Raw genomic sequence first — 72,089 nt, 5'->3', positions numbered from 1 at the left:
AGATATATCATTTGGATTCTCAGGTGGTTCAGCAATAGGTTCACTAGAAGCATGCAAAGTCCTATCATTTTTCTTTTTCTCCTTTTTAGAAGGACTAGGTGCATCAATATTATTTCTCTGAGAATCTTGCTCAATTCTCTTAGGGTGTCCTTCAGGATACAAAGGTTCCTGAGTCATTTTACCAGTTCTAGTAGCCACTCTAACAGCATAATCATTTTTCTTACTATTCATTTCATTGAGCAAATCATTTTGAGCTTTAAGTACTTGTTCCACTTGAGTGGTAACCATAGAATCATGTTTAGTAATGAGTTTAAGTTCACCTTTAACTCTAGACATATAATCACCCAAGTGTTCAAGCGTATCGGAATTGTATTTCAATTGTCTACCAAAATAAGCATTGAAGTTTTCTTGTTTGACAATAAAATTATCAAACTCTTCTAAGCATTGTCTAGCAGACTTATAGTGAGGAATATCACCTTCATCAAATCTATAGAGAGAATTTACCTTTACTACCTGTGTCGGGTTATCAAGACCATGAGTTTCTTCAACAGGCGGTAGATTAAGACCATGTATTTCTTCAATAGGAGGTAAATTCTTAACGTCTTCGGCTTTAATACCTTTTTCTTTCATAGATTTCTTTGCCTCTTGCATATCTTCAGGACTGAGAAATAGAACACCTCTCTTCTTCGGAGTTGGTTTAGGAATAGGTTCAGGAATTGGCTCAGGAAGTGTCCAATTATTTTCATTTGTCAACATATTATTCAATAGAATTTCAGCTTCATCCGGTGTTCTTTCCCTGAAAACAGAACCAACACAACTATCCAGGTAATCTCTGGAAGCATCGGTTAGTCCATTATAAAAGATATCAAGTATTTCATTTTTCTTGAGAGGATGATCAGGCAAAGCATTAAGTAATTTGAGAAGCCTCCCCCAAGCTTGTGGGAGACTCTCTTCTTCAATTTGTACAAAATTGTATATTTCCCTCAAAGCAGCTTGTTTCTTATGAGCAGGGAAATATTTAGCAGAGAAGTAATAAATCATATCCTGGGGACTACGCACACAACCAGGATCAAGAGAATTAAACCATATCTTAGCATCACCCTTTAATGAGAACGGAAATATTTTAAGGATATAAAGGTAGCGTGTTCTCTCATCATTAGTGAACAGGGTGGCTATATCATTTAATTTAGTAAGATGTGCCACAACAGTTTCAGACTCATAGCCATGAAAAGGATTAGATTCAACCAAAGTAATTATATCAGGATCAACAGAGAATTCATAATCCTTATCAGTAACACAGATAGGTGAAGTAGCAAAAGCAGGGTCAGGTTTCATTCTAGCACTAAGAGATTGCTGCTTCCATTTAGCTAATAACCTCTTGAGTTCATATCTATCTCTGCAAGCTAAAATAGCTAAAGCAGCTTCTTTTTCAAAAACATAACCCTCGGGAATAACAGGCGAGTCTTCATCATCACTTTCATCTATATAACCAGTTTCAATAATTTCTTTCTCTCTAACCCTAGCAATTTGTTCATCAAGAAATTTACTAAGTGGCACAGTAGTATCAAGCGTGGAAGTAGTTTCATCATAAGTATCATGCATAGCATAAGTGGCATCACAATAACATGCGACATATTAGAACAAATAGCAGAAGCAGGTTTAGGTGTCGCAAGCTTACTCAAAACAGAAGGTGAATCAAGTGCAGAGCTAGATGGCAGTTCCTTACCCCCCTCGTAGTTGAGGGGTAAATTGTTGTCTTAGCGTCTTTCAAGTTCTTCATAGTGACCAGCAGATATAAATCCCAAGTGACTCAAAGAATAGAGCTATGTTCCCCGGCAACGGCGCCAGAAAATAGTCTTGATAACCCACAAGTATAGGGGATCGCAACAGTTTTCGAGGGTAGAGTATTCAACCCAAATTTATTGATTCGACACAAGGGGAGCCAAAGAATATTCTCAAGTATTAGCAGTTGAGTTGTCAATTCAACCACACCTGGATAACTTAGTATCTGTAGCAAAGTATTTAGTAGCAAAGTAATATGGAAGTAGTGGTAACGGTAGCAAAAGTAATATTTTTGGGTTTTGTAGTGATTGTAACAGTAGCAACGGAAAAGTAAATAAGCGAAGAACAATATGTGAAAAACTCATAGGCATTGGATCGGTGATGGAGAATTATGCCGGATGTGGTTCATCATGTAACAGTCATAACATAGGGTGACACAGAACTTAGCTCCAATTCATCAATGTAATGTAGGCATGTATTCCAAATATAGTCATACGTGCTTATGGAAAAGAACTTGCATGACATCTTTTGTCCTACCCTCCCGTGGCAGCGGGGTCCTAACGGAAACTAAGGGATATTAAGGCCTCCTTTTAATAGAGTACCAGACCAAAGCATTAACACATAGTGAATACATGAACTCCTCAAACTATGGTCATCACCGGGAGTGGTCCCGATTATTGTCACTTCGGGGTTGCCGGATCATAACACATAGTAGGTGACTATAGACTTGCAGGATAGGATCAAGAACTCACATATATTCATGAAAACATAATAGGTTCAGATCTGAAATCATGGCACTCGGACCCTAGTGACAAGCATTAAGCATAGCAAAGTCATAGCAACATCAATCTCAGAACATAGTGGATACTAGGGATCAAACCCTAACAAAACTAACTCGATTACATGATAGATGTCATCCAACCCATCACCGTCCAGCAAGCCTACGATGGAATTACTCACGCACGGTGGTGAGAATCATGAAATTGGTGATGGAGGATGGTTGATGATGACGATGGCGACGAATCCCCCTCTCCGGAGCCCCGAACGGACTCCAGATCAGCCCTCCTGAGAGGTTTTAGGGCTTGGCGGCGGCTCCGTATCGTAAAACGCGATGAATCCTTCTCTTTGTTTTTTTCTCCCCGAAAGTGAATATATGGAGTTGGAGTTGAGGTCGGTGGAGCGTCAGGGGGCCCACGAGGTAGGGGGCGCGCCCCCACCCTCGTGGACAGGGTGTGGGCCCCCTGACGTGGATTTTTCTTCTAGTATTTTTCTTATTTTCCAAATAGATGTTCCGCGGAGTTTAAGGTCATTCCGAGAACTTTTGTTTCTGCACATAAATAACACCATGGAAAGTCTGCTGAAAACAGCGTCAGTCCGGGTTAGTTCCATTCAAATCATGCAAGTTAGAGTCCAAAACAAGGGCAAAAGTGTTTGGAAAAGTAGATACGATGGAGACGTATCATTGTCCAACAGTGATACCGAGCATTTCAGCCTGCCTTCTATGCTCGTCGGTTATTACCAGCTGACCGGCGCCGGTACTCTCATGTGTTGATACAACAAGCGGGGGGGGGGGTCGATTACGCCGCCTGTTCTCCCAGCTGGGGAACAATTTTCCCGCATTTTTTGCCAGCTGCTTGGCTCGAGCTCGAGCTCGACTCCTTCTGTAGTTGTGCTCGATGTGCCTTCCTGATTTGGTGCTCATAGTCTGAGTCAACAGGCTTGGGAGCTGGTTTTTTAGCCATACGAATAAAGTGGTCAATCTTATCCTCAGGCACTTTCTCCTTTGGCGGCGGTGGCAGTTTCGGTCCAAAATGGGCGTCCACTTGGGCCTTCACTATGGCTGTGTTTTGCTCCTCGGTCATGTCGTAAGGCCTCTGAGGAAGAGGAGTGAGGCTTGGACCATATTGATATCGCTTGCCTCCGCCTGTACCTCCTGTACTACCTCGACTCGTACCGCTACGCACCATAGCTGCAGCGGCTCTCTTCCGTGATTGCTGAGGCGGCGAAGACGACTGACGTGGTTGAGTTGGAGCAGGAGGAGTGGCCTCACGCTGTGCCGGACTTGAAGCAGGAGGAGTGGCCTGTGATAACCCACAAGTATAGGGGATCAATTGTAGCCTCTTCCAATAAGTAAGAGTGTCGAACCCAACGAGGAGCTAAAGGTAGAACAAATATTCCCTCAAGTTCTATCGACCACCGATACAACTCTACGCACGCTTAACGTTCGCTTTACCTAGAACAAGTATAAAACTAGAAGTACTTTGTAGGTGTAACGGGATAGGTTTGCAAGAATATAAAAGAGCACATAAATAAAAACTAGGGGTTGTTTAGATAAAGAAGCAATAAAGTTAGTATAGCGAGTGTGGAAAATTGGTGGTAGGAGTTGCGAAATTGTCCCTAAGCAATTGACTACTTTACTAGACCGATAGCAAGTTTTATGTGGGAGAGGCCACTGCTAGCACGTCATCCCTGACTTGGAATTCTATGCACTTATGGTTGGAACTATTAGCAAGAATCCGCAACTACTAACGTTCATTAAGGTAAAACCCAACCATAGCATTAAGATATATTGGTCCCCCTTCAATCCCGTATGCATCAATTTCTATGCTAGGTTGAAGCTTCTGTCACTCTTGCCCTCCAATACATAGTCCTATCAACATACAATTAACCCTATGGTGTGATCCACACGCACGCTCATATGATGGGCACCAAAGGATAGCAACATAACCACAAGCAAATTAAACCAAGCATAGCAATTCACCAATTACCGATAGGACAACGAAAATCTACTCAGACATCATAGGATGGCAACACATCATTGGATAATAATATGAAGCATAAAGCACCATGTTCAAGTAGAGGGTACAGCGGGTTGTGAGAGAGTGGACTGCTGTAGATAGATGGGGGAAGGTGATGAAGATGTTGGTGAAGATGACCGAGGTGTTGGTGTAGATTGCGGTGACGATGATGGCCCCGGCGGCGTTCCGGCGCCACCGGAAGAGAAGGGGAGAGAGCCCCCATTCTTCTTCTTCTTCCTTGACCTTCTCCCTAGATGGGAGAAGGGTTTCCCCTCTGGTCCTTGGCTTCCATGGCATGGGAGGGGCGAGAGCCCCTCCGAGATTGGATTTGTCTCTCTGTCTCTCTCTGTTTCTGCGCTCCGTCATTCTGCCCTTTCACCGTTTCTTATATTCCCGGAGATCCGTAACTCCGATTGGGCTGAAATTTGGACACAATTTTTATCCGGATATTGGCTTTATTGCAGCGAAAGAAGGGCACCAACCGCATTACGGGGTGGCCACGAGGGTCAGGGGCGCGCCCCCTGCCTCGTGGCCCCCTCGGGCATAGTCTCGCGTTGATTCTTCATCCCAAAAATCACATATATTCCAAAAAAATCTCCGTCAGTTTTTACCCCGTTTGGACTCCGTTTGATATGGATTTTTTGTGAAACAAAAAACATGCAACAAACAGGAACTGGCACTGGGCACTGGATCAATATGTTCGTCCCAAAAATAGTATAAAAAGTTGCCAAAAGTATGTAAAAGTTGTAGAATATTGGCATGGAACAATAAAAAATTATAGATACGGTGAAGACGTATCAGCATCCCCAAGCTTAATTCCTGCTCGTCCTCGAGTAGGTAAATGATAAAAAAGATAATTTTTTATGTGGAATGCTACCTAGCATAATCTTGATCATGTAATCTAATCATGGCATGAATATTAAGACACGGGTGATTCAAAGCAATAGTCTATCATTTGACATTAAGACAATAATACTTCGAGCATACTAACAAAGTAATTATGTCTTCTCAAAATAACATAGCCAAAGAAAGCTCATCCATACAAAATCATATAGTTTGGCTATGCTTCATCTTCGTCACACAAAATGCTCCCATCATGCACAACCCCGATGACAAGCCAAACAATTGTTTCATACTTCGGTATTCTCAAACTTTTTCAACCTTCACGCAATACATGAGAGTGAGCCATGGACATAGCACTATAGGTGGAATAGAATATGATGATGGAGGTTGTGTGGAGAAGAAAAAAGGGATAAAGTCTCACATCGACGCGGCTAATCAACGGGCTATGGAGATGCCCATCAATTGATGTCAATGTGAGGAGTAGGGATTGCCATGCAACGGATGCACTAGAGCTATAAGTGTATGAAAGCTCAAACTGAAACTAAGTGGGTGTGCATCCAACTTGCTTGCTCATGAAGACCTAGGGCATTTGAGGAAGCCCATCGTTGGAATATACAAGCCAAGTTCTATAATGAAAATTCCCACTAGTATATGAAAGTGATAACTCAAGAGACTCACTATATGAAGAACATGGTGCTACTCTGAAGCACAAGTGTGGTAAAAGGATAGTAACATTGCCCCTTCTCTCTTTTCTCTCATTTTTTTAATTTTATTCTCTCTTTTTTTAGGCTTCTTCCTCTCTCTTTTTTTTGGGGGGGGGGGCTTGTTTGGCCACTTTCATTTTGATAACCTCACATGGGACAATGTTCTAATAATGATGATCATCACACTTTTATTTACTTACAACTCGATATTAGAACAAAGATATGACTCTATATGAATGCCTCCGGCGGTGTACCGGGATGTGCAATGATCTAGCGTAGCAATGACATCAAAAAACGGACAAGCCATGAAAACATCATGCTAGCTATCTTACGATCATGCAAAGCAATATGACAATAAATGCTCAAGTCATGTATATGATGATGACGGAAGTTGCATGGCAATATATCTCGGAATGGCTATGGAAATGCCATGATAGGTAGGTATGGTGGCTGTTTTGAGGAAGATATAAGGAGGCTTATGTGTGATAGAGCGTATCGTATCACGGGGTTTGGATGCACTGGGAAAGTTTGCACCAACTCTCGAGGTGAGAAAGGGCAATGCACGGTACCGAAGAGGTTAGCAATGATGGAAGGGTGAGAGTGCGTATAATCCATGGACTCAACATTAGTCATAAAGAACTCACATACTTACTGCAAAAATCTATTAGTCATTGAAACAAAGTACTATGCGCATGCTCCTAGGGGGATAGATTGGTAGGAAAAGACCATCGCTCGTCCCCGACCGCCACTCATAAGGAAGACAATCAAAGAAACACCTCATGCTTCAAATTTGTTACACAACGGTTACCATACGTGCATGCTACGGGACTTGCAAACCTCAACACAAGTATTTCTCAAGTTCTCAATTACCCACTAGCATGACTCTAATATCACCATATTTATATCACAAAACTATTGCAAGGAATCAAACATATCATATTCAGTGATCTACAAGTTTTATGTAAGATTTTATGACTAACCATGTGACTGACCAATTCCTGTCATCTCTATAAATAGATATAAGTGAAGCAAGAGAGTTTAATTCTTTCTACAATAGATATGCCCACGCTCTAACAAAGATAAGTGAAGCAAAAGAGCATTCTACAAATGGCGGTTTTCTATGTGAAGAGAAACAGGCAATCCAAACTTCAAATGATATATGTGACGCACATGAAGCATTCTATAAAGCCATACTCAAAAGATTTAAGTGAAGTGCAATGAGCATTCTATAAATCAACCATGGACTATCTCATACCAGCATGGTGCATAAAAGAAAAGTGAAAACTAAATGCAAAAGACGCTCCAAGATTTGCACATATCACATGAACGAAACGAAATCGAAAACATACCGATACTTGTTGAAGAAAGATGGGATGCCTTCCGGGGCATCCCCAAGCTTAGACGCTTGAGTCTCCTTGAATATTTACTTGGGGTGCCTTGGGCATCGCCAAGCTTGAGCTCTTGCCTCTCCTCCTTCTCCTCACATCGATACCTCCTCGATCTTCGAACACTTCATCCACACAAAACTCAACAGAAAGCTCAGTAAGATCCGTTAGTATAATAAAGCAAATCACTACTCTAAGTACTGTTGCAAACCAATTCATATTTTGTTTTTGCATTGTAGCTACTGTAATATAACTTTTCCATGGCTTAATCCACTAATAGAAATCGATAGTTTCATCAAAACAAGCAAACTATGCATCAAAAACAGAATCTGTCTTAAACAGGACAGTCTGTAGTAATCTGAACATTCACCATACTTCTGGTACTCCAAAAATTCTGAAAAAATTAGAAAAATTAACAATTTGTATAGAAAGACAGTGCAAAAAGTTTCAGAACCGTTTGATGTTCCAGTAAAAAATGTAAAATAGCGCACTACAGCCAAAGTTTCTGTTTTGCACCGCACAAACCAACAAGCAATGTAAACATCCTAAAGGCAAATCTTGGCACATTATTTTTGTTTTTAAACTTTATAAAAGCACACCACAGAAATAAATGACTCTCTAAAACTTCCGGGTTGTCTCCCTGACAACGCATTCTTTAAAGCCATTAAGCTAGGCATATAGTGCTCAAGTAATGGATCCACCCGGATCCCAAGGTCTATCAAAGCCAATTTTAATTAACAATGATTTGTGATTTAGTAGTGAGTGATACGTCTCCAATGTATCTATAATTTTTTATTGTTCCATGCTATTATATTATCTGTTTTGGATGTTTAATGGGCTTTATTATACACTTTTATATTATTTTTGGGACTAACCTACTAACCAAAGGCCCAGTGCAAATTGCTGTTTTTTTGCCTATTTTAGTGTTCCGCAGAAAAGGAATATCAAACGGAATCCAAACGGAATGAAACCTTCGGGAGAGTTATTTTTGGAACAAACGCAATCCAGGAGACTTGGAGTGGACGTCAAGAAAGAAACGAGGAGGCCACGAGGCAGGAGGGCGCGCCCCCACCCTCGTGGGCCCCTCGTGGCTCCCCTGATCGACTTCTTTCGCCTATATATACTCATATACCCCGAAAACATCCGAGAGCACCACGAAACCCTATTTCCACCACCGCAACCTTCTATACCCGTGAGATCCCATCTTGCGGCCTTTTCCGGCGCTCCGCCGAAGGGGGAATCGATCATGGAGGGCTTCTACATCAACACCATAGCCTCTCCGATGATGTGTGAGTAGTTTACCACAGACCTTCGGGTCCATAGTTATTAGCTAGATGGCTTCTTCTCTCTCTTTGGATCTCAATACAAAGTTCTCCTTGATTCTCTTGGAGATCTATTCGATGTAATTCTTTTTGTGGTGTGTTTGTCGAGATCCGATGAATTGTGGGTTTTTGATCAAGATTATCTATGAACAATATTTGAATCTCCTCTGAATTATTTTATGTATGATTTGTTATCTTTGCAAGTCTCTTCGAATTATCAGTTTGGTTTGGCCTACTAGATTGATCCGTCTTGAAATGGGAGAAGTGCTTAGCTTTGGGTTCAATCTTGCGGTGTCCTTTCCCAGTGACAGCAGGGGCAGCAAGGCACGCATTGTATTGTTGCCATCGAGGATAAAAAGATGGGGTTTATATCATGTTGCTTGAGTTTATCCCTCTACATCATGTCATCTTGCCTAATGCGTTACTCTGTTCTTATGAACTTAATACTCTAGATGCATGCTAGATAGCGGTCAATGTGTGGAGTAATAGTAGTAGATGCAGAATCGTTTCGATCTACTTTTCGCGGACGTGATGCCTATATACATGATCATGCCTAGATATTCTCATAACTATGCACTTTTCTATCAATTGCTCGACAGTAATTTGTTCACCCACCGTAATACTTATGCTATTTTGAGAGAAGCCACTAGTGAAATCTATGGCCCCCTGGTCTATTTTCCATCATATAAGTTTCCAATCTATTTTACTTTGCAATCTTTACTTTCAATCTATATCATAAAAAATACCTATCAGATCTCACTTTTGCAAGTGGCCGTGAAGGGATTGACAACCCCTTTATCGCGTTGGTTGCAAGGTTCTTATTTGTTTGTGTAGGTACGAGGCGACTTGCGTGTAGTCTATTACTGGATTGATACCTTGGTTCTCAAAAACTGAGGGAAATACTTACGCTACTTTGCTGCATCACCCTTTCCTCTTCAAGGGAAAACCAACGCAGTGCTCAAGAGGTAGCAGTGAGCACAAAGTAACATATATCATGCAACAACGAAGTCTAACTATCTTCCTATGCATCGGCATGTCATAAAAGAACAATTCATGCACACATAGTAAAGGCCAATGCATAGTATAAATAGTTTCTTGCAGTTTTATCATATTGGAAACATGGAGAGGCGGAGATGTAGTTCCTCTCTCATAATAATTGCAAGTCTGAGCAGCAAGCACATGCATATTATATCTATCAAAATCATCATGTGTAGTAGTGAAACGCAACCCATCAATATAATCCTTAATAAGGGCAAACTTCTCCGATATAGTGTAGTCGGGAGAATTCAAAAAGATAATAGGACTATCATGCGTGGGTGCAATAGCAACAATTTCATGTTTAGCATAAGGAACTATAGCAAGTTCATCTCCATAAGCATAATTCATATTAGCATCTTGGCCACAAGCATAGCAAGCATCATCAAAAAGGGATATTTCAAAAGAATCAACGGGATCATAACAATCATCATAGCAATCATCCTTCGGTAAGCACGGAGGGAAATTAAACAATGTATGAGTTGAAGAGTTACTCTCATTAGAAGGTGGGCACGTGTAGCTAATCCGCTCTTCCTCCTTTTGTTCTTCGCTTTCCTCATCATCTTTTTCATCCAATGAGCCCACAGTTTCATCAATTCCTTCTTCCATAGACTCCTGCAAAATATTAATCTCTTCTTGGACAGCGGAGACTCTCTCAATAAAATCATCAATATCAGAATTTAATCCATAATTGTCATAACAATATTTAAGTATAGCAAAAATTTCAGGTCTGTAAACAGCATCATCAAGATTTTCACACTCTTTAAACAAAGATTCAATTTCATAAGCACCCATAAAAGCAACGAATTCTTCTATTCATTCCACATCATAGTAATCATATATACCATTAGCATAAGAAGCCAAGGTTTCATCATCATTAAATTTGCATGAAAAGGGAAGGTGTGGAGCCTTCATCCTAGAGCAACAAGTATAATCATATCTCAAGCATAGTTCCCGAGCATACCACATCAATATATGAATTTGATCCCATAATAGTTTCCCTTTTTGAGTCAAGTGATAATCTCTAAAGTATTCACGTTGATCCAACGTTACTCCCATTATAAAGTTGAATGGGTTTTCTCAAGATTATCAAAGTAGTACATAATATCTTTCACATAATGAGCATCGAGGGTTTGAGGAGGTTCCCCATCTCCATGAGTAGTAAGTAAACCTAATTTTTTTGGTATTTCGTGTTCCATATCCATAACTAAAGATAGAGAACAACTTAGAACAACAAATAACAACTACTTAGTGATAAAGCAAACAAGCACACACGAGAATATTCACCCCACGCTATAACTCCCCGGCAACGGCGCTAGAAAAAGGTCTTGATAACCCACAAGTATAGGGGATCAATTGTAGCCTCTTTCGATAAGTAAGAGTGTCGAACCCAATGAGGAGCTAAAGGTAGAACAAATATTCCCTCAAGTTCTATCGACCACCGATACAACTCTACGCACGCTTAACGTTCGCTTTACCTAGAACAAGTATAAAACTAGAAGTACTTTGTAGGTGTAACGGGATAGGTTTGCAAGAATATAAATAGCACGTAAATAAAAACTAGGGGCTGTTTAGATAAAGAAGCAATAAAGTTAGTATAGCGAGTGTGGAAAAGTGGTGGTAGGAGTTGCGAAATTGTCCCTAAGCAATTGACTACTTTACTAGACCGATAGCAAGTTTTATGTGGGAGAGGCCACTGCTAGCACGTCATCCCTGACTTGGAATTCTATGCACTTATGGTTGGAACTATTAGCAAGAATCCGCAACTACTAACGTTTATTAAGGTAAAACCCAACCATAGCATTAAGATATATTGGTCCCCCTTCAATCCCGTATGCATCAATTTCTATGCTAGGTTGAAGCTTCTGTCACTCTTGCCCTCCAATACATAGTCCTATCAACATACAATTAACCCTATGGTGTGATCCACACGCGCGCTCATATGATGGGCACCAAAGGATAGCAACATAACCACAAGCAAATTAAACCAAGCATAGCAATTCACCAATTACCGATAGGACAACGAAAATCTACTCAGACATCATAGGATGGCAACACATCATTGGATAATAATATGAAGCATAAAGCACCATGTTCAAGTAGAGGGTACAGCGGGTTGTGAGAGAGTGGACTGCTGTAGATAGATGGGGGAAGGTGATGAAGATGTTGGTGAAGATGACCGAGGTGTTGGTGTAGATTGCGGTGACGATGATGGCCCCGGCGGCGTTCCGGCGCCACCGGAAGAGAAGGGGAGAGAGCCCCCATTCTTCTTCTTCTTCCTTGACCTTCTCCCTAGATGGGAGAAGGATTTCCCCTCTGGTCCTTGGCTTCCATGGCATGGGAGGGGCGAGAGCCCCTCCGAGATTGGATTTGTCTCTCTGTCTCTCTCTGTTTCTGCGCTCCGTCATTCTGCCCTTTCACCGTTTCTTATATTCCCGGAGATCCGTAACTCCGATTGGGCTGAAATTTGGACACGATTTTTATCCGGATATTGGCTTTCTTGCAGCAAAAGAAGGGAACCGACCGCCTTACGGGGTGGCCACGAGGGTCAGGGGCGCGCCGCCTGCCTCGTGGCCCCCTCGGGCATCATTTCGCGTTGATTCTTCTTCCCAAAAATCACATATATTCCAAAAAAATCTCCGTCAGTTTTTATCCCGTTTGGACTCCGTTTGATATGGATTTTCTGCGAAACAAAAAACATGCAACAAACAGGAACTGGCACTGGGCACTGGATCAATATGTTAGTCCCAAAAATAGTATAAAAAGTTGCCAAAAGTATTTAAAAGTTGTAGAATATTGGCATGGAACAGTAAAAAATTATAGATACGACGAAGACGTATCAGCCTGACGCGGTGTCGGACTTGAAGTAGGAGGAGTGGCCTGACGCTGTGCCGGACTTGAAGCAGGAGGAGTGTCCTGACGCTATGCCGGACTTGGAGGAGGAGGAGTGGCCTGACGCGTTGGTGGACTTGGAGGAGCGGGAGTCTGCTGACGCGGTGGTGGACTTCGAGGAGTAGTTGGCTGACGCGGTGTCGGTGGCCTTCGAAAGATGATGCAATCCTTTCACCATAGGATGATACGATGTTTGCTCTCTCCCAGTGTGTGCTCCTCGTCACCTCCAGGAATGTCAAGCTCTAGCCCCGAATATTGGTCCACCACCTCATCAACCACGACACGAGCATAGCCGGCTGGAATCGAGTTGCAATGGAAGGTTGATTCAGGGGGATTTGTATAAGCAATGGCAGACGTCACCTTCATGGATATGTTCTTCATTTTGAAGTTTAGCTCACAGTTAGTGTTCTCCATGATGTCATCCACAGGGTATCTATCCAGCAGTGCGTCGCCCGGGGCGGAACCCACGCTGCTTCTCGGCATGGATGGGACGGTGCTATCCAATGCTGGATCATTCGCTAGTTGCTGCCGGTGCTGAGACCCCCTTTCCTGGCTAAGTGAGTCGATCTGCTGCTGCTGCCGCTGGAATTTGAGTGCCAAGTTCGCGTGCGCTGATTCTAGGCCTTGAAGGCGTTCTGCTTCCTGCTTCCTCTGCTCCTCCTCCAGCTTCTTCCTTCTTGCACGGCTTCTGTAGTCGGCGTTCCAGTCTGAAAAGCCCTCATACCACGGAACAACGCCCTTGCCTCGTGTTCTTCCCGGGTGTTCAGGATTTCCCAGGGCGCGCGTAAGCTCGTTGTTCTCTCTGTTGGGCGTGAACACCCCCTTTCGGGCATCTTCTATTGCATCAATTAACTTATCTTCGGCTCCTTAAGACATGCCTTCTTCGAAACCTGGCCTGTCTTCGGGTCCAACGCCCCCCATGCGCATAGAACCAAGTTCTACACCTAGGGGGCCAGCTCAATGTAACTGGAGTGACCTGTGTAGCCTGCATCTCTTGCTCAGACTTATCCCACTTAGGCATTGCCACCGCGTAGCCACCTGGCCCCAGCCTATGGAACTGCTCCTTTTTTGCGGCATTGGCCTTGTTTTTTCTCGACCGTTCCTTAGATAATTCTGATTCCTTGAATTTCACGAAAGCGGGCCAGTGTTCCCTTGAATTCTGGAGTCTTCTTTCCTCCTTCGACGTACTTGGTCCATATAGTTTTCTTGTGGGTGTTGAATGCAATTGCCATCTTCCTAATAGCAGCGTCCTTGACTTTCTGCTCATCTGCATCAGTGAAATGATCTGGTAGGGTGAAATGTTCCATGAGAGATTCCCAAAGCGTTGATTTTGCTTTGTCGTCGACCCAAGTAAGATCTGGATGTTTCTTTGCTGGCTCTTTCCATTCTTGAATGGAGATCGGGAGTTGGTCCCTCACAAGAACTCCGCACAGACGAACGAACTTGTTTGCAATGTTCTTAGGCGCGCTAGGTTTGCCATTAGTTTTGATGGCATCGATGTTGTACTTTACGCCCTCCTTCAACTTTTTGCCCAGGCCTCGCACTGTCCTGCTGCCTATAGAAGATTTGCTGGATCCGGAGGGCTGAAACAAGAAAGATCGATTCGTTAATATATCTTCAAATCATTAAAAACATGTGATGATCACCAGATGCCTGCTTATATAAATATACCTCGCCGGTCTCTGTTATTTCAAGATCAACATTTTCGGCGTCATCATAATCATAGTTCATGACTTCATCAATTCGGTCATCGCGACCGAATATCATATCATCACCCTCCCCGGCATTGTTCAGATATTGGGAGCCGTCATCTTCTTCATTCTAATCATCTGGCCCGCGAGGGGAGCGTATGATCTCGAACAGGGCCTCTTCTCCCTCTCTGCCGGTATTGTCCGCCATAGCTTTTATTTAATTAATCCAGAAGAAATATAAAACAATTTAGATATTCAAATTACAATGCATGCATGCAATCAATAAGTAAAAACTGAATCATAGTACATAATCTCGAATACATCGTCTCTAATAATATATATAATCTCGAATACATCGTCTCGAATAATATATATCGAATACATCACTAGCTAGCTAGCTAATAAAGATCGAATACTACAGAAGAATCTAGGCCACTCACGGTTCCTGAGGCGCGGGCGGTGGACACCCAAAGAGAAGGAACCATCACAGGATCATAGCTCCGGTCATCTCCCCCAAGAACCTGCCAGGTATTGGAGAACCTGACATCCATAGCAGCCATGTAGAGGCGGACGTGCTCGTCCTCCTCCCTGTCACGGCGACGCACCACCTCCGGTGGGCCGGCTCCCTCTGCACCGAACGTGGCCCACACGAACGCCACCAGAGGAGCTCAGGGTCGACGACGGGACCTGGGGCCGGGTTCCTCACCAAGCGGCGAGCCCCTGAAGGTAGCACCTCCTGGTGCCAGCCTGGCGGAGCCCAGTCCCGGACATGGGTCCTCTGAAGCAGGACCTCGTCGCGAACGGGTCGACGGCGAGGATGTGGGCCGGGCATCGTTGACGTCGATAACAAATTCTTATGAAAAAAATTCCTATATATGCAATGACATTTTATTAGGAAATTTTGAGCAACTTTTTCCTATGCAACTTCTCCTAGTCCTTCGTCTAACAAATATATATATGGTCAACTTTTTCCTACTCAACTTTTTATATGCAATTTTTTTCTATACTAGGATATACAACATTGTATAAAATTAAAAACAGAAACAAAAACACTAATTAAGCATCTAACACTAAAAACAGAAAAAGCAACTTCTATACATTCATTAAAAAATAGAAAAACAACATTATATACAAAAATTCCATACTAATTAAACACTAATTATATCCATCTAACATGCATTCATACATATATACTAGTGAAAAAATAATAATCTAAAACATCTAAACTAATTAAACATACAAAAATACATATATACTAATTAACTTAAGAAAATGTGTGTGTGTGTGTGTTCATCATGCATGTGTGTGTGTGTGTGGGCTCGGGGAGGGGCGGCCATGGTGGCCGGGGGCGAGGGAGAGGGGGAGAGCTCACAGCGGGGCGACGGCGAGACGAGACGACGGGGGTGGAGACGGGGGGCGGCGATGTGCCGGGGCGCGACGGGGGCGGCGGCGCGGGGACGGCGCGATGGGGACGGGCCGGGGGCGGCAACAGGGATGGCGCGGGACGGGGGCGGCGACGGCGTCGATCGAGCGGGGCAGGCGGTGCGTCGTCGATGGAGAAACAGAGGGAGAATGAAATTTTTCCAAGTGTTGTTTATATAGGAGGGACCTTTAGTCCCGGTTGGAGCCACCAACCAGTACTAAAGGTCTATTTTGGCCAGGCGGAGCGGCAGGAAGGGCAGGCCTTTAGTACCGGGTCGTGGCTCCAACCGGTACTAAAGACCCTGAAGGAAATATGCCCTAGAGGCAATAATAAAGTTATTATTTATTTCCTTATATCATGATAAATGTTTATTATTCATGCTAGAATTGTATTAACCGGAAACATGATACATGTGTGAATACATAGACAAACAGAGTGTCACTAGTATGCCTCTACTTGACTAGCTCGTTGATCAAAGATGGTTATGTTTCCTAGCCATAGACATGAGTTGTCATTTGATTAACGGGATCACATCATTAGGAGAATGATGTGATTGACTTGACCCATTCCGTTAGCTTAGCACTCGATCGTTTAGTATGTTGCTATTGCTTTCTTCATGACTTATACATGTTCCTATGACTATGAGATTATGCAACTCCCGTTTACCGGAGGAACACTTTGTGTGCTACCAAAGGTCACAACGTAACTGGGTGATTATAAAGGTGCTCTACAGGTGTCTCCGAAGATACTTGTTGGGTTGGCGTATTTCGAGATTAGGATTTGTCACTCCGATTGTCGGAGAGGTATCTCTGGGCCCACTCGGTAATGCACATCACTATAAGCCTTGCAAGCATTGCAACTAATGAGCTAGTTGCGGGATGATGTATTACGGAACGAGTAAAGAGACTTGCCGGTAACGAGATTGAACTAGGTATTGAGATACCGACGATCGAATCTCGGACAAGTAACATACCGATGACAAAGGGAACAACGTATGTTGTTATGCGGTTTGACCGATAAAGATCTTCGTAGAATATGTGGGAGCCAATATGAGCATCCAGGTTCCGCTATTGGTTATTGACCGGAGACGTGTCTCGGTCATGTCTACATAGTTCTCGAACCCGTAGGGTCCGCACGCTTAAAGTTAGATGACGATTATATTATGAGTTTATGTGTTTTGATGTACCGAAGGAGTTCGGAGTCCCGGATGAGATCAGGGACATGACGAGGAGTCTCGAAATGGTCGAGACGTAAAGATCGATATATTGGACGACTATATTCGGACATCGAAAAGGTTCCGAGTGATTCGGGTATTTTTCGGAGTACCGGAGAGTTACGGGAATTCGTATTGGGCCTTAATGGGCCATACGGGAAAGGAGAGAAAGGCCCCAAAGGGTGGCCGCACCCCTCCCCATGGACTAGTCCGAATTGGACTAGGGAGGGGGGGCGCCCCCTTCCTTCCTTCTCCTTCTCCCTTCCCTTCTCCTACTCCAACAAGGAAAGGAGGAGTCCTACTCCCGGTGGGAGTAGGACTCCCCCCTTGGCGCGCCCTCCTCCTTGGCCGGCCGTCTTCCCCTTGCTCCTTTATATACGGGGGCAGGGGGCACCCCATAGACAACAATTGATCTCTTGATCTCTTAGCCGTGTGCGATGCCCCCCTCCACCATAATCCACCTCGATAATATCGTAGCGGTGCTTAGGCGAAGCCCTGCGTCGGTAGAACATCATCATCGTCACCACGCCGTCGTGCTGACGAAACTCTCCCTCAAAGCTCGGCTGGATCGGAGTTCGAGGGACGTCATCGAGTTGAACGTGTGCTGAACTCGGAGGTGCCGTGCGTTCGGTACTTGATCGGTCGGATCGTGAAGACGTACGACTACATCAACCGCGTTGTGCTAACGCTTCCGCTTTCAGTCTACAAGGGTACGTGGACACACTCTCCCCTCTCGTTGCTATGCATCACCATGATCTTGCGTGTGCGTAGAATTTTTTTGAAATTACTACGTTCCCCAACAGACCCCCCTTTAGTACCGGTTGGAGCCACGACCCGGTACTAAAGGGGTGCGCTGGCGCAGGTGCGGTGCGGCAAGTTTAGTCCCACCTCGCTAGTTGAGGAGCACCAAGACCTGTTTATAAGCCCCGACACGGGCACCGCATTGAGCTTCTCTCTAATGCAGGCCTTCTGGGCCTACCTCTCCTACTCTGCCCTGTGGGGCCTATTGGGCTTGCGGGCCTGCATCCTGGCCCAACTACAGGTTGGGTTTCTAGTCGTATGCAGGCCGTTGTGGCCAAGAGGTGGGATTTTTTTAATTTAGTTTTTTCTCTTTTCTACTTTATTTAATTTCTTTTATTTATTTCTGAGTTGATACCATGCCAAGTTTCAACATTTTCAGAGTTCATTTGTAGTGCTTTTCAATTTCACGGTAATTTAGCTCAAAAAATCAGTAATTGCATGAAAAGTAGCGAATGATGTCAGAAAGGGTTGAAAGTTGATGACGTGGCTTTGAATGGTGCATACTGAATGCATAAAAAGTACACGTTTCAAATGTCAAAACACATAAGTACCCTAACTATTACAAAGATTCCCTACGATTTGTCCAAAGTGGGACTTTCCAGATATATAAGTCTAGAAACTCACTAGAGAAGAAAGTGATGACAGTGAAGCCGATCACATCCCAGAGTGGGATCTTTGGGCCGTGTGAAACTTTTTCTTCGCGTGTGTCCCTTTGCGCCGTAACCATGGACAATCTTCATCATTTAACTGGATGCTCGGGTCAATATTCACTGTGAATGGAGCAATTTCATCAAACTTTTCATAATCTTCTGACATGTCTGTCTTGTCATCCACTCCCACGATGTTTCTTTTTCCAGAAAGAACTATGTGGCGCTTTGGCTCATCGTATGATGCATTCGCTACCTTATCTTTTCTTTTTCTCGGCTTGGTGGACATGTCCTTCACATAGAAAACCTGTGCCACATCATTGGCTAGGACGAATGGTTTGTCTGCATACGCAAGATTGTTGAGATCCACTGTTGTCATTCCATACTGCGGGTCTTCCGTTACCCCGCCTCGTGTCATATTGACCCATTTACACCGAAACAAAGGGACCTTCAAACCACATCCATAGTCAAGTTCCCATATGTCCTCTATGTAACCATAATATGTTTCCTTTCCCGTCTTGGTTGCTGCATCAAAGCGGACACCACTGTTTTGGTTGGTGCTTTTCTTATCTTGGGCGATCGTGTAAAATGTATTCCCATTTATCTCGTACCCTTTGAAAGTCATTATATTCGAAGATGGTAACTGGGATAACAAGTACATGTCATCTTCAATAGCGGCGTCATGCATGGCACGTGTCTGCAACCAGCCGGCGAAAGTCCCCGTTTGTTCACGTGTAATCCAGTCGTCAGACTGCTCTGGGTGTTTGGAGCGTAGAAAATTCTTGTGTTCGTCCATATACGGAGCCACCAAGGCGGAATTCTGTAGAACTGTGTAGTGTGCTTGAGTGAGAGAATGCCTGTCCATACATATTATTTGATCCCCTCCTAGCGTGCCTTTTCCATCCAGTCTGCCCTTATGCCGCGATTCAGGAACACCAATCGGCTTAAGGTCAGGAATAAAGTCAATACAAAACTCAATGACCTCCTCATTTTCATGGCCCTTGGAGATGCTTCCTTCTGGCCTAGCACGGTTATGAACATATTTCTTTAAGACTCCCATGAACCTCTCAAATGGGAACATATTGTGTAGAAATACAGGACCAAGAACGTTAATCTGTTTGCATAGGTGAACTAGGATGTGCGTCATGATGTTGAAGAAGGATGGTGGGAACACCAACTCGAAACTGACAAGACATTGCACCAAATCATTCTCTAACCTTGGTATGATTTCTGGATCGATTACCTTCTGAGAGATTGCATTGAGGAATGCACATAGCTTCACAATGGCTAATCGAACGTTTTTCGGTAGAAGCCCCCTCAATGCAACCGGAAGCAGTTGCGTCATAATCACGTGGCAGTCATGAGACTTTAGGTTCTGGAACTTTTTCTCTGCCATATTTATTATTCCCTTTATATTCGACGAGAAGCCAGATGGTACCTTAATACTGAGCAGGCATTCAAAGAAGATTTCCTTCTCTTCTTTGGTAAGAGCATAGCTGGCATGACCCTAATGTATGCCGTCTTTTCCGTGCATACGTTGCTGGTCCTCCCGTGCCTCCGGTGTATCTTTTGTCTTCCCATACACGCCCAAGAAGCCAAGTAGGGTCATGCAAAGATTCTTCGTCACGTGCATCACGTCGATTGCAGAGCGGACCTCTAGGCATTTCCAATAGGGCAGGTCCCAAAATATAGATTTCTTCTTCCACATGGGTGCGCGTCCGTCAGCGTCATTCGGAATAGGTTGTCCGCCAGGACCCTTTCCAAAGACTACCTTCAAATCCTTGACCATATCATGTACATCAGCACCAGTACGGTGGCGAGGCTTTGTCCGGTGATCCGCCTCACCTTTGAAATGCTTGCCTTTCTTTCTTACGGGATGCCTGCTCGGAAGAAATCGACGATGTCCCAGGTACACATTCTTCCTACAATTATCCAAATATATACTGTCGGTATCATCCAAACAGTGCATGCATGCGCAGTATCCCTTGTTTGTCTGTCCTGAAAGGTTACTAAGAGCAGGCCAATCATTGATGGTCATGAACAGCAACGCCTTTAGGTCAAATTCTTCCTGTCCGTGCTCATCCCATGCACGTACACCTATTCCATTCCACAGCTGTAAGATTTCTTCAACTAATGGCCTTAGGTACACATGAATGTCGTTGCCGGGTTGCTTAGGGCCTTGGATGAGCACTGGCATCATAATGAACTTCCGCTTCATGCACAACCAAGGAGGAAGGTTATACATACATAGAGTCACAGGCCATGTGCTATGGTTGCTGCTTTGCTCCCCAAAAGGATTAATGCCATCTGCGCTTAGACCAAACCATACGTCCCTTGCGTCACCTGCAAACTCCTCCTTGTACTTTCTCTTGATTTTTCTCCACTGCGACCAGTCAGCGGGTACTCTCAACTTTCCGTATTTCTTACGGTCTTCTCTATGCCATCGCATCGCCTTGGCATGCTCTTTGTTTTGGAAGAAACATTTCAACCGTGGTATTATAGGAGCATACCATCACCTTCGCAGGAATCTTTTTCCCGGGGAGCTCGCCCTCGACATCACCAGGGTCATCGCGGCTGATCTTATAGCGCAATGCACCGCATACCGGGCACGCGTTCAAATCCTCGTACTTACCGCGGTAAAGGATGCAGTCATTAGGGCATGCATGTATCTTCTGCACCTCTAACCCTAGAGGGCAGACAACCTTCTTTGCTTCGTACGTACTCTCGGGCAATTCCTTGTCCTTTGGAAGCATATTCTTTATCATTACCAGCAACTTTCCAAATCCCTTGTCAGATACACCATTCTCTGCCTTCCATTGCAGCAATTCCAGTGTGGTGCCCAACTTTTTCTTGTCAGCTTCGCAATTCGGGTACAACAATTTCCTGTGATCCTCTAACATGCGCTGCAACTTCTTCTTCTCCTTTTCACTTGCGCAGATTCTCTTTGCATCAGCAATGGCCCAACCTAGATCATCAGCGGGCTCATCTGATGCCTCTTCTTTAGCTTCTTCCCGCATTGCCGGCTCAGCTTCTTCCCCCATTGCCGGCTCAGCTTCTTCCCCCATTGTTGTATCATTGTATTCAGGGGACCCATGGCTAGGATAGCTGTCGTCGTCCTCTTCTTCTTCATTGTCTTCCATCATAACCCCTCTTTCTCCGTGCTTAGTCCAAACATTATAGCGGGGCATGAAACCGGACTCAAATAGGTGGATGTGAATGGTTCTTGAGTTAGAGTAATTGTGATCATTCTTAAAGCCAACACATGGACAAGGCATAAAACCATCCGCCCGCTTGTTTGCCTCAGCCGCAAGCAGAAAAGTATGCACGCCATTAATGAACTCGGGAGAGCATCGGTCATCGTACTTCCATTGTCGGCTCATCTTCATTACACAACACCGAAAAGACCAAATTAATACAAGTTCATACATAAAGTTCATACAACACTTAAATGCAACAAACAAATAACTCTCTAGCTAAAGCATTAAAATGCAACAACAAATGCGATCAAGATCGCAACTAAGGTAACAATTGATCCAACAACATAATGATACAAGCCTCACTACCAATGGCATATTTTCTAATCTTTCTAATCTTCAAGCGCATTTTCTCCATCTTGATCTTGTGATCATCAACGACATCGGCAACATGCAACTCCAATTCCATCTTCTCCCCCTTAATCCTTTTCAATTTTTCTTTCAAATACTCGTTTTCTCTTTCAACTAAATTTAACCTCTCGACAATAGGGTCGGTTGGAATTTCCGGTTCACATACCTCCTAGATAAAAATATCTATGTCAACTTGATGGGCATAATTTGTCATAAACACGAAATGCAACAAATAGTTTTAAAAGAGAATATACCACATCCGAATCATAACACGGACGAGGGCCGACGGGGACGGATATAAAAACCATGGCACTATATATAACAAACAACATACGGGTAAGATAATTATACGAGTAACTATATATCCAAATCACACAAACATGAATTTTTTATATAAAAAAGATAAGAACAAGAGGCTCACCAAAAGGTGGTGCCGGTGACGGGACAGTGCGGGCGATCGACGGTGGTTATGACGGAGATTTAGAAGGCACTAAGTAAACCACACCTACATATGCAAACTAAGTGTTATTTTGACCTCAAATTGCATATAAATCAAATACTACCACATATAATTCCTCCCAAATTACTAAAACCCCCAAATTAATCACTATATAAACCATTGCAAGAGCTAATCTAGCAATGAGAGATGAAAGGACAAAGTTGCTAACCTTTGTGATCATTTGAATGGATGGGGGCCTTCAAATCTTGACAAAATTTGGGCAAAATGTGTGATGAGCTCGAGGAAGAAGGGAATAACAGAGAGGAGAGGGGAAAGGGGGAAGAACAGAGCGCGAGTGGACGAGGGGTTTATATAGGATGACCTTTAGTACCGGTTCGAGGCACGAACCAGTACTAAAGGTGCTGGAGGGGCCCCAGACTGACAACATCCTGCCACCACTCTCTTTAGTACCGTCTCGTGGCACGAACCGGTGCTAAAAGTTTGGCACGAACCGGTACTAATGAGAGCGGCCCGCCTAGCCGTTGGAACCGGCACTAATGGTCACATTAGTGCCGGCTCAAATACAAACCGGGACTAATGAGCTGAACATTTGACCCTTTTTCTACTAGTGCCTGTGTCCCGCACCTCATCCACATCTGGGATTGGCCATTCCCGCACCATGGCCCTCCATAATTCCTTCGCGCGAGGACATCTGTGCATCGGGTGGAAACCGTCCTCGCATTCCATACTACAGAGCGGGCAAATATCATTAGTTTCTAAATTGCGAGAAAACTTATTTTGCCCAAGTTGCAAGCGAATTGGTCACTAGTCTCCATGCAAAATCTCATACCTTTGGGGGAGCAGGGCACCCCCATATGGTCTTCTAGATGGTGCGACGACCATCTAGTGCCCTGCTCGAAGCGCTTGTCGTAGGACGCTCGTGCTCGTCAATGGCAAAGCGGTATGCAGACCGTACAGAGAAGATGCCAGACTTCTCAAGTGCCCATGCGAGCACGTGGTCGGGTACACACGTGGTGACGTTTCAATGCGGACGATCGTGTTAATGTCGATTGGCAAGAAGTACCGTCGGAGGAGATCCAATTGCTAGGCTCTGTTGGCATCCCGGAGGTTGGCGACCCATCAAAGTCTACAAGTGCCTTGCGGCGAGAGTAGTGTGCCCGACGGCTCCAGTGGTAGCCACTAGTCCCGCCAAATGTGAATTTGTGTCTCGCTTCCCATTAGGAGTTGAGGCCTTTTTTTAAGAGCTCCAAGCCTTACTGAATGGATTGCCAAGTTACGGATGTGTTGCCTGAGAAGATCGTATCCTCAAGCCGCCCCTCTGGATAAACCTCCGCACAAGGACTATCAGGTTTATATTGGAAGTCCATGTCTGCCTCGCCAGTAGTGCTTGATTGAACACCATGAAGCCGCAGAAGCCTAATCCACTGCACAACTTGTCTTTCTGAATTTTTGGCCAAGCCACCCAATGAGTCTTTTCATTTCCCCTCCGAGGCTCCCCACAAAAAAACAAAAAATACAAGAATGCTCAAGCATGTGTCGGAGTCGTATTGTTTGGCATCTGGACAACTAGTTAGTGAGGTTAAATCCACTATAGTTTTTAGTCCTACACATTTTAAGCATGCTCGTAAGTTTAATATTTTTTGTGATGAATATCAAATAATTAATAATATTAGTAGATGTTATAAAATGCCTACGAACTATTCTCTTGTTATCGAACCTTTGATGTCTAGGGTTTTGATTATATGAGACCTTTCCCAACCTCACATGATTACAGTCATATTCTAGTTGTTGTTGATTATGTCACTAAGTGGGTAGAAGCCATTCCAACTAAAAGTGATGATCATAAGACTTCTATTAAAATGCTTAAAGAGGTTATCTTTCTGAGGTTTGGAGTTCCTATGTATCTTATGAGTGATGGAGGTTCACATTTTATTTATGGTGCTTTTAGAAAAATTCTTGCTAAGTATGATGTAAACCATATAGTAGAATCGCCTTATAATCATCAGTCTAGTGGACAAGTTGAATTATCTAATAGAGAGATCAAATTAATTTTGCAAAAGATAACCTCTTTAAGCAATTATGTGCGGGCATCGATGAATTACATGGTGTAGGTTTGAGGCCATAGAATGACCATCAATGAATAATGAAGCGGTGGGTTTTCTTTTTTTCAAGCAATTGTCTTCTTTGTTTATTATTGTAGCTGGATGATGGTTGCAGCTCGTTCACTCATAAGAAGTGATTTGCAAAACTACACTTGCTTGATGATGTAATACTATATGTCTTCTAAGACTAAGTTAATCGACCAAAAGGGATGAATGAGAGATTACACCAAATTCTTTGGAGAAACTAATTCTTTAAAGAAATACAGAGTTACCAGGAACAATACACAACGGTATGAAGAAATATTGAGCAAATGCTAAAGAATAACTTAATTTATGTGGCTAGAAACTTGAGTAAGCATGTAATCATAACCGAAAAAGCGACAACAGAACCAAAGATAACATGATAACTAAGTAACACTAGTAGAACGCCCGTGTGTTGCTATGGGCTATCCGTCATGCCATCTTCAACATGTGGACTCAACACAAAAACCGAACCCGCGACACACCCTTCTCTTTTCCTGTTGAACCCTTCCCTTCCCGCTATGTTTTTCATCGTAGCAAGACATTTCTAGCTGAAGCCTCCTCCTTTAAACCAGATGACGTCCACCTCATCTTCGTCATGCGTTTCAATAGTGATGAAATTTTTCATATTTACAATTTTAATAGAGTGGATTAAACTAACACATACTATTGACACAAAACAAAAAATAACTATAGAAATCATTCTCAAAGGTCCATTCAACTTCGCAAATGCACACTAACGTGGGAGGCGAGTGGCAACATGAACATAGTCACCAATAAGCTCCACCTCCGGCCCACATACCATTCATCGCTAGAAGGAATAATAGCCATTCTTCTCTTTCCCTGTCCAGCTGTCCTTCCCTACATCTTCTACTCCTAGCCCCTTTGTCAACCCGTTTCTTGGAGCCAACCAGCACCACGTCAACATCAGTGCGTCCATCAGTGACGCCTTATCTTCTTCTTCCTCCTAGCTCACCATCTTTAGTTCTCGTTCCTACTTATTTTCTACTCCCTCCTTCCGGGTTTATTAGGCCCCCTTTCATTTTGAGCCAAAGTTTGATCATTAATTTAACTAACAAAATATAAATTATATGTCACAAGAATTATATCATAGGAAACTTCTTTCAAATATAAATCTAACAATATACTTTGTGTAGCATATACTTTATATATTTTTAGTCAAATGCTTGGTCAAACTTAGACCCAAAATGCAAGGGGCCTAATCTTTATCTTTACCTAATAATAAAGAGAATTGGGTTTCTGGTCGTCCGTCATCGTGATCATTTTTTAAAAAAGCCCCTCAGTTTACATGAAATCAACCTGCAGTCCCTGTTTTAGTAATAAATAATAAAGCATCCCGGCGCCACACGACGACTGCGATCCCACGGCGCACCAGCAGCAGGCGCAGCGCATCCCGACGCCGCATGGCGATTGCGATCCTGCGGCGCACCTGTCGCTCACCAGTGCGGACCCTGAGGCCGTGCCGACGACGAACGAGGTGGCGGAGCAGGGGCCCCGGCGAGCGCGGAGCAGGAGGCGCAGCGCATCCGGGCGCCGCCCGGCGACTGCGAGCCCGCGGCGCACCTGTTGCCCACTAGCGCGGACTTCGAGGCCATCCCGGCAGAGAGAATCAGGATGAGGAGGATGCCGCTGCAGCTAGCTATCCCGACGGCGACGGCGGCCATTGTACGCTCGCTCGCTCGCAGTGTTAACGTACACTTTTGTACCGTTGTACTATTGAGCTGTTGTAACGTAGTCCTATTCTCTAGGATCTCACCCGCACTCCTCTGTGCATGGCCTGCGTGTCGCTTCTCTTGGGAGCTCTCTCCTATATCTAACCAGTGTAACACTTGTGACATGAATATAACAGTTTTACAGCGCCTCTCTTCTCTCTAACTTGGTATCAGCTAGCCATGGCCTTCAAGGACATCTTCCGCGATCTCCCTGCTCCAGCCGCGGCCGCCGCGGCCGCCGCCACTGGTCCTCAGCCCTCCGCTCCTGGTCCTTCTCCTTCCCTCACCACTGGCCTCCCTCCTGCATCCTCTGCCCTGTCCACCTTCGTCTCGCCACCTCTTTCCACTCCCACCGATCCATACCTCCTGAACTTTCATCAAGATCACATCTCCAACCACATAAAGTTCAAGCTCGATTCCGCTGAACACAACTACATCAAGTGGCGCACGTTTTTCACCTTCGTCCTCCAACAGCATCGCATCATCGATCACGTCCAGCGCTCACCCCGGGCCGCACCCGACGCCTCCTGGCTCGCCGTCGACCACCAGATCACCCTCTGGATCCTTTTCACTCTGGCCGATCCCCTCCTCGAGCTCATCATGGGCGGCGCCAATGATGCCTACACTGCCTGGTCGCGCATCCGCGCCTACTTCCAGGCCAACCAGGGCGCCCAATATCTACATCTGACCCGCCAATTCTGCCACCTGAAGCAAGGGGACCTCACGGTCTCCGAGTACGCCCGCAAGCTCAAGGCCCTCGCGGACAGCCTCGCTGACACGGGCAACTCCGCCTCCGACCATGATCTCACAATGCAACTCCTCCACGGGCTCGACGCCCGCCTCGACACCATCAGGAGCATCCTCAGGGACATGGTTCCGCTCCCGCCGTTCGACGTCGTGCGCTCCCGGCTGGATCTGGCGGAGTTCAACATCAACCTCCGTGCGGCGGAGGCGGGTTCCGCCGCCCTCACCATCTCGGGTGGCTCCTCCTCTCCACAAGACCACGGTGATCGCGGTGATCGCGGGGATCGCGGCGACCGCGGCGATCGCGCACCCTCCTCTGGCCGCGGCTCTGGAGGCAATCGCGGCAACGGTGCCGGCGACCGTGGCCGTGGTCGTGGCCGCAACGGTGGGCGCGGTCGAGGCCGCCAGGACTTCGGTGGCCGTGGGAGGGGGGGCGCCAACGCCGTGGACAGGCTACTTCGCCCCCTACGACATGGCTCTCCCCGCTCCTCGCCCTGGCTGGGTCCCGCCCAACGCCGCTGGGGTGCTCGGCCCTCGTCCAGGCGTCCACTCTCAGGCGTACCAACTGATGCTCTCGGGCCCGTCTGCATCACACCAGCCACCCACGTCGTACCCGTTCGGTGTGCCTTCCTGGGATCAGGCTGCCCTCTACCACCAGGCGTACAGCCATCAGGGTCTTCCCCAACATGGTGCTGACTGGATCCTCGACTCTGGTGCGGCCACTCACGTCACCGGCAACCCTGGTAATCTCTCTCAGTTTCGTTCTTTTCCAAAGAATTTTTCCTCAAGCATTATTGTTGGCAATGGTGATCGTCTTCCCATCATAGGCACTGGCTCCACCACCCTCCCTCCCACTAATCTTTCTCTTAATGACGTCGTAGTCTGCCCTAATATTGTCAAGGATCTTATTTCTGTTCGTAAGCTTTCCACTGATAATAACGCTGCCGTTGAATTTAACCCCCATGGTTTCTTTGTGAAGGATCTTCCCACCAGGACACTTCTAGCGACGTCCAGTAGCATCGGTTCACTGTATCCTTTCTACGGCAACACTTCGACCGGCGGCACAGCCTTGCTCACTACGCATGGAGACTTGTGGCATCAATGTCTTGGCCATCCGGGCAAGGCCTCCTACCTTCGCCTTCCAAAACCTTTCTTCCCGATTGTAATAAAGATAGTCACTCTCCTTGTACTGCATGCCAATTAGGGCGCCAACCCCGTTTATCATTTTCATCTTCCAATAATTGTACAAGTGCTCCTTTCCAACTAATACATTGTGATCTTTGGACCGCTCCTGTTGTGAGTTTCTCGGGCTACCAATACTACTTGATTGTGCTCGATGATTTTACCCATTATTCCTGGTCTTTTTCCATTACGCAACAAATCCGACACCTCTCCCACTCTTCAACGCTTCTTCACTTACATTTACACGCAATTTCACACTATTATTCAGTGCATGCAATGTGACAATGGTGGAGAATTCATCACCACCTCTCTCCATGCCTTCTTCTCTACCCATGGCATCGTTTATCGCTTCTCGTGCCCTCACACCTCTCCCCAAAATGGCAGGGCAGAACGCATGATCCGCACCACTAATGACGTCGTTCGCACCCTCCTCCTTCATGCGCATCTCCCCCACCCTTTTGGGTTGAGGCACTTCACACTGCCACGCACTTGCTCAATCGGCGTCCTTCCTCCACCATTGCCCCATACACACCCTATTTTCTCCTCACCGGCGCTCATCCCCGCTACGACCACCTTCGCGTGTTTGGTTGCCTCTGTTTACCTAACCTCTATGCCACTAGCCCCCACAAACTTGCACCACTCTCTACACGTTGTGTCTTCCTAGGTTACCCGCTAGAGCACAAAGGCTACCGGTGTTTTGATCTATCCACCCGCAAAGTGATCGTCTCTCGCCACGTAATCTTTGACGAAACCACTTTTCCATACAAACCTCCCACACCTACGGTCACACGCCCAACCTCCGCACCGGATCCCACTCCTACACGCCCGATCCACCCCGGGATCAGCGCCGCACCTGCCTCAGCTGGCAGCGGATCAGCTGGATCCGCCTCGCCCCCCGCACCCCCATCCACCGCTCGCCACGTTGAACCCCACACCCCCACCCAGCCGACCAGGTCCCCGCCCTCGTCTGTCGCGCACCACGCGCCCGCTTCCCACTCGCCTGCCCGCTCATGCACCACCCCCGCCTCCCCCACTAGCCTCGGATCGTCCCCGCCTGCTTCCCTCGGATCACGCGCGGATCCCGCTCCCCCCTCAACTTCCGACTCTGGCACAGGACCCACCACCGAATCCTCCTCGCACTCTGCGCCATCCACACCCTCTCTGCCATGTCGCCCAGTTATTCCCGTTCCCCCTCTGATCAATACACATGCAATGAAGACCCAGGCCAAACGTGGCTTTGCACAGCCCAAACGCCTCTTTTCCCTTAGTATTTCTTCCCCTATTTCCCCCTTCCCTCCTCTTATAAATCTGCACTTAAGGATCCCCATTGGTCTAATGCAATGCTTGATGAATTTAATGCTTTACTAAAGAACGATACTTGGAGTTTGGTTCCTCGGCCTGCAGGTGTCAACGTGGTCGCCAGGAAGTGGATCTTCCGGCACAAGCTCAACCCCGATGGCTCGCTTGCTCGGTACAAAGCTCGTTGGGTGCTCCGTGGCTTCACACAACAAGAGGGAGTTGATTACACAGAGACCTTCAGCCCGGTTGTCAAGCCGGCCACCGTGTACGTTGTCTTGAGCATTGCTACTGCCCACTCTTGGCCCATCCACCAGCTCGACGTCAAGAATGCATTCTTGCATGGTGATTTCGGTGAGACGGTTTATTGTCATCAACCAGTCGGCTTCATTGACCCCTCCCTACCCAACCATGTATGTCTCCTCAAGAAATCACTCTATGGATTGAAACAGGCTCCACGGACTTGGTTCTTGCGTTTCCAAGCATTCATTCTTTCCTTGGGCTTTGTTGCATCCAAGAGTGACACATCTCTCTCCATTCTTCACCGTGGCTCCTCTATAGCATACCTTCTTCTATATGTGGATGATATCATCCTCACTGCCAACACCACTTCCACCCTCTCTTCCATCATTACCTCCTTGCACACCGCATTTTCCATGACTGATCCTGGCGACATACATCATTTTCTTGGAGTCAATGTCACCCGCACACCATCTGGCCTCTTTCTCTCTCAACAACAATACGTTCTTGAGATTTTGGAGCGTGCCAACATGACCAACTGCAACCCTATCTCTACTCCTGTAGACACCAACGCCAAATTATATGCTCATGATGGTGCTCTTCTTCCTAACCCCACCCACTACCGGAGCCTCGCTGGTGCTCTCCAGTACCTCACCCTTACACGGCCTGACATTTCCTATGTCGTTCAGCAAGCTTGCCTCTTCATGCACGCTCCCCATACCTCTCACTACCAGTCCCTCAAACGCATTCTCCGGTATCTTAAGGGCACCTCTCACTTCGGGCTGCAGCTCTTCCGCTCCACCGCACATGACCTTATTGCTTACTCCGATGCTGATTGGGTTGGTTGCCCCGACACCAGGAAGTCCACTTCTGGGTTTTGTGTGTTTCTTGGCTCGAACTTGGTCTCCTGGTCATCTAAGCGCCAGAACACCGTATCTTGCTCAAGTGCAGAAGCAGAGTATCGTGCGGTGGCAAACTGTGTCGCCGAGACCACTTGGCTGCGCCAGCTGCTACAGGAACTCCGCCGCCCTCCCTCTCAAGCTACCCTTGTGTATCGCGACAACATCAGCGTGACTTACCTCTCCACCAACCCTGTTCAACATCAACACACGAAGCATGTCGAGATCGACCTCCACTTCGTGATCGCGTCGCCATGGGCGAAACTCGAGTCTTGCATGTTCCCTTTGGGTCCCAATATGCTGATCTTTTCACCAAGGGACAACCTACTGTTGTCTTCGACGATTTTCGATCCAGTTTAAACGTCCATTCAGGTGGCGTTCCAACTGCGGGGGGGGGGGGGGGGGGGGTGTGTGTTAACGTACACTTTTGTACCGTTGTACTGTTGTACTATGGAAAATGTTTCGAGTCGGCACACCGGCCGATATTGCGCCGGTTCGGTGCGAGCCGTCTAATCCCTTCAGATCGTGTGCCTCAGGCCCGCGCTGGAAGGGGCCCACGCACTGCAACTTTACCTTATCTATTCACGGACGCTCCCATCTGCTCGCTCTTCCTCGCGAAACGCAATTTTCTCCTATTCTTCTTCCCCATCGCACTCGCACCAGACACCATGGCTCTAGCCGTTCTAGTGCCGCTGCACTCCGAGGCTATGGCTGCTGCCACCGGCGATCGTACCACAGATCGAGCACATGGTTTCTCTATACGACGGCGACATACTCAGGCACATCTTTTTCCGTTTTTGCTGCAACCGGCACCGCTGGAAGCTCCAAGCAGCGCCAGAGAAGCTGGAACCGTCCTGGAATTTTGCTACAACCAGGCAGCAGCGAGCGTGGCCGGCGATGACAACGCCATGATTTTTTCTGCAATGGGCAACGGGGGAAGCTACCATCGACTCCCGGATTTGCTACAACTAGGAAGATGATGAAGTGTGGCCGGCGACGACGGGCTGCAAAGTTGTTGCAACCGGCAGCGAAAAAGCTACCACCGGTGACCGAATTTGCTGCAACCGGCGAGCGGCGGTGCGACGAGTGGCGACATGGGGTGACCACGGTGACCAGAATTTTTTGCTACAACGGGTGCTGTTTTTGCTGCCACCGCGGTGACCACGTACTGCAAGCGGTGCGGCGACAGGGAGCTGCGACCTCGATGACGGATACTGGAACCGGCATGATCCATCGCATGGATGCTGCAACCGTTCGGGGAAAAGCTCCATCCTCGATGGACAAAGCTTCATCCGTCGGGGAAAAAGCTTCAACCTTCAGGATAGAAGTTGCTTTCCAACGGGAGATGAACGGGAGTTGCGAATGGAGGCGATGGGGCGTGCGCATGGCAGAGGATGCCGCGATCGTGGCTGGAGACCTGCGTGCTGGTGGTGCGGGCGCGCAACGCATAGGAGAACGAGATCTACAGGGGGAACATGTTTTAATCTGACGGTTGCGAGTTCTCCAATCAAACGATACCCATGCGACCGACGGAAGCCTGGGCCGGTCGACCGGCGTATATAACTGCCCTTGTACTATTGAGCTGTTGTAACGTAGTCCTATTCTCTAGGATCTCACCCGCACTCCTCTGTGCATGGCCTGCGTGCCGCTTCTCTTGGGAGCTCTCTCCTATATGTAACCAGTGTAACACTTGTGAGATGAATACAACAGTTTTACAGCGCCTCTCTTCTCTCTAACTTGCAGTCCACCACTGGCAGTCCCCTCCGGCCTTGATGCGGACGGGAGGGAGAGACCCCTGATGTCGACGTCTCCATCGCGCCGCGAGTGCACACGCGGATCTCGTCGGAGAACCTGAGGGGTCGCCGTCGAAGGGGAAGGAGTGGAAGAGGACGCTGGCATGCAAGCTGTACGAGGTGCAGATCCAGCTAAAGGTCTGCCACGACCCCGCCGCCTGGAGGAGCGGCGCCCGACCCCGCCCGACGCTCGATCTGGTGTTGTGTCGGCTGCCGACCGACCCCGGGGATTGCAGACCCCCATGCCACCGTTCTGCCTCAGCTCGTCCTCTCGCGATGAGAAAACTGGGGGCTCACAGGACAGATGCACTGCAGAGGCCACGATCCAAGCCGCCCCTCAAGCCGGGCGCACGCACATCCAAGATCTGGCCCGAAACGCCGCAGCAAGGCACCGTCGGAGGAGGGTGAGCTGGACACGACCACACCGATCCAGAGCCCGAAGCCCCGACGCAGATCCACGCAGCCCCGTCAAGCTGCCGCCGAGCTCGACCCTGTAGCAGGCCACCGCTTCCGCGGCTCCACCATAGGCTCAGCCAACCCCCCTCCCCCGCGCGCAAGCACGGCCACCAGGAGCCCATGTGCAGCCGTGCCGCAACCGGCCGACGAACGCGAAGCAGCTCACGGGCGAGACGGCCTGGGAAATCGAATCGTCCAGCTGCTGCAGATTGGGGGCGGTCACATCGATGAAGGAGAAGAGAGAGATGGGGTGAACGGAACGAACGCCATGGGCTGGGAGGGAGGGGGTGGATCAGAAGGGCTCGTGGTGTGTGCTGGAGCCACGGATAGAAAGAAGAGCAGGAAGAAGAGGGAACCGGATCCTCTGACATCCTCAAGGATGTCACGTAAGCTACAATAACCGTGACATCCCTCCTTCACATTCATATGGTTAAGCCTAAAATGATTATAATTAATTTGCAAATTGCAAATTTACTGTATACATTTACAAAAATTACATACAAACAAAAGTATGGTGCAATAAAAAAATTTGATTTATTTTTGTACATGCTACAGTAAATCCGCACAGTGGTTGCTACAATAACCCTGACATCCGTTCTTTATTTTGCAGACGCATTTCACTGCAGCTTCGTGACATCCTTTGAGGATGTTAGAGGATCCACTTTTGAAAAAGAGCAGCGCTGATAGGTGGGAGGGCGCTGGATGGATGGATAAAGAAAGGAAGGAGAGGAGCAGATGTTCACGGCTCCATGCAGTAGTAGTGGTCTCGGTGGGGATTATTGCTCCACGGCTCCACGCAGTAGTAGTGGTCTCGGTGGGGATTATTGCTATAGATTTTGCTTTTTTTTAATGGCTGCACCTGCCAGACGCTGCTGGAAGTTGCCATGCTAGCACCGATTGCGATTTTTTTTAATGAGCACCGATATAATTACCTGATGTTGTTTTATTGTTACTATATAGTTCTACATCGTCAATACAATGAGTAAAAGTGAGTGAAATATTGAAAAAAAAATTCTACTAAAGAGTAGAGAGAATGTGACAACTGACAACGCTGCATCTTGAAATTTACCTCTCTTTTTTTACAATCCACCAGAAATTTACCTGTGATGGGGAACATAAAAACTTTTGGATTAGTTATTAAACTCTCGAATAGTATACGACAATTTCACCGTCGGTATATCCTACTAAAAACGGTTACACCATTTCTCTTCCACCCGATGATAGTATTAAGCTGAAGGAGGCGCCATCAAAGGACATCCTATGACTTTCTCAACTTTATATTACACGGTATGTACACCAATAATCCTATTTTTAATTGCAAACACCGAGTATGTCTGATTTGTTTTAAGACAAAGAGTGCTTCAAATTGTTCTTGCTCAAAAAAACATTCTTTTGAATATGTTCACACTTTTAAAAAATACTCAAAATTACCAAAAAAATCAAACTCTTTTTAGAAAAATCGTTTAAAATTGATCACAAAATTTTAAAAATTCTCTTTCAAGAAAAAAAACATGTGTGAAAAAATGTTCATTTTCAAAACATGTTTCAATTCGAATAATTCAAAATTGTTTAATTATTTTAAAAGGAAGAAATATTTGTGTTTTTCTGAAATATAAAATACAAAACCTATTACAAGACTATTCTATGCACCACTACTCTTCCATCAGATGAAGGATGTCAGGGTGGCTTATTTACGTCCACACTTCATATTTCAAAAAGCGACAGCAGTATAAGCTTATTACGTCCACCATGAGTAAGTTTTACGATATTTTTCGCCCGTTGCAACGCACGGGCATTTGTGCTAGTAAACCCAAACGGAGGTAGTAGAATACTCTTTCTTTAATTTTTCTCTTTATTTTTTGGAACACTCATTTCTTCTCCAACATCATGGATCACTTGGTTGCTTTAGTTTTTTTCCTTCTTATTCTTGGAACACACTTTCTTTCTACTATCTGAACACTCATTTCTTCTCCAACATCATGCATATATAATTAACAGGGTAAACACGCATTTGACTCATCAACCCCTACAAAATGTTGGCTTGAGCTTTCCTAATTGTTCCCTACTATCTCAGCTTTATATTACTAGCAAAAAGGCCCGTGCGTTGCGACGGGAGAAATAAAAATCCTCTCATATCTCTAGCTGGGTTAGTTGGACATTTTTGCCAGCTCTCCGGACCTGGGCTATAGTGTGCCGCCAGATGGGCTTCCTCCGTTGGACGAAAACAAGTGGCAAGTAATGAAACCAAATAGCATATGTGAAACTAATTGAAACGAGACCAAACGAAGTGGGACGAAACCAAAAATATTACCTCCCTTTAATAGTAGGTATAGAAATTCACCGGAGGTTTGTGGTTCACTTAACAAAGAGATCTGCCTAGGGATAGTTTATTCGATTTAACAACTAGAAAACGACCACCCCGAAGACAAATCCTGTGACAGCCAAATTTCTGATTTCATTGGCTGACATCTAACATGTAATCACATAACTGAACTCTCCAGAGAAGTTCAGCTGCCAGATATACTCTCTCTTTTTTCAAGAAATTCCAAATATACTCTTTCTTTGGAAAGCAAATCTTGCTTGCCACTATGAAACAATTACCAGCCCACTATGAACATTAAGAATGGAGCCATCTCTACCTGTATACATATATTCTGCACACTAAAACAAAGCAAAGCCAATCTTTCACCTCGGACATATTTCAGATATTCTCAGCAGAGATCCATCTGAATGTTACACAGTTCTTCTCCCACGCCGTCAATCACCGATTACACATATACTCTTTGGAAAGCAAATCTTGCTTGCCACTAATCAATTACACAACTTCCCTCTTCACTTTCTGAAACAATTACCAACCCACTATGAACAGAAAAGAATGGAGCCATCTCTACCTGTATACATATATTCTGCACACTAAAATAAAGCAAAACCGAACTTTCACCTCGGACATATTTCACATCTTCTCAGCAGAGATCCATCTGAATGTTACATGGTTCTTCTCCCACGCACAACTTCCCTCTTCACTTTCTGAAACAATTACCAACCCACTATGAACAGAAAAGAATGGAGCCATCTCTACCTGTATACATATATTCTGCACACTAAAATAAAGCAAAACCGAACTTTCACCTCGGACATATTTCACATCTTCTCAGCAGAGATCCATCTGAATGTTACATGGTTCTTCTCCCACGCCGCCCTCAACAGAGGATAGAGCGAGCGTCAATCACCGATTGCGGTGGATCCAGGTCCTTATCCTGGAGAGCGTTGCCCAGCAGCTTTTGCATCTCTGATGCGAAGACGTCATCCAGGATCTGCACAGGGTATCTCGTCAGGATTAATAGATTTATAAACTACACCATATTACTAGCTCCGTCATCCTAAGGATCTACTTGCTTATTGTTGTCGAGATGTTGCACTGTGATCTGTAGTTTCATATGGAACTTGGTCGTTCCTTGATAATGCATGGAACCACCCACTGGAAATGTAGTCCAGGGTTCTCTATGAAGTGACACGAACTTTATAAGCACAATAATACTCCCTCCGTCTAGGTGTGTAAGTCATCTTACGAAAATCAAATAATCCCAAAGCATTTAGGCACGGTGCATTAACTTTTACCTCGTTTCTTGTTTCTTGACATATCAACCAATAAGAGAGGTGGGTGTGCATGCTTTTAATGACTCGAGACTACCAAACACGACATGCAGTGGTTAGTTCATTGCATGCAATGCTATTAATTAGCAAATAAACATTAAGTTCTCTCGTTTTCCCCTCCTCCTTGGTCACGGTGCACAACCTAAGATGACTTATTCACCTAGACGGAGGGAGTAGTAACTTCTTTTTTTGTGAGGAGCACCATAATTATACCCAACATATTATCTTATATCTCGATGCGTGCTACTGTGTTGTCATCCATTATTATTTTCCAATATCAGTTTTCATTACATAGAGCTGCTTCCCTAATACTCCCTCCGTCCCATAATTATGTGAGTATATTGGATGTATAACGTCTTATATTTATGGGACGGAGGGAATATAAGATAAACACTGCAGGTAGACCAAGTTTATCTCGGTGTACTATTGCCCGTGCTATTATTCCATATTACTATTTTCTAGTAACAGTTTTAATTTCTTAGAGCTGCTTCCCTAATAATATAACATAAATGTTGATGAGTGTGAGCTTACATAAATATAAGAGCTGCGTCCTAATAACAGTTTACTTAGAGCTGCTTCCCTAACATAAGATAAAACACTGTAGGACATCTAACTTACTATTTCCAATAACAGCTTTCATTTCTTAGAGCTGATTTCCAGATGAATATTGATGATGAGTGTGGGCTTACCCCTAATGCGTAATCGGATCCACGGTACCAAATCCTGTTCTCCTTTCTGCTCTCGAGAAACCTCAACACAATCTGCCAAAATGAAGTTAATAAAGTAAGCATAAATTGTCATGGCAGCATTTGGACAAGTTTTTTCTCCTTGTATTTACCTGGCCCAACCTATCCCAGAAACCTCGGCAAATAGCGACAAATATTCTGCAGGAAAAGACCCCGTGGAGGTTGTGTATGGAATCAGAGAGTTGCGCACGGAGAGCCTGCATCCTTTCACGCATTTCACTTTCACCTTCAGTCTCTTTTGTTTCTTCAAGAATTCGTTTTAGCCTTGTAGTCCGATTAGCTTGTGTCTGAAATCAACAATCAAAATTATGACCTCTATATATGTAATATGTCTTATCTAAATCTGATGAAGAACTGTATTATCATTAAGAATGTGTCAGAATAATCCTTACTTCACTAACAATCTTCTCCACTATTGCCTGCAGGTATTTCTTGTACTTCTTTCTCAACATGACTGTGATGGAGTTCATTTGCTCTCCAAAAAGTGTGGTCCCGTTTGCTATGGTTAGATATGATGCCCATGATTTGAGAATATCCTCAACCCGGCAGTGTAACACATCTAGCATTCTTTTAACTGTATTCATGAATGTTCCTAACTGTGATGAAGAACAATCAGCTGGTCATTAGTGAACGACCCACTGAACAAACCACATGGTATGATGCAAGCTTATATACCTGATTTGGCACAACATATGGAGCTACCGATTGTCTTCTTGTCAGTCTTTGAACATGCTTCTCAAGAATTTTTGGTATGCCGTCTCTCAGAGGCATTAGAGTCTCCATGTATTGCTTCTCCAGTGCCTTCATAACTTCTCTTTCGACATCAGCAATAGCCTAAATAAGAGAAAAGGAATATCAGTCGAGTGCATTACATGAAAAATGTGGGAAACTGATTCAAGGTGGTGGCACATACACTCTCCAAACTCATTAGATATTGAGGCCATCTGTTGATAACTACTCCATACTCATTTATGCTTTCTCTTATTTGCTCATATATTTGCTCGACAAATGGTGAAGTTGTAGATGCTGCAGGATAGGATAACTGCAAAAGGGCAAGGTGGTTTATGCAAGGAAGTCCAACTGCCAAGGTCAGACAAGCAACCTGTTTTTATCTACGATATGTGTTTATGGTTACCTTCTCAGCTTTGCAATAATCAAGCAAGTGCAACCGGGTATCTTCAATCCACACCATAATGTAATCATGAAACAACTCCCTTGAAAGTACACCCCCATGAACAGGTCTACAATTGTATAAATGAAACAAAACGAATCAGCTGAAAAGAATCTGCGGTTTGGGCATTTGGAGACACACATATCAATTGGAGAATACAGTAAAAGTATATCAACTGTATGATCTATTAGTTGTTTGTATCTTACCTGACTTGCCAGGAGTCAAGATCCCTCTCAAAATTAGCAGTCGCGATGAGCAGTTCAGCAACATGTTGTAAGGGTCTTGATGGGGGACTTGCAGAGAGAAAACCCTTCAACCGTTTGCATAGTTCCGTACTATAGAGAGATGCTGCTATGTTTGGAAGATCTATCGAACTAAAGGGGAAAAATGTGAGGGGAGTTCTGAGTAGTATCTAAGCAAACAAAAATACTTTTACTAGAGCAAGCATATATTTGCAACCTTGGGAGTATATTCTGATCGTGAATCTTGATGTCTGCTTGAATCTCAAGACTTATGTTAATGCATAATGTCTTCATTTTGAGATAGGCAGCAGAAATAGTCATGTCGTCTGTAAGAAGATTGTCATTATTGCTTGACATGAACTCGTCTGTCTCAATCATATGCCTCCTGCACCTCTTTGCTGCAGCAGCCTGCAAAAAGGGAGATTTATTTGTTCACCTATGGTTATATAAATAATCAACAAAAGGCGTATACTATCATACGTATAGACCCTTTATTTATGCTAGTTTAAGTGCAAGTTGCATCATAGGTGAAACTTTAATCCATCTATGGTACTCCCCCTGTCCACAAATGTAAGATGTTTTGGCAGTTTAATTTAAACTGCCAAAAACGTCTTACATTTGTGGACAGCGGGAGTAAGCTGCACCATATGCGAATCAATGAAGCATGTTTTCCAATTCATTCCTAATCCACTTGTCTCCAAACTTGGACATTCCTAATTCACTTGTCTCCAAACTTGGACTATTAAATATGCAAGTCTCCAAACTGGACTATTAAATATTATGAAATCTTTAGCTAATGTTGGAAATAATCATAATGATAAACTGGACTATTAAATATTATGAGAATCAATGAAGCATGTTTTCCAATTCATTCCTAATCCACTTGTCTCCAAACTTGGACATTCCTAATTCACTTGTCCCCAAACTTGGACTATTAAATATGCAAGTCTCCAAACTGGACTATTAAATATTATGAAATCTTTAGCTAATGTTGGAAATAATCATAATGATAAACTGGACTATTAAATATTATGCGAATCAATGAAGCATGTTTTCCAATTCATTCCTAATCCACTTGTCTCAAACTTGGACATTCCTAATTCACTTGTCTCCAAACTTGGACTATTAAATATGCAAGTCTCCAAACTGGACTATTAAATGTTATGAAATCTTTAGCTAATGTTGGAAATAATCATAATGATAAACTCATTAGCCTGTACTGTGTTTGAACAATCAAGCATAGAATAAGTACTAACTATCACATATATTTGAGCTATAAAATTGGAAATATAAATGCCTTGATCATCCCTTATATAAGTTAGACATGTGCGACTCGTCGCTCTGAGAAAAAAATGGCATCTGAATGAAAAATACTTCGTCAGAGTATGCATTCCGGATGTCTGACCTGCAGATAGCTCCTGAGTATGCTCTGTGCTTCATTAGAGAGTATATCATGCAGTACACTGAATATCTGAACTGCAGGTGCCAAAGCTGGTGCAGCACAATCTGATATCGGGCCAAATAGCTCCGATAAGCCCGTAATAGAATGCTCATCCAGTGATTTATAATTTTCGAACACAATCGCAAGAAGAACATTGATCCTATCTTCACAGTCAAGCAGTATACTTCTCTGCACACACATACAAAATAATCATGGCTCCGTAAAATGTTATCCAATTTCTGCCATAATTCTGTTTTTTTTAGAGAGTTTTTTAGAGAGGAGGTGCTTGCCCAGCCTTAAGAATTGAGTCCCTTAATAATTCTGTTTATACTTGGCATAAGTGATGAAAAGAGAGGATCACTGGGTGGCTGTACCTTTGGCACACATGCCTATTTTAGTACATGCTGTGTTCACTTGGACATTTTGGACTTCTTACATCTATGTGAATTATTGGCCTATGTATTCATGTCATCTGGCAGTATTTGCATGGAACCTTTTTAATGTAAAGACCTCTTGTCTCGTGAAAGCTAACGACCACCTTCCTCTTAAGAAAAAACTGGGGGTGCTAGTAGTCTAGAATTTAGTACACATTGTGTTCGCTAGGACATCTTAAAAGTATTGGCCTATGTATTCTTGTCGTCTGGCAGTATTTGCATGGAGCCTTTTTCATGTACAAAACCAGGGTATGTCTAGTGGAAGCTAATGACCACCTTTCCACTTAAAGAAAAACCAGGGGTGTTAGTACACAAATTAGTACACATTGTGTTCCCTAGGGACATGTTAAACTTCTATGAATTATTGGCCATGTGTTCATGTTGTAACATGACCTTTTTAGGGCCTCTCCCAGTGCTCCAAGGTGCAAATAGGCCAAAATGCATGGTGACATCCTAGTTAATGACGAGAGAGATTGCTGGAAACAATCTGTGGTGGAGTCATACAAATGCTCGAATGGTCCACGAAAGAGCTTAAGATACAACACTTTAAGATACTACGCAATGTGGAAATTGTATGTAAACACCCATGATGCAACAAGAGACAACCCACTGGAAGTAGCCTAATGTAAAGATTACCTCTTGTCTTGTTAAAGTTCTGTCGTCCCGTGCTTTTATGACAGGGAGAAGCAGCTCATATGTAAGTTCCAAGCAATCCTTTGTTGGCGTTGCCACATTCATAATGTAACAAAGGTACCTGTAAAATGTCATAGATACCAATATCACGTTTTGCTATATTTACTAGCCATCATTGAACGTACACAACCAAATAATATATCACCTCAATTTTCTATATGCGTCTGATAACCCATAGTAATCAGAAAATTCATCCAACAGCCATTTCCACGAACCACTGATGTGCAACATTTTGCTGTTGAAATTTTGAGCTCTCATTGCTGCTTCCAGAACCATGTCATATATAATTGTATCGACAGCCAGACCACCTTGCAGCATCTATTTTTACAATGCCATCTAAGATTAAGATAGATATTTAATGTTTGCACACTTATAATAAGTAGGAGAATAAAAGAGCAGACCTTTGCAGATCCATAATTGTCCGCAGGCATGGACAAGTTCAGACAAAGTTGAATTTTGCCCACACATTCTTGATCCTCAAGGTATAGAGGCCACCATCTGGTGAATTCCTCCTGCTGTTTCCAAATTTGTACAATTGAGAAATGGATTTTAGTACAGTCATGAATCAACTGAACAATGAAGGTGTGAGCACTGAGAATACATACGTGGGCATCACTGAATGATGAAACTTGAATTTCTGCACGGCCTATGACAACTCTATTGTTATCTTGTACTTCAACAAGAATAACGTCTCCCTGGCCCTCTAGATAACTGAAGCATAAGTATTAACTGTTAGTAGATGGTTCAAGAACATTGTCTGAGCAAATATTCCATTGGTAGAACGAATATGAAGTGTATAACACAATCATAGCTATTTTCTCCGTTCCCAATTATTTGAAGTTTTAGTTTTGTTCTAAGTCAAACTTCTTTATGTTTGACAACTCTATAGAAAAATATGCTAATATTTACAACATCAAATATGCTAAGTATATCTGTTATTTACAACATCAATCATAGCTAAGTCAAACCTCTAGATAATTAACTGAAGCATAAGTATTAACTGTTAGTAGATGGTTCAAGAACATTATCTGAGCAAATATTTTAATTCCATTGGTAGAATGAATATGTAAGTGTATAACACAATCATAGCTATTTTCTCTGTTCCCAATTATTTGAAGTTCTAGTTTTGTTCCCAAGTCAAACTTCTTTATGTTTAACAACTCTATAGAAAAATATGCTAATATTGACAACATCAAATATGCTAAGTATATCTGTTATTATATGGTTCAAGAACATTATCTGAGCAAATCTTTTGATTGCATTGATAGAACGAATATGCAAGTGTATAACATAATCATAGCTATTTTTCCCAATTATTTGTAGTTCTAGTATTGTTCTAAGTTAAACTTCTCTATGTTTGACCAACTCTATAGAAAAATATGTCAATATCTACAACATCAAATATATATATAGAACATCAAATATATATAGTATGGAAATATATGTTATGATGAATCCAATGAAACTAATTTGGTGTTGTAGATGTTAATATATTTTCCTATAGACGTGATCAAACTTAAAGAAGTTTGACTTAGGACAAAGCTAGAAGTTCAGATAATTTGGAATAGAGGGAGAGTAGGATAGAACTTACAAGAGTTGAGATTCACCAGTCCCCGGCTTCAAATATTGCAGAGAAATGGAATCTCTTTGTTGACCTTTGAGGGAGCTTTTTAATTCTAGTGTGCATGTAAACATTTCTGCAGGTATGATATTGTGTTACTAAATACAGAAATGAACTCTGTCAGGTATAAGCCATAAAAACATTTGCACCCTCTTAACCTTCTGGCAAAGATGTAGATGATGTGGATGTCAGCATAGTGACCTGGCTCTTCAGAATTTTAGAAATCTGTCTGACATACTCGCTACCAGCTTGCATGTAGAGATTTCTAAAGGATGATGTCACGCGAAGCTTTGGTCTTTGCGGTACAACACGTATCTTTCTTACTGTTAGCAAACAATAAGAATATGAGAACAAACCATTATTTTTTCTGAAAGCACACGCAAAGTAACCTGTACACTTGCATTCTGCAATGCGTTGATTGTTAACTTCTCATTCCAAAAAGAGTTTGCTCAATGATATTATTTCCAGTTTAAGAAAAACTGAAGTTGAAATCTATATAGATGATGTTCTGTGGTTCTGAGTCATACCTTCGATCTCAATCCGTTTAACAAGTTTCCTTGTCTTCATGCTACAACTTTCATCCTTATCATAGGTATGTTTTCCATCATCTTGATTCTTATGCTTTGGATGAAGCAAAAATTTCTGTATTCTATTCATCATAAAGAGTTCATAAGCTGTGAGCCCAAAGGCAAATTAAGGTCAAATGACATAAAGCTAGATTACCCATAACATTAATTCGTGCATGAGTTGTTGCATACCCAAAGGCGCTTCTAAGTACCATGCACTCATCGCGGAGGAATTCTGGAGCCTCCATGCAATTTTTTGCCCATGCATTCAGACAAAGCCGAAAGCATGCATCATATGCAACAAATGATTGCCATGCATTTTGGACACTGTCAAGTAAAAAAGTGGTCAATAAGAACAAAAAACAGATGAAACGTCTACAAATGGGTACCAAGTAAATAAATAATAACGCACTTGGTTGTGAAGCTGGGTATCTGAGCTAATAAATTGTTCTCGATGTACGGCATCTGAACACCATCAGCCTGAGCAGTTGATCTGAATTGCATTTTTTTGGTTAGGCGGGAAAAAAAGCAATCATGTGCCTGAACTACTCCAAAATGTAAATTATGATCTACTGTACCTCGTAGGAAGCTCATGAACATCTTGAGCCAGTATATCCGCCACTGAGGAGATCTCAGTCTTCTCAAAGCCTCCGCTCTCGTCAGCTATTTGCACATCAAGTAATGGTCTAATTATCTTTTCCAGGCAAACGGAAATACAAACAAACTATGTTTGCAAATTGCAATAAGTAGTGATCGTTGCTCTCACCAATTGCATCGAGAATGCCATCCACCTCCCCAACTCGTGCAGCAATTGGGGGAGCACTCGGTGGCCCGAAATCCTGGAATTTCTGCACATCAGCGTAGCGCTCCTGGATAAAAATAATAATTAGAGTTGCTTCCTACTTTTGCCAGCACAATTGTGCACCCATGCAAACTCTAATTAGGAAGCATAAACAAGCATGGACGGAACTGTTAACCAACAGGATTCAGTAATCGCTAATTGTACAGTGGAAAATATCAAGCAAGCTGGAGCAGCATCCTTACATGCGAGGTGCGGTCCACCTGATCCTGACCACGGGAGCTTTTCCCGGCAAACGCGGCCGCGGCCGCGGCTCGCACCTCGACCCGAAGGTTCTCCTTGGACTGGCCCCGGGCAAGCCCGCCGCCCCTCCGGCTGAACTGCGACGTGACCTCGTCCTCGACGCCATTACCGTACAGGTCCCTCGCCCTCCGGAACAGGCTGGAGTCGCTGGAGCACACCCCGTCCTCCTCGGCCGTGTGGTCAGAGAAGTAGCCGTAGCCGCAGTCCTCGGTCAGCCCCCAGGACGCGACGCTCTCCTCCCCCTCCTCCTCCTCCTCGGAGTCCGCGGCGAGGAGCACGGAGTGGCGGCCGAGGAGCCCCGAGTGGCGCGTGGCGGTTCGCACCGGCGGCGGCAGGCTCTTGGGGGAGAAGAGGCCGACGCACGCCCTGTTGTACAGCGCGGGGCTCCTCGGCGCCGCCGCGTCCGCCGAGATCTGGCCCAGAGGCAGCCGCTCCGCCAGCGGGGACCTCGCCGCGGCCGGGGGAGTGTCCGTGCCCTGCTTGATCCAGCTGATGGCCGACTCATCGAGGCCCTCCGTGAACATCATCGCGGCCAAGGAGCGAGGATTTGGGGATCGATGTCGCCGCGGATTGGGGAATTTGCCGACTGGAAAAATTGGCTTGGGTTTGGGGATTTGGGAGGATTGCAGGGAGGGGAGGAGGGGCGTGTGATATGGTAGTAGTAGAGGAAGAATCCTAGGTGGGGACGATGATGGGCGAGATAGTGGGGAAAGTGGGGTGTTGTAACGGCTAGTTCCTCGGGCGCGGCCTTGAATGGATCCGCGATGAGCTGGCACACGGCCTTCCGGGCTACGATCTGAAGAGGGCCCATGCGTCTGTTCAGGTTGGACTTTGGGTGAGCCCTGGCCCGCCTGCCAGCAAGATAATAATAGGATATTCTTTTCTTTTGGGCCTAGAGGGCTTATCTTTTTTTTTTGTTTCTTGATTTAAAAGCCTCATCTCCATCTCATTTTGAGATTTCAGAGACGCATTAAATCTTTGCACGCAAGAATTAAAAACGAACCCACGAGTGCATGTAATATTCCTACTCATCTAGTGGCCAAGCATGCATGCACTATAATTAATCCAAATTAATGCATCAGTTTAATTTGGGTAGATTTGTAAAGTACATGATACATTCCTCCACTCACCACCTGCGTTAGTTGATGAGATTTCAGATTTCAGCCCTGTAAACCGAAAAGGAGGAAGTAGAGTAACTCATTTTGTGGATGGTCTATTGCCTAAAATTGTGATTTGCTGCATTTAATTGCAAAGCTCCTTAGTAATATAGTTGTAAAAAATAGAAAGTCAATGACTAGCCCACTTTAACCAAACAAAACCTAATTAGCATGTCACCTTCATTCCTGCTCTATTGACCTAAGTGGGAACACCATCTTCTACCCTCACAAGACCGAGTAGTATATATTTTAGAGATACTATTTTTCATGTAACATAAGATCATCCAAAAGCGGTTTGCGAAAAAGTTTGTTTCCTACGTTCTTTCTTTTCGCCTACTCCAAGGCTACGACCAAAACACTAGCCGTCTTCCCTTCTCGTCGCTGCCTGTGCGTGCCGCGTGGGCAAAGTCCGTGCGACGCTAACGGTAGCGGGGAGGTCCTGATCGTGGCTGGCCTGCTTGTGGAGGAGTTGGAGGGCTGTCGCGGGATGGCGAAGGAGATGTATGCTCGAGTATTAGTTTTTTGTTAGGCGGTGAACGACGGCGACGTTGATGATCCAGAGCAGCAATATTTAAGGTGGCCCCCTTGGCTAGAGAAGGAGTTGGTGCATCGTCCTGACCGCGGCGAGCTCGGCATCAGACCCGTGCTTGTCAACAACGACATGGGTGTCGTGGAATTGTCACGACAGATGTCCTAGCGAAAGGACTTAGTCGTGGAGCCATCGCACTAGGTTAGCTTAAAGGGGTTAAACGGGACAAAGGACACAGGAGTTTATACTAGTTCGGCCCCTTGCAGTGAAGGTAAAGGCCTAATCCAGTTTGAGGTGGTATTGCTTATGCCTCGATTACCAGCTGGGAGCGTATACGCTTGACCTAGCTTTCGATCTGTTATTTTTTCTCTCCCTAAACCGCCGCCGGGTCGTCCCTTTATATACACAGGTTGACGCCCTGTGGCTTACAGAGTCCCGGCCGGCTCATAAATGTGTCCGGCCTGGTGACTAATTACACTTGCCTTATGATACAAGTCATGCACATATGGCAGTTTACACCTGCGGGCCTTAAGCCGCCTTTGGGCCTTGGGCTCTTCATAAGTCATCCTCATAAACCGCCATCTTCAATTCCTTCATGGGCTTCGTGACAATGAACCGCCATTGGTATAACTCGGCCCCTCCTGGGCGGGTCATACCTAATAGTTATATCCCCAACATTAGGCCCCAGGTTGATTTGAACTTGTTCATGTCAATCTTGAACACTTAAGAGAAATCCTTCTTCACCTGTTTTCACAAGATATTGTAACCCTCCATGACGTCATCTCCTGGGACTACGGAAAACCGCCATGACGTCATCTGTCATTAATTTCGCACAATACCCAACATATCTTTAAAAGATCCTTATCTTTTAATAACCTCCCGAAAATTGAGGCGTCCGATTAGTTGGATAATCATTCTTTGGCCTCCTCATTTTTCGCGCCCACCTGTTACTCTTCTCCTTATAAATAGGGTCAGGCAGCCCTCTTTCCATTTCCCCCTCTTTCCTTCTCGTCTTCCACCTTTCTCCGCGACGCATCTGCATGTCTGAGCACTGCCGGCGCCGCAAAGCTCATCGTCGTCCTCGACCTCGGCCGCTGCATCGACCTGAACGGGACCAGAGAAAACTGTGGCGCCTCTCCATTGCTCAGCGGTTCCAGTAAGTACCTTATCTTCTCCACCATAGATCTTCATTAGGGTTTCTTCAGTTCTTATGAGTTCATCGTCGTTCTTCGTCATGCTTCTGTTTAATCCTTACTTCGATCCAAAACTGGCCTTTAGAATATGTAGATCCTGTTTCTATCCTTTGCCTTAATCACTGAACATACGCCTTAGATGCAGAAATCTTGCCAATGCGCTAGTTCTTCCACTGCCGCACTATTTTAGGCTTTAATTTATTTTCTTTTTTCACACGGCGCTAGATCAAAATCACCTGCTCCAGTCTGTAAAACCTGTTTATTCAACACTTAGCAGATTTCACTCTTGATAGATACCAATCTGGTCATGGCAGCTTATATCACTGGTTATTACTGGCCATATGTCATTAGGCCCCATTTAAGCCGCCACTCTGAATATATACTGTTGCATTTTGCTTCCGGCTTACTGAATCGACTTAAACCGGCAGAATTTTTCTTTCCTTTAGGCTTCTTTCTTCCCAATGCCGCCGAAGACAACCACCTCATGTAATTGGGTTCCCTCCATTGTCACTGAGAACACACTCAAAGACTTTGTCAAAATCGGCTTTTTACCAGCAAAAGATATCATGCATTGGCGCGCCCCCAAACCAAGTGAAGAAAGACCTCACCCAAAGGATGGTGAAGTCATCGTTTTTACTGATCACATGAACCGGGGCTTCTCACCGCCCGGATCAAAAAATTCCGAGACGTTCTGCACTTCTTTCAACTCCATCCTCAAGACATCGGACCCAATTCCATGTCAAACATTTGCAATTTCCAAGTTTTCTGCGAAGTATACCTTCAAGAGGAACCCAGTGTTGAACTCTTTAGGGAATATTTTTATTTGAACCGGCAAAACGAGTTCACGAACGGACCCATCTTGGAACTTGGTGGAATCTCAATTCAACGAAGAAGAGATGCCATCTTCCCCTATGCCTGCCTGCCAAGTCACCCAAAAGATTGGAACCAGACATGGTTTTACTGCAAAGACACCTCTCCGGCTGATGAAAATCCATTGCCGGGTTATCGTGTCCAGCGTCTTGACCCAAAGCATCGTCTTCCCGAAAAGCTTACCACTGCTGAGCGTGCAAAGCTTGCCCCCACCATTGCAAAGGTCAAGGCTCTGCTGGGAAATGGGTTAACGGGCATTGACTTGGTTCGGTGCTGGGTTTCTTGGAGAATCATACCCTTGAGCCACCGGCCCAGCTTAATGTGTACTTACACGGGTGGTATAAAGGATCCACTGCGCCAAAGTTCTATGCGTTTAACTGATGAGGCCATCAATGAAATGACAAAGACTCTTCTGAATGAATATCCGGAAGACTGCAGCAAAGTGGGTCTGAACCCTTTCTGCAAGCTTAACCCGCCACCGGATGTGAGTCTCTAAATCCCTTACTTTTACCTCATCATTTAAATGTTCTATTAACTCAACTTTGATGACTTTCACAGGCTGAATCAGATTTTTGGAAAAAGACATATGACCATGAAGCTGCCAAAAAGGCCAGGGCTGCCAAGAAAGCCGCCAAGAAAACTAAGAAGAAATCAAGTGCTTCTGAGTTGTTTGAACTAAATGACAGCTCTGAGTCGGAGGTAGCCCTTGACTCCCTTGGCTCCTTTTTCAATTACCTTATTGACACTGATTATTATCAGGATGACACGGGGGCCAGCCAAGCAGTTGAAGAAGAGGTAACTATTATTTCCTCTGGCTCAGCACCTTTGTCAAGACAGAAAATTCGACAAGTAACCCGGAAAGTAAGGTTTTCACACCCCCTCATTTGGATCCTCACTTTCTTTTGAAGCAACAGCAGCACGAGAACCGGCGACAGACTCAGACCAGCGGAGGTGAAGAATTATCCTCCGGCTTACCGAACACTCCAGTTTCGCGGAAACGCGGAAAAGAGGTCCTTCCGAACTTAAACTCTTTTTACCCACTGGCGGGTCTCATTCGCCAGCCACTTAATTCTTCCGATTCAAACTACTAGGAGGCTTCTCGCTCTTCCTCCGGCGACTCATCGCAAACCCAGTTGTCGGCTTTCAAGACTGCTCCTAGGTAATAACAAGTTCTTTTATTCTCTACCTCCTTATGTTCTTATACTTGTACTAACTTGTCATAACCCGTGCAGTGGACAAGCAAAACCTAGTAAGAAGGGGAAGGTGACCAAGCCGGCTGAAGATCCTAAAGTCCATGAACCGGAGCAACAAGTCCCAGCATCAGGCGCTTCTGAAAAACAACCAGAAGAACATGTCCTTGATGTCCCACCAGAGATTCCTGACCTCTCCGGCGACCAGACAAAACTCAATCCTTTGACTACTGAATCATCAAGCCCACTTAAACCGTCTGGGACACATGCCGACGATGTTATGATCACTGGCACCGGCTCTACAGAACCGGGAAATCCAACTGTCTTGGCCAAACACTCCGCTAAACAGGAGTTCACTGAAAAGCGGAAAGTGAGATTTGATGTCACCTACTATTCTCAATTGAGCAGTAGTGAAGTACTCTCTGGCTACCTCAACCAAGTACACACCAGCCGCGATCTTGAAATCGATATGGTGAAGCAGATGCATCAAAAATATGAGGTATGAATTCCTGCTTAAATAAGTTATGTATATCCTACCAGCCCCCAAGTCTACTGGGTATGATAAGATTGAATATGTTGTAGACTTTAGAATAACCATGAACATCTTTTGTAGAATCCTTCCAAGGCCGGCTTTCACATTTATAGTTGAACCGGATTTTAAACAATTAACCTTGCATCCGTAGTCCCCAAGGGCCGGTTTAATCAACATGAATGAGCCGGTCCTGTTCACCATTGTTCATAAAAGAGAGCTTACCTGTATAGCCCCCATGAACCGGCTGTGATAGTTTACGGCACAACCGGGCCATCATAAAGCAGTAAAGAGACGCCAGCGATATGCATTAGCCCCCAAGTGCCAAGTACTCTTGCTTGCAAAGTGCTTGGGGCTTATTCACATGAGCCGTTGTATGAAAAAAAATTCGGCAGGCATTAGCCCCAAAGTGCCAAGTGTTGTTGCTTGCAAAATGCTTGGGACTTATATTCCTTTAACCCGGATATGAATGTGTTTGCAACTCTGTGCTTGTACAGGACGCCACTGCTGAACTTCAATCACAATTAGGTGATGCCAAGACCCGGCTGGAGAATCAAGAGTCTGAGACCCGGAAAGTTGATTCAAAAGTCCAATTTAGCGTGGGTGAAACAAAAAAACTGAAGACCAGCTTTGAGGCTGAAAAAACACCTGGGCTGAAGAGAAAACTTCTTTGACACAACGAGCTGAAAAAGCGGAGGCGGCTCTTCAAGAGGTGACCACTGAGCTCACCGGTTTAAACACCGTGTATCCCAGATGGTTTCTGCTATCTTTGGTAGGTCGCCTTGCTAACATCAAAATTGAATCTCTTCCTTGATGGTATAAACCGCCTCTAACCAATCTATGACTATTACTCAGGTCCCAGGAGCAGCAATCTTAACCAAGATATGCTTGTGAAGCTCAAGGCTGTTTACACACTGGTTGAACAACTATATACTGGAGCTCAGCGTGCACTGGCCACAATTTCTCCGACTAATCAAGCACCTACTCTCTTGATTGACGTCTTGAAAAAACTTTATGTGTTGCCTGCTAGGATGGACGAGATGAAGTGGTCATCTGCAAGAGCCGGTGTTGTGACAGCTTTAAGCCAGGCCAAGGCATGGTTACCAGAGCTAGACTCGGCTGAGGTAGCTACTGTATATCCAAGCTTGAAAGAGGATGGCACTTCATTTGACCAAAAGGACTTCGCTGCCTGTGTGAAAGAAATACGTCCTCTGGCCAGTCTGGTTGCCAATGAAACGGATCTGTCAAAATACCACCCGGCCTACAACATGGAGAATCAGAAGATGCCCACGCCGGCTTATAAAGTGGCTCTAATCCCCCCAACCCGTAAGCATACTTTTGCCCCTGAAGTTGAACCGTCCGAGCTTATAGATGATGAAGCTGAGTTTCAAGCCTTATGTGGCATCGATTGGTCATCACCAAATTTCCAAACGGCGGAGGAGGACGAAGAACTGGAGAAGGATGATCCAGAAGCCTCAAGTCATCAAGGCCAAGAAGAGTGATCCGCCGGGCGGTTTACATATTTGATCCTTTGAAAACACTTGATCTTTATTGGCTCACCGAGTCATGTAATAGGCTAGTGAGACTTTGATCTGTCATGCCATCGTGCACGTTTTTGGTTTGCACAACACTGTTTGACCCGCCTTTTGAAGAGCTATCATTTTATGCTTACGATGACGGCGACTTATGCAGATGAGTTAGGCATTACCCTGCACACAAGTAAATCACAAATGCCCTGGCGGTTTGTCGCATGACAGGTCATAATACCCCATATAAAAGCACTGGTGACTAAAACAATGCATAACCAGAGTTGGTTCAGATATAATCAAAAATATCATACCTGTGGTATATGATTAAACTGCCGGCTTACCATACCAAAGCAGTTAGGGTGATAACCCAAAACTTAGAAGACAATACTTCCAAGTGAAGGAAATATGCCCTAGAGGCAATAATAAAGTTATTATTTATTTCCTTATATCATGATAAATGTTTATTATTCATGCTAGAATTGTATTAACCGGAAACATAATACATGTGTGAATACATAGACAAACAGTGTCACTAGTATGCCTCTACTTGACTAGCTCGTTGATCAAAGATGGTTATGTTTCCTAGCCATAGACATGAGTTGTCATTTGATTAACGGGATCACATCATTAGGAGAATGATGTGATTGACTTGTCCCATTCCGTTAGCTTAGCACTCGATCGTTTAGTATGTTGCTATTGCGTTCTTCATGACTTATACATGTTCCTATGACTATGAGATTATGCAACTCCCGTTTACCGGAGGAACACTTTGTGTGCTACCAAACGTCACAACGTAACTGGGTGATTATAAAGGTGCTCTACAGGTGTCTCCAAAGGTACTTGTTGGGTTGGCGTATTTCGAGATTAGGATTTGTCACTCCGATTGTCGGAGAGGTATCTCTGGGCCCACTCAGTAATACACATCACTATAAGCCTTGCAAGCATTGTGACTAATGAGTTAGTTGCGGGATGATGTATTACGGAACGAGTAAAGAGACTTGCCGGTAACGAGATTGAACTAGGTATCGAGATACCGACGATCGAATCTCGGGCAAGTAACATACCGATGACAAAGGGAACAACGTATGTTGTTATGCGGTCTGACCGATAAAGATCTTCCTAGAATATGTGGGAACCAATATGAGCATCCAGGTTCCGCTATTGGTTATTGACCGGAGAGGTGTCTCGGTCATGTCTACATAGTTCTCGAACCCGTAGGGTCCGCACGCTTAACGTTACGATGACAGTTATATTATGAGTTTATATGTTTTGATGTACCGAAGGTTGTTCGGAGTCCCGGATGTGATCACGGACATGACGAGGAGTCTCGAAATGGTCGAGACATAAAGATTGATATATTGGAAGCCTATGTTTGGACATCGGAAGTGTGCCGGCTAAAATCGGGATTTTTCCGGAGTACCGGGAGGTTACCGGATCCCCCCGGTAACTTAATGGGCCTTATTGGGCCTAGGTGGAAGAGAGGAGAGGAGGCCAGGGCAGGGCCGCGCGCCCCTCCCCCCCAGTCCGAATAGGACAAGGAGAGGGGGGCGGCGCCCCCCTTCCTTCCTCCCCTCCACCTTTTCCCCTTCCTCTCCTAGTCCAACATGGAAAGGGGGGGAGTCCTACTCCCGGTAGGAGTAGGACTCCTCCTGGCGCGCCTCTCCTCCCTTAGCCGGCGGCCTCCCCCTTGCTCCTTTATATACGGGGGCAGGGGGGCACCTCTCGACACACAATTGATCAACGATCTTTTAGCCGTGTGCGGTGCCCCCCTCCACCATATTACACCTCGATAATATCGTAGCGATGCTTAGGCGAAGCCCAGCGTCGGTAGAACATCATCATCATCACCACGCCATCGTGCTGACGAAACTCTCCCTCAACACTCGGCTGGATCGGAGTTCGAGGGACGTTATCGAGCTGAACGTGTGCTGAACTCGGAGGTGCCGTGCGTTTGGTACTTGATCGGTCGGATCGTGAAGGCGTACGACTACATCAACCGCGTTGTGTTAAACGCATCCGCTATCGGTCTACGAGGGTACGTGGACAACACTCTCCCCTCTCGTTGCTATGCATCACCATGATCTTGCGTGTGCGTAGAATTTTTTTTGAAATTACTACGTTCCCCAACAGTGGCATCCGAGCCTGGTTTTATGCGTTGATGTTATATGCACGAGTAGAACACAAGTGAGTTGTGGGCGATATAAGTCATACTGCTTACCAGCATGTCATACTTTGGTTCGGCGGTGTTGTGAGATGAAGCGGCCCGGACCGACATTACGCGTACGCTTACGCGAGACTGGTTTCACCGTTGCGAGCACTCGTTGCTTAAAGGTGACTGGCGGGTGTCTGTCTCTCTCACTTTAGTTGAACCGAGTGTGGCTACGGCCGGTCCTTGCGAAGGTTAAAACAGCACCAACTTGACAAACTATCGTTGTGGTTTTGATACGTATGTAAGAACGGTTCTTGATAAGCCCGTAGCAGCCACGTAAAACTTGCAACAACAAAGTAGAGGACGTCTAACTTGTTTTTGCAGGGCATGTTGTGATGTGATATGGTCAAGACATGATGCTATATTTTATTGTATGAGACGATCATGTTTTGTAACCGAGTAATCGGCAACTGGCAGGAGCCATATGGTTGTCGCTTTATTGTATGAAATGCAATCGCCATGTAACTGTTTTACTTTATCACTAAGCGGTAGCGATAGTCGTAAAAGCAATAGTTGGCGAGACGACAACGATGCTACGATGGAGATCAAGGTGTCGCGCCGGTGACGATGGTGATCATGACGGTGCTTCGGAGATGGAGATCACAAGCACAAGATGATGATGGCCATATCATATCACTTATATTGATTGCATGTGATGTTTATCTTTTATGCATCTTATCTTGCTTTGATTGACGGTAGCATTATAAGATGATCTCTCACTAAAATTTCAAGATAAAAGTGTTCTCCCTGAGTATGCACCGTTGCGAAAGTTCTTTGTGCTGAGACACCACGTGATGATCGGGTGTGATAGGCTCTACGTTCAAATACAACGGGTGCAAAACAGTTGCACACGCGGAATACTCAGGTTAAACTTGACGAGCCTAGCATATGCAGATATGGCCTCGGAACACGGAGACCGAAAGGTCGAGCGTGAATCATATAGTAGATATGATCAACATAGTGATGTTCACCATTGAAACTACTCCATCTCACGTGATGATCGGACATGGTTTAGTTGATATGGATCACGTGATCACTTAGAGGATTAGAGGGATGTCCATCTAAGTGGGAGTTCTTAAGTAATATGATTAATTGAACTTGAATTTATCATGAACTTAGTACCTGATAGTGTTGGAAATATGCCCTAGAGGCAATAATAAATGGTTATTATTATATTTCTTTGTTCATGATAATTGTCTATTGTTCAAGCTATAATTGTGTTATCCAGAAATCGTAATACATGTGTGAATACATAGACCACAACGTGTCCCTAGTAAGCCTCTAGTTGACTAGCTCGTTGATCAACAGATAGTCATGGTTTCCTGACTATGGACATTGGATGTCATTGATAACGGGATCACATCATTAGGAGAATGAAGTGATGGACAAGACCCAATCCTAAGCATAGCACAAAAGATCGTGTAGTTCGTTTGCTAGAGCTTTTCCAATGTCAAGTATCATTTCCTTAGACCATTAGATCGTGCAACTCCCGGATACCGTAGGAGTGCTTTGGGTGTGCCAAACGTCACAACGTAACTGGGTGACTATAAAGGTACACTACGGGTATCTCCGAAAGTGTCTGTTGAGTTGGCACGGATCGAGACTGGGATTTGTCACTCCGTATGACGGAGAGGTATCTCTGGGCCCACTCGGTAATGCATCATCATAATGAGCTCAATGTGACTAAGGAGTTAGCCACGGGATCATGCATTACGGTGCGAGTAAAGTGACTTGCCGGTAACGAGATTGAACAAGGTATTGGGATACCGACGATCGAGTCTCGGGCAAGTAACGTACCGATTGACAAAGGGAATTGTATACGGGATTGATTGAATCCTCGACATCGTGGTTCATCCGATGAGATCATCGTGGAACATGTGGGAGCCAACATGGGTATCCAGATCCCACTGTTGGTTATTGACCGGAGAGGCATCTCGGTCATGTCTGCGTGTCTCCCGAACCCGTAGGGTCTACACACTTAAGGTTCGGTGACGCTAGGGTTGTAGAGATATTAGTATGCGGATACCCAAAAGTTGTTCGGAGTCCCGGATGAGATCCCAGACGTGACGAGGAGTTCCGGAATGGTCCGGATGTGAAGAATTATATATAGGAAGTCCAGTTTCGGCCACCGGGAAAGTTTCGAGGGTTATCGGTATTGTACCGGGACCACCGGAAGGGTCCCGGGGGTCCACCTATCCCGGAGGGCCCCATGGGCTGAAGTGGGAAGGGAACCAGCCCTTAGTGGGCTGGGGCGCCCCCCATGGGCCTCCCCCTGCGCCTAGGGTTGGAAACCCTGGGGGTGGGGGGCGCCCCACTTGACTTGGGGGGGAAGTTTCCCCCCCTGGCCGCCGCCCCCCTTTTAGATGGGTTCCAGGGCCGGTGCCCCCCCTCCAGGGGGCCTATATATAGTGGGGGGAGGGTGGGCAGCAGGACCACAGCCCCTGGCGCCTCCCTCTCCCCCCTGCAACACCTCTCCGTCCCGCTTGTGCTTGGCGAAGCCCTGCCGGGATCCCGCTACTTCCACCACCACGCCGTCGTGCTGCTGGATCTCCATCAACCTCTCCTTCCCCCTTGCTGGATCAAGAAGGAGGAGACGTCGCTGCTCCATACGTGTGTTGAACGCAGAGGTGCCGTTCGTTCGGCACTCGGTCATCGGTGATTTGGATCACGGCGAGTACGACTCCATCAACCCCGTTCATTGGAACGCTTCCGCTCGCGATCTACAAGGGTATGTAGATGCACTCCTTTCCCCTCGTTGCTAGTATACTCCATAGATGGATCTTGGAGTTGCGTAGGATTTTTTTTAAATTCTGCTACGATCCCCAACAGATAGTATCTTGCTTGTCTATGTTAATTGTAGATAAATGGCCCGTGCTGTTGTTCTGTTGAATTTTAATGCGTTCCTTGAGAAAGCAAAGTTGAAAGATGATGGTAGCAATTACACGGACTGGGTCCGTAACTTGAGGATTATCCTCATTGCTGCACAGAAGAATTACGTCCTGGAAGCACCGCTAGGTGCCAGGCCTCCTGCAAGAGCAACACCAGAAGTTATGAACGTCTGGCAGAGCAAAGCTGATGACTACTCGATAGTTCAGTGTGCCATGCTTTACGGCTTAGAACCGGGTCTTCAACGACGTTTTGAACGTCATGGAGAATATGAGATGTTCCAAGAGTTGAAGTTAATATTTCAAGCAAATGCCCGGATTGAGAGATATGAAGTCTCCAATAAGTTCTACAGCTGCAAGATGGAAGAGAATAGTTCTGTCAATGAGCATATACTCAAAATGTCTGGGTATAATAATCACTTGATTCAACTGGGAGTTAATCTTCCGGATGATAGTGTCATTGACAGAATTCTTCAATCACTGCCACCAAGCTACAAGAGCTTCGTGATGAACTATAACATGCAAGGGATGAATAAGACAATTCCCGAGCTCTTCGCAATGCTAAAGGCAGCGGAGGTAGAAATCAAAAAGGAGCATCAAGTGTTGATGGTCAATAAGACCACTAGTTTCAAGAAAAAGGGCAAAGGGAAGAAGAAGGGGAACTTCAAGAAGAACAGCAAGCAAGTTGCTATTCAGGAGAAGAAACCCAAGTCTGGACCTAAGCCTGAAACTGAGTGCTTCTACTGCAAGCAGACTGGTCACTGGAAGCAGAACTGCCCCAAGTATTTGGCGGATAAGAAGGATGGCAAGGTTAATAAAGGTATATGTGATATACATGTTATTGATGTGTACCTTACTAATGCTCGCAATAGCACCTGGGTATTTGATACTGGTTCTGTTGCTAATATTTGCAACTCGAAACAGGGGCTACGGATTAAGTGAAGATTGGCTAAGGACGAGGTGACGATGCACGTGGGAAATGTTTCCAAAGTCGATGTGATCGCGGTCGGCACGCTACCTCTACATCTACCTTCGTGATTAGTTTTAGACCTAAATAATTGTTATTTGGTGCCAGCGTTAAGCATGAACATTATATCTGGATCTTGTTTGATGCGAGACGGTTATTCATTTAAATCAGAGAATAATGGTTGTTCTATTTATATGAATAATATCTTTTATGGTCATGCACCCTTGAAGAGTGGTCTATTTTTGTTGAATCTCGATAGTAGTGATACACATATTCATAATATTGAAGCCAAAAGATGCAGAGTTGATAATGATAGTGCAACTTATTTGTGGCACTGCCGTTTAGGTCATATCGGTGTAAAGCGCATGAAGAAACTCCATAATGATGGACTTTTGGAATCACTTGATTATGTATCACTTGGTACTTGCGAACCGTGTCTCATGGGCAAGATGACTAAAACACCGTTCTCTGGTACTATGGAGAGAGCAACTGATTTGTTGGAAATCATACATACAGATGCATGTGGTCCGATGAATATTGAGGCTCGTGGCGGATATCGTTATTTTCTCACCTTCACAGATGATTTGAGCAGATATGGGTCTGAAACATTTGAAAAGTTCAAAGAATTTCAGAGCGAAGTTGAAAATCATCGTAACAAGAAAATAAAGTTTCTACGATCAGATCGTGGAGGAGAATATTTGAGTTACGAGTTTGGCCTACATTTGAAACAATGCGGAATAGTTTCGCAACTCACGCCACCCGGAACACCACAACGTAATGGTGTGTCCGAACGTCATAATCGTACTTTACTAGATATGGTGCGATCTATGATGTCTCTTACTGATTTACCGCTATCGTTTTGGGGTTATGCTTTAGAGACGGCTGCATTCACTCTAAATAGGACACCATCGAAATCCGTTGAGACGACGCCTTATGAACTATGGTTTGGCAAGAAACCAAAGTTGTCGTATCTTAAAGTTTGGGGTTGCGATGCTTATGTGAAGAAACTTCAACCTGATAAGCTCGAACCTAAATCGGAGAAATGTGTCTTCATAGGATACCCAAAGGAGACTGTTGGGTACACCTTCTATCACAGATCCGAAGGCAAGACATTCGTTGCTAAGAATGGATCCTTTCTAGAGAAGGAGTTTCTCTCGAAAGAAGTGAGTGGGAGGAAAGTAGAACTTGATGAGGTAACTGTACCTGCTCCCTTATTGGAAAGTAGATCATCGCAGAAACCAGTTTCTGCGACACCTACACCAATTAGTGAGGAAGTTAATGATAATGATCATGAAACTTTAGATCAAGTTATTACTGAACCTCGTAGGTCAACCAGATTAAGATCCGCACCAGAGTGGTACGGTAATCCTGTTCTGGAGGTTATGTTGCTAGACCATGACGAACCTACGAACTATGAAGAAGCGATGGTGAGCCCAGATTCCGCAAAATGGCTTGAGGCCATGAAATCCGAGATGGGATCCATGTATGAGAACAAAGTATGGACTTTGGTTGACTTGCCCGATGATCGACAAGCCATTGAAAATAAATGGATCTTCAAGAAGAAGACTGACGCTGACGGTAATGTTACTGTCTACAAAGCTCGACTTGTTGCGAAAGGTTTTCGACAAGTTCAAGGGATTGACTACGATGAGACCTTCTCACCCGTAGCGATGCTTAAGTCTGTCCGAATCATGTTAGCAATTGCCGCATTTTATGATTATGAAATTTGGCAAATGGATGTCAAAACTGCATTCCTGAATGGATTTCTGGAAGAAGAGTTGTATATGATGCAACCGGAAGGTTTTGTCGATCCAAAGGGAGCTAACAAAGTGTGCAAGCTCCAGCGATCCATTTATGGACTGGTGCAAGCCTCTCGGAGTTGGAATAAACGCTTTGATAGTGTGATCAAAGCATTTGGTTTTATACAGACTTTTGGAGAAGCCTGTATTTACAAGAAAGTGAGTGGGAGCTCAGTAGTATTTCTGATATTATATGTGGATGACATATTGCTAATTGGAAATGATATAGAATTTCTGGATAGCATAAAGGGATACTTGAATAAGAGTTTTTCAATGAAAGACCTCGGTGAAGATGCATATATATTGGGCATCAAGATCTATAGAGATAGATCAAGACGATTAATTGGACTTTCACAAAGCACATACCTTGACAAAGTTTTGAAGAAGTTCAAAATGGATCAAGCAAAGAAGGGGTTCTTGCCTGTACTACAAGGTGTGAGATTGAGTAAGACTCAATGCCCGACCACTGCAGAAGATAGAGAGAAGATGAAAGATGTTCCCTATGCTTCAGCCATAGGCTCTATCATGTATGCAATGCTGTGTACCAGACCTGATGTGTGCCTTGCTATAAGTTTAGCAGGGAGGTACCAAAGTAATCCAGGAGTGGGTCACCGGACAGCGGTCAAGAACATCCTAAAATACCTGAAAAGGACTAAGGATATGTTTCTCGTTTATGGAGGTGACAAAGAGCTCATCGTAAATGGTTACGTTGATGCAAGCTTTGACACTGATCCGGACGATTCTAAATCGCAAACCGGATACGTATTTCCATTGAACGGTGGAGCTGTCAGTTGGTGCAGTTCTAAGCAAGTGTCGTGGCGAGATCTACGTGTGAAGCGGAGTACATAGCTGCTTCGGAAGCAGCAAATGAAGGAGTCTGGATGAAGGAGTTCATATCCGATCTAGGTGTCATACCTAGTGCATCGGGACCAATGAAAATCTTTTGTGACAATACTGGTGCAATTGCCTTAGCAAAGAAATCCAGATTTCACAAGAGAACCAAGCACATCAAAAGACGCTTCAATTCCATCCGGGATTTAGTCCAGGTGGGAGACATAGAAATTTGCAAGATACATACGGATCTGAATGTTGCAGACCCGTTGACTAAGCCTCTTCCACAAGCAAAACATGATCAGCACCAAGACTCCATGGGTGTAAGAATCATTATTGTGTAATCTAGATTATTGACTCTAGTGCAAGTGGGAGACTGAAGGAAATATGCCCTAGAGGCAATAATAAAGTTATTATTTATTTCCTTATATCATGATAAATGTTTATTATTCATGCTAGAATTGTATTAACCGGAAACATAATACATGTGTGAATACATAGACAAACAGAGTGTCACTAGTATGCCTCTACTTGACTAGCTCGTTGATCAAAGATGGTTATGTTTCCTAGCCATAGACATGAGTTGTCATTTGATTAACGGGATCACATCATTAGGAGAATGATGTGATTGACTTGACCCATTCCGTTAGCTTAGCACTCGATCGTTTAGTATGTTGCTATTGCTTTCTTCATGACTTATACATGTTCCTATGACTATGAGATTATGCAACTCCCGTTTACCGGAGGAACACATTGTGTGCTACCAAACGTCACAATGTAACTGGGTGATTATAAAGGTGCTCTACAGGTGTCTCCAAAGGTACTTGTTGGGTTGGCGTATTTCAAGATTAGGATTTGTCACTCCGATTGTCGGAGAGGTATCTCTGGGCCCACTCAGTAATACACATCACTATAAGCCTTGCAAGCATTGTGACTAATGAGTTAGTTGCGGGATGATGTATTACGGAACGAGTAAAGAGACTTGCCGGTAACGAGATTGAACTAGGTATCGAGATACCGACGATCGAATCTCGGGCAAGTAACATACCGATGACAAAGGGAACAACATATGTTGTTATGCGGTCTGACCGATAAAGATCTTCGTAGAATATGTGGGAACCAATATGAGCATCCAGGTTCCGCTATTGGTTATTGACCGGAGAGGTGTCTCGGTCATGTCTACATAGTTCTCGAACCCGTAGGGTCCGCACGCTTAACGTTACGATGACAGTTATATTATGAGTTTATATGTTTTGATGTACCGAAGGTTGTTCGGAGTCCCGGATGTGATCACGAACATGACGAGGAGTCTCGAAATGGTTGAGACATAAAGATTGATATATTGGAAGCCTATGTTTGGACATCGGAAGTGTTCCGGGTAAAATCGGGATTTTTCCGGAGTACCGGGAGGTTACCGGAACCCCCCGGTAACTTAATGGGCCTTATTGGGCCTAGGTGGAAGAGAGGAGAGGAGGCCAGGGCAGGGCCGCGCGCCCCTCCCCCTAGTCCGAATAGGACAAGGAGAGGGGGGCGGCGCCCCCCCTTCCTTCCTCCCCTCCACCTTCTCCCCCTTCCTCTCCTAGTCCAACATGGAAAGGGGGGAGTCCTACTCCCGGTAGGAGTAGGACTCCTCCTGGCGCGCCTCTCCTCCCTTGGCCGGCGGCCTCCCCCTTGCTCCTTTATATACGGGGGCAGGGGGCACCTCTCGACACACAATTGATCAACAATCTTTTAGCCGTGTGCGGTGCCCCCCTCCACCATATTACACCTCGATAATATCATAGCGGTGCTTAGGCGAAGCCCTGCGTCGGTAGAACATCATCATCGTCACCACGCCGTCGTGCTGACGAAACTCTCCCTCAACACTCGGCTGGATCAGAGTTCGAGGGACGTTATCGAGCTGAACGTGTGCTGAACTCGGAGGTGTCGTGCGTTCGGTACTTGATCGGTCGGATCGTGAAGACGTACGACTACACAACCGCGTTGTGTTAAACGCTTCCGCTATCGGTCTACGAGGGTACGTGGACAACACTCTCCCCTCTCGTTGCTATGCATCACCATGATGTTGCGTGTGCGTAGGATTTTTTTTGAAATTACTACGTTCCCCAACACCAAGTACTTAATATCATCATATGCTGCCGGTTCATCATATACCTATGTTTGAGCTGTATTGTGCAACAGACTCTCTTTGGTCTTTGTAACCCGGTCATTAAGCCTCCAAGTAGGTCAGAGCTATACTCATATGAAGTTATAATACTGGCTTGATAGCCAAAATCCCAAGGTAATCAGAGCTGTGCTCTTATGAAATTATCATATTGGCTTGATAGCTAAATTACCAAGGTAATCAGAGCTGTGCTCTTATGAAATTATCATATTGGCTTGATAGCCGAATTACCAAGGTAATCAGAGCTGTGCTCTTATGAAATTATCATATTGGCTTGATAGCCGAATTACCAAGGTAATCAGAGCTGTGCTCTTATGAAATTATCATTTTGGCTTGATAGCCGGATCAAGAGGGTAGTAACGCTATGTTCTCTTTGGTGAATACTCCTATGTTTGAACAGGAAGCCCCAAGTGATTTGTAAGAACGGCGTTGCGCCAAATCAAGAGGGATATTCACAGCTATGCTCAATGAGCAGGAAACCCCCAAGTGACCTTTTTGTAATGAAAAAGACTCATTATTCTTGGAAATGAAACGATAGAGGCCCTGCTTTATCAGGGATGTCGGCTTTATTATAATCATCATAATATATACATTATCAAAATATGTACATTGTAAGAGCTGGTGGCTCAAGTATAGTAAGGCCAAAGATGAGCAATGTTCCACGGCTGGTGGGTCTCCTCCTCCGACTTACGTGAATCCTTGTGTTCTCGAATGTCGATAAGGTAGTACGATCCGTTGTTCAGATTTTTACTGACCACAAAGGGTCCTTCCCAAGGTGGGGATAACTTATGCATGTCAGTTTGATCCTGGATGAGCTGGAGCACTAGGTCACCTTCTTGAAAAGTTCTGGTTTTAACCCGGCGGCTGTGATAATGGAGCAAATCTTGCTGGTAAATCGCTAAACGAGCCGCCGCGATGTCACGCTCCTCATCTAACATGTCAAGTGCATCCTGACGTGCTTTTTCATTGTCAGCTTCAACATAAGCCGCCACACGGGGCGAATCATGACGGATGTCACTAGGGAGAACCGCCTCTACTCCGTAAACCATGAAGAAGGGCGTGTAACCCGTAGATCTTTTGGGGGTAGTATTGATACTCCATAACACGGAAGGTAACTCCTCCACCCAACAACTCGGCGTCCTCTGTAGAGGAACAATAAGCCGGGGCTTGATGCCTCTCAAAATTTCTTGATTGCCTCTCTCAGCTTGACCATTGGATTGGGGGTGAGCCACGGATGATACATGAAGTCGAATATGCTCACGTTGACAAAACTCTTTCATAGCACCCTTGGATAGATTAGTGCCATTATCAGTTATGATACTATGGGGACAGCCAAAACGAAAAATCACCTTTTTGATAAATTGAACCGCCGTCGCTGCGTCACATTTACTGACCGGCTCTGCCTCAACCCACTTTGTAAATTTGTCAACTGCCACCAGGAGGTGTGTCTTTTTATCCTTGGACCTTTTGAAAGGCACAACCATATCAGCCCCCAGACTGCAAACGGCCAAGTAATTGGAATCATCCTCAATTATTGAGCCGACACATGAGCTCAGCGTGAAAACTTCTGACACCCATCACATTTACTGACTAGATCCTCAGCATCGGCGTGAGCCGTCAACCAATAAAACCCATGACGGAAAGCCTTGGCTACAAGCGACTTAGAACCGACATGATGGCCACAATCACCTTTATGAATCTCACGCAGAATCTCACGGCCCTCCTCTGGAGAAACACAACGTTGAAACGCCCGTGTGACACTGCGGTGATGCAACTCTCCATGAACGATAGTCATTGACTTGGACCGCTGGATTATCTGCCTGGCCAAAGTTTCATCCTCAGGTAACTCACCCCGGGTCATATAAGCCAAATATGGAACTGTCCAATCAGGAATCGCATGAAGAGCCGCCACCAATTGTGCTTCCGGGTCAGGAATAGCCAGATCTTCCTCTGTAGGCAATTTAACAGAAGGGTTATGCAGAATATCCAGGAAAGTGTTAGGTGGCACCGGCTTACGCTGAGACCCTAACCGGCTTAAAGCATCAGCCGCCTCATTTTTCCCGCGATCAACATGTTCAACTTGATAACCCTTAAAGTGACCCACAATAGCATCAACCTCTCGACGGTAAGCCGCCATGAGTGGATCCTTAGAATCCCAAGTGCCAGAAACTTGCTGAGCCACCAGATCTGAGTCGCTGAAACACCTCACCCAGCTTAAGCTCATCTCCTTAGCCATCCGAAGACCATGGAGCAAGGCCTCATACTCAGCTGCATTGTTAGTACAAGGGAACATCAGCCGGAGAACATAAGAAAATTTATCACCTCGTGGGGAAGTTAATACAACTCCAGCCCCTGAGCCTTCCAACTGCCTGGATCCATCAAAGTGAATAGTCCAATACGTGTTATCCGGCTTCTCCTCAGGCATCTGTAAGTCTGTCCAATCATTGATAAAATCCACAAGTGCTTGAGACTTGATGGCTGTACGGGGCACATACTTTAAACCATGAGGCCCAAGCTCAATGGCCCACTTGGCTACCCGACCTGTGGCTTCTCTGTTTTGAATGATATCCCCTAAGGGGGCAGAACTAACCACAGTGATAGGATGACCCAGAAAATACTGCTTAAGCTTCCGGCTAGCCATAAAAACCCCATACACTAGCTTCTGCCAATGTGGATACCTCTGTTTGGACTCAATAAGGACCTCACTAATGTAGTAAACCGGTCGTTGAACCGGAAATTCCTTGCCTGCCTCCTTCCTTTCCACCACAATTTCTACACTGACAGCTCGGCTATTGGCAGCCACATACAACAATAAAGGCTCTTTATCAATGGGAGCAGCAAGAACGGGCGGCTCAGCCAACTGTCTCTTCAAATCCTCAAACGCTTGATTAGCAGCATCACTCCAAACAAAGTGATATGTCTTCTTCATCATCTGGTAAAGAGGGATGGCCTTCTCACCCAACCGGCTTATGAACCAGCTTAAGGCCGCACTACGACCCGCCAGACGCTAAACATCATTAATATGTGCCGGCTTAGCCAGAGAGGTGATGGCTTTTATCTTTTCCGGGTTAGCTTCAATGCCTCTGTTGGAAACCAGAAAACCCAAAAGCTTACCAGCTGGTACACCAAAAATGCATTTGGCCGGGTTAAGCATCATCTTATAAGCCCAGAGATTATCAAAGGTCTCCTTCAAATCATCAATCAGGGTTTCCTTCTTTCTGGATTTCACCACAATGTCATCCACATAAGCATGAACATTATGCCCGATTTGATCATGAAGGCAATTTTGCACACACCGTTGGTAAGTCGCCTGGGCACTCTTGAGCCCGAAAGGCATGGACACATAGCAGAAGGCTCCAAACGGAGTAATGAAAGCTGTCTTCTCCTGGTCCTTAACTGCCATTTTGATCTGATGGTAACCAGAATAAGCATCCAAAAAACTCAAACGCTCACAACCCACCGTGGCATCAATAATTTGATCAATACGGGGGAGAGCAAAGGGATCAGCCGGACAAGCCTTGTTTAGATCTGTGTAATCCACACACATACGCCAAGTGCCATTCTTCTTAAGTACTAGCACCGGGTTAGCCAACCACTCAGGATGAAAAACTTCAACGATGAACCCAGCCGCCAAGAGCCGGGCCACTTCTTCACCAATGGCTTTACGCCTCTCTTCATTAAAACGACGAAGAAACTGCTTGACCGACTTAAACTTCGGATCAATATTAAGAGTGTGCTCAGCGAGTTCCCTCGGTACACCTGGCATGTCAGAAGGTTTCCATGCAAAGATGTCTCGGTTCTCACGGATGAATTCGATGAGCGCGCTTTCCTATTTCGGATCCAGATTAGCACTGATGCTGAACTGCTTGGATGAATCGCTAGGAACGAAATCAAATAGCTTGGTGTCATCCGCCGACTTAAACTTCAAGACCGGATCATGCTCCGTAGTTGGCTTCTTCAAAGATGTCATATCGGCCGGGTCAACATTATCTTTGTAAAACTTTAATTCCTCTGTTGCACAGACAGACTCAGCATAAGCCGCATCACCTTCTTCACACTCCCAAGCTATCCCCCGGCTTCCATGCACTGTGATAGTCCCCTTGTGACCCGACATTTTGAGCTGCAGATAAACATAACAAGGCCGTGCCATGAACTTGGCATAAGCCGGCCGTCCAAACAGAGCGTGATACGGACTGTGAATCTTGACTACTTCAAAGGTCAACGTCTCAGATCTGGAATCATAATCATCTCCAAAAGCAACCTCTAGGTCTATCTTACCAACCGGGTATGCCGACTTACCAGGCACCACACCATGGAAGACAATGTTCGACGGCTTAAGATTTTTATCAGTCAATCCCATGCGATGGAAAGTTTCATAATAAAGGATATTGATACTGCTACCTCCGTCCATGAGTACCTTGGTGAATTTATATCCTCCAACCTGAGGCGCCACCACCAACGCCAAGTGGCCCAGATTATCAACCCAAGGCGGGTGATCCTCACGACTCCACACAATGGGCTGCTCAGACCCTCGCAAGTAACGGGGAACCGCCGGCTCAACGGAGTTCACTGCCCTTTTATGGAGCTTCTGATCCCGCTTGCATAAACTTGTGGTGAAGACATGGTACTGCCCATTATTCAACTGTTTCGGGTTACTCTGATACCCAGATTGTTGCTGCTGATTCCCCTGACCAGACTGTTGATGAAAACCTCCCTGGTTGCTTTGATTTCCTTAATTGCCTTGGAAGCCGGAATTAGAACAACCGCCACCGTGACCCGGACCATAAGAGCCGGAACCTGAGCCTCCGCCTGGCCCATGATTGTTCTCGAACAAGTTGGAATTTTTGAACTCCTTCATAATGTAGCAGTCCTTCCAAAGGTGCGTGGATGGCCTTTCCCGCGTACCATGCTTTGGGCAAGGCTGATTCAACATCTGCTCCAGATTTATACCTGACCCTCCTGCCTGAGGAGGTGGCTTTCCTTTACGACGCTGACCATTGTTCTGCGTGTTGGTATTGGCCACAAAATGTAAATTATTATCAGCCTTGCGTTTACCGTTGCCCCCCTGACTCGCCGGGTTATGATGCTGGCCCTTAGTGTTGCCACTCTTCTTTCCCTTTCTCGGCTTTTCATCATCAGACTCGGGGTCCTTGGTACTATCAGAGTCAGCATATTTAATTAGAGCCGCCATCAGCTCCCCCATATCATTGCAGTGGCGCTAGAGCCGCCCTAACTTCTGTTTAAGAGGCAAAAAACGGCAATTCTTCTCTAACATGAGGACCGCTGAGTCGGCATTGATGTTGTCCGATGAATGTAGGATGGCTTTGACCCGGCGCACCCAATGGGTCATTGACTCGCCCTCCTCTTGGGCACAGGCATCTAAATCCACAATCGACATGGGCTGTTTGCACGTATCTTTAAAATTCTGGATGAACCGGGCCTTCAACTCAGCCCACGATCCAATTGAATTGGCAGGCAGTCCCTTTAGCCAAGTATGGGCCGTCCCATCCAGCATCATGGTGAAATATTTAGCACACGCGGCATCGATGACCTCCAACAGCTCCATGGCAATCTCGTAACTCTCAATCCACGCCTCAGGGGGTAAGTCGGCTGTGTAGTTGGGCACCTTACGAGGTCCTTTGAAATCCTTGGGCAGACGCTGATTACGTAGAGCTGACACTAAACATGGTACACCCGTGCTTCTAGAGGTCACGCCTGCCTCCACCGAAGTTGTCGGATAAACCGGAGATGGTTGATGAGCCGCGTACTGAGCCGCCAGCTCAGCCTCCCAACGTGCTCTATCCTGATCCATCAGGGCCTGAGTATTACGGGGCGGGTCATGTCTACGGGGCGGGTTACAACGCTGCTCACTGCTTGACACCGCCGGGGAGTCCATGTGTCTGCTATAACTCCGGCTTGGGCGAGGGGTTGAATGGATCCTCTCATGACTGTAAGAATAAGCTTCCTGCTGCACCAATGCTGTCTGAAGAAGCTTTCTAGCCCTCCGTGTTTCAATCGCAGCTGGAGACTCGCCTTCAACTGGGAGAGCCGACAATCGCGACGCCGCAGCGATCATGTTATCCAAAGGGTTAGAATAATGACCCAGTGGTGTCGGCACATGTTGTGATGGGATATTATTCTGACGGGGTGGGTCCGTCGTGCGTGGTTGAGCCGGCGCTCCAGTCCCAGGCACGGCTACTGCCCGGTTTACCCCTGGCGGGTCACTAGTCCCTGCACCAGGTGTGTTGAAGAGGTTCCTCGCCTCGTAAACCGGAGGTAGACGACTTCGGTGCCTTCTCCTCAAAACTTCATTTGAAGCGTTCTGATCCAACGAGAGCCGGAAGGAATCAGCCTAGATTCTTTGTGCCTGAGCATCCAAAGCGGCTCGTTCCGCAGTCATCCTCGCATCCTCCGCTGCCAGATCTTCCTTGGCCTGAGCTATCTCATCTCGTAGTTTGCAACTTCCGCATTATGCTGAGTTTGATTTGCCGGGTTAACCTCTGCTGTCAACAATGTTGTTAAAGTGTCCAATAAGTCGGACAAGACCTGAGCCAGCGGGCGCGCAGGGCCTCCTGCCCCGGCCGCCGTCACCGTTGCTGACCCGGAAACCATTGCCGCTGCAGTCGAAGAATTCTGTACTGACTGCGTACCGGCCATGAAAATCGCGACCCGGTTCGGCGGCTCATAGGGGTCCGGAATACTGTCGCCATCGGAACAGCCCCCAAGCCTGCCATCCTGCAGCTGATACAATGAAGTAGTCTCACCCGTGGACGACTCACCATCAGAATAAATGGCCGTCTCACCAGCAGACATGGATCCTTCCTCAAATTCTCCCCCATGGATGAATCCAACGAAGGCACGCTTCACGGCAGGTTGAACCCGGGCGGGTCATGCACACTGAGCCGTCTCGATGATGTCGGTGCAGGTGTCCGGCTCAGGGCCCGGTTCGCCTATCTTGCCGATGAAGACGTGAATTCCGTCGAAGGGGACCCGGTACCCATACTCGATTGAGCCGGCCTCGGGGCCCCAGCCTGCGTCGTCGATGTAGAGCTTTCCGCGATGACTCTTGGTCATCCGGCCCACAGCGTATCCTTTGATCCCTTCAAAGTTGCCCTGTAAGAACTCAAAACCACCGTGCGCTGGCCCCACGGTGGGCGCCAACTGTCGTGGAATTGTCACGGCAGATGTCCTAGCGAAAGGACTTAGTCGTGGAGCCATCGCACTAGGTTAGCTTAAAGGGGTTAAACGGGACAAAGGACACATGAGTTTATACTGGTTCGGCCCCTTGCGGTGAAGGTAAAGGCCTAATCCAGTTTGAGGTGGTATTGCTTATGCCTCGATTACCAGGGAGCGTATACGCTTGACCTAGCTTTCGATCTATTCTTTTTTCTCTCCCTAAAACGCCGCCGGGTCGTCCCTTTATATACACAGGTTGACGCCCTGCGGCTTACAGAGTCCCGGCCGGCTCATAAGCGTGTCTAGCCTGGTGAATAATTACACTTGCCTTACGATACAAAGTCATGCATATATGGTGGTTTACACCTGCGAGCCTTAAGCCGCCTTTGGGCCTTGGGCTCTTCATAAGTCATCCTCATAAACCGCCATCTTCAGTTCCTTCATGGGCTTCGTGACAATGAACCGCCATTGGTATAACCTGGCCCCTCCTGGGCGGGTCATACCTAATAGTTATATCCCCAACAATGGGTGTTTTTTTCCTTTTAGATTTTCTTTAGAAAGCCTTCGAGTTTGGTTTCGGGCGACAAGGCGACATTGTTTCAGTGTAGGAATAATGTCTCCCCGCTCTTTCTACGCTTTGTTGGTGCTTATCGCCAACGGAGGACGCGTGGAGCCATGTCTCTGGTGTGTCTTTCGTGATCCGATCAATTTAGGTTTCCGGTGGATCAGTCAAGATTCGGCTAGCTTTCATGGTCTTGGGAGCTTCTTCATACCCTTATTGGTGTTTCTTCTCCAAGGCGGCCATTGCTTTGCAGATCGCGGCTGCCGGTGTCTCGTGGTCTGCATCGACGACTTTTTCGTCTACTTCTTCTACAGGCTCCTAGGTTTAACAAAATTGATCCGCAAGGAGGCGGCCCAAAGGTCTCCTGGTCTACACATCGACGACTTTTCGGCCGCTGCTTCTACAAGCTTCTGGGTCTAAAAATGTTTGCTCTGCCAAGGCGGAGGCTTAGAGGTGGCATCGAGCTATGCTCACGACACACTGCCAATGGATGCAAAAGGAAGAAGACTTCGGCACCCCAAGAATATGAATGTAATTTTAATTTTTTGTATGAATGTGTTTGTAAGGACATGTGATGCATAATATATGGTCTTAGGCCCTTTCGCAAAAAAAATCGTCTAAAAGTCGGGACGAACCTAGAATAGAACAACCATGTCAGTTGATGCCAATGAAAGATGAGAAATCGTTCACAATATTAGGCTGGAGTTTGGGAGAGCTCTACTCCACCTATAAACTATGGGAGGTTGGAATAAACTATTTGGGGGCATAACTAACTCTAGCTTCAGATATATGGAATGATAATTGGGTTCCTTCGAGCCCAAATTTGGTGGTGAGAAGACCTCAAGGAGGTATAATGCTGCAAAATGTTTCAGACCTCATTCATCCAGTGGCAAGCAATTGGGACGAGGATTTGTTTCGCTCTGTTTTTTGGCCGGTTGATGCGGAAGCTATACTATCTATTCACCTTGTCACGAATAGAGAAGATTCCGTTGTCTGGCACAATTCTAGGGATGGGTATTTCTCAGTCAAATCATCTTACTTTGGTGAATGGGAGCATAAATACAGTACCCTTGCAACTACTTTGCATATTGTCGGAAGCATAGTAAATAAGATATGGTATGTATTATGAAAATCAAATGTCCAACAAAAGTAAAGATCTTCGGACGATGGACTCTTCATGGCATTGTTACTTATTTGGGAATCTTGGCGAGTAGACATATTAAAACAAGTGGACAATGTCCACTGTGCAAAGTGGGCTATGAAGATTTGAAGCACATGATCTTTCAATATGAAAGAGCAAGTCAAGTGTGGAAGGAACTAGGCCTAAAAGATCTGTTGGATCAACCCCTCTTTCTTGATCGCTTGGGATCGATGGCGCTGGATGAGATGATTGGAACAAATCAGTACTCAGTCTTAGTTCCCCAAATACAAATATTTGATCTTGTTCTTACCGCAAGCTGGTTTTTGTGGTGGCAGCGGTGGCAAGTAACACATGGAGAGCGAATACCATAAATTGGTAGATCGATGATGCTGATCTTTGCTCTAGCTCTGAACTTCACAAGGGCAGATAAAAAGACAGTTTCTACCTGGCGTCGTCCTCCTTAAGGGGTTTATGTAGTCAATGTGGATGCAGCCTTTAATCCCGATACAAAACAAGGTTTACATGGATTGTTATTAGGGACACCACGGGTGGTTTTGTTGCTGTGAGAAGTTTCCAAATCGACAAAGCAGTTGTTTAAATGGATGAAGGAATGGCAACTAG

General features: G+C 45.4%; 1 protein-coding gene and 1 long non-coding RNA gene across 6 annotated transcripts; one reads left to right on the top strand and one right to left on the bottom strand.

Annotated features, from left to right (window-relative positions):
* Positions 1-32,298: 32,298 nt before the first annotated feature.
* LOC120966316 (uncharacterized) lies at positions 32,299-34,079 on the top strand. Its single transcript, XR_012187439.1, has 2 exons — positions 32,299-33,453; positions 33,678-34,079. It is a non-coding gene; the product is annotated as an uncharacterized lncRNA (long non-coding RNA).
* A 1,650-nt stretch (positions 34,080-35,729) lies between these two features.
* LOC109735188 (uncharacterized) lies at positions 35,730-45,424 on the bottom strand. 5 transcript variants are annotated; one of them, XR_005759768.3, is made up of 24 exons: positions 44,680-45,424; positions 44,402-44,504; positions 44,214-44,298; positions 44,048-44,128; positions 43,828-43,962; positions 43,597-43,718; positions 43,228-43,392; positions 43,040-43,145; positions 42,054-42,159; positions 41,850-41,963; positions 41,594-41,766; positions 41,392-41,509; positions 40,286-40,510; positions 39,098-39,288; positions 38,845-39,012; positions 38,603-38,708; positions 38,381-38,509; positions 38,143-38,301; positions 37,860-38,063; positions 37,560-37,754; positions 37,411-37,482; positions 36,197-36,381; positions 36,009-36,094; positions 35,730-35,906 (listed from the first exon to the last, which is right to left on the bottom strand). XR_005759768.3 is itself a non-coding variant. In XM_020294396.4 (22 exons), exons 1-22 carry the CDS (start codon positions 45,262-45,264, stop codon positions 36,268-36,270), a joined length of 3,456 nt encoding a protein of 1,151 aa, XP_020149985.1. In that variant the 5' UTR covers positions 45,265-45,424; the 3' UTR covers positions 35,730-36,267. The 5 variants fall into 5 exon arrangements, 2 of the variants coding, with proteins under 2 accessions (XP_020149985.1, XP_020149986.1); XR_002226066.4 differs by having other exon boundaries at positions 36,009-36,381; XR_002226065.4 differs by having other exon boundaries at positions 35,730-36,094.
* Positions 45,425-72,089: the final 26,665 nt, after the last annotated feature.

The sequence above is a fragment of the Aegilops tauschii genome, chromosome 6 (assembly GCF_002575655.3).
Source record: "Aegilops tauschii subsp. strangulata cultivar AL8/78 chromosome 6, Aet v6.0, whole genome shotgun sequence".
In the NCBI taxonomy this organism is placed as follows: domain Eukaryota; kingdom Viridiplantae; phylum Streptophyta; class Magnoliopsida; order Poales; family Poaceae; genus Aegilops; species Aegilops tauschii.
This window is presented reverse-complemented; position numbering and strand designations above follow the sequence as displayed.

Bases quoted from the DNA above. Each gene is read 5' to 3' on its own strand.
- LOC109735188 (XM_020294396.4), bottom strand. From the start codon at position 45,264: ATGATGTTCACGGAGGGCCTCGATGAGTCGGCCATCAGCTGGATCAAG. The intron at 43,719-43,827 runs GTATGCAACAAC...TATGATGAATAG, and splicing joins GTACTTAGAAGCGCCTTTGG to AATACAGAAATTTTTGCTTC. The intron at 41,964-42,053 runs GTATGTATTCTC...ATTTGGAAACAG, and splicing joins CATCATTCAGTGATGCCCAC to CAGGAGGAATTCACCAGATG.